Source organism: Prunus avium, chromosome 7 (assembly GCF_965620075.1).
Source record: "Prunus avium chromosome 7, drPruAviu1.hap1.1, whole genome shotgun sequence".
Lineage (NCBI taxonomy): Eukaryota > Viridiplantae > Streptophyta > Magnoliopsida > Rosales > Rosaceae > Prunus > Prunus avium.
Genome location: NC_142290.1, coordinates 36171539 through 36240023, shown reverse-complemented (window position 1 = coordinate 36240023; position 68485 = coordinate 36171539). Strand labels below are relative to the sequence as shown.

The 68485-nt window shown below is 36.5% G+C and overlaps 11 protein-coding genes and 1 long non-coding RNA gene across 14 annotated transcripts in view; 7 read left to right on the top strand and 5 right to left on the bottom strand.

The window, feature by feature from the left end:
* The window catches only part of LOC110751086 (SNARE-like superfamily protein), a 3456-nt gene extending 3238 nt beyond the window's left edge, over positions 1–218 (top strand). The window contains exon 4 of the mRNA XM_021951509.2: positions 1–218. This exon is cut by the window's left edge and continues 1477 nt beyond it. The gene's annotated coding sequence lies outside the window, so the exon portion shown is untranslated.
* The window catches only part of LOC110751084 (glutathione hydrolase 3-like), a 3282-nt gene extending 1084 nt beyond the window's left edge, over positions 1–2198 (bottom strand). The window contains exons 1-4 of the mRNA XM_021951507.2: positions 1957–2198; positions 1087–1424; positions 347–865; positions 1–217 (exon numbers count right to left, since the gene is read on the bottom strand). The exon at positions 1–217 is cut by the window's left edge and continues 19 nt beyond it. Coding sequence (XP_021807199.1) covers positions 1–217; positions 347–865; positions 1087–1424; positions 1957–2080 — 1198 coding nt within the window. The 5' untranslated portion in view covers positions 2081–2198. The remainder of the gene's footprint in view (positions 218–346; positions 866–1086; positions 1425–1956) is intronic.
* Positions 2199–3618: 1420 nt separating this feature from the next.
* Positions 3619–12377, bottom strand: LOC110751009 (uncharacterized). The gene is made up of 22 exons (XM_021951424.2): positions 10897–12377; positions 10597–10712; positions 10218–10426; positions 9971–10090; positions 9627–9755; positions 9400–9525; positions 8941–8996; positions 8747–8846; positions 8505–8622; positions 8188–8397; positions 7692–8022; positions 7461–7554; positions 6981–7089; positions 6476–6747; positions 6217–6344; positions 5773–6007; positions 5292–5480; positions 4887–5176; positions 4627–4810; positions 4268–4510; positions 4050–4135; positions 3619–3934 (listed from the first exon to the last, which is right to left on the bottom strand). Exons 1-22 carry the CDS (start codon positions 11724–11726, stop codon positions 3787–3789), a joined length of 4323 nt encoding a protein of 1440 aa, XP_021807116.2. The 5' UTR covers positions 11727–12377; the 3' UTR covers positions 3619–3786.
* An 854-nt stretch (positions 12378–13231) lies between these two features.
* Positions 13232–15598, bottom strand: LOC110751010 (inositol oxygenase 1-like). 2 transcript variants are annotated; one of them, XM_021951425.2, is made up of 10 exons: positions 15339–15598; positions 15043–15229; positions 14644–14930; positions 14492–14551; positions 14339–14391; positions 14124–14246; positions 13971–14040; positions 13787–13865; positions 13601–13682; positions 13232–13513 (listed from the first exon to the last, which is right to left on the bottom strand). In XM_021951425.2, the coding sequence occupies exons 1-10, from the start codon at positions 15373–15375 to the stop codon at positions 13487–13489; spliced, it is 1005 nt and encodes a 334-aa protein (XP_021807117.1). In that variant the 5' UTR covers positions 15376–15598; the 3' UTR covers positions 13232–13486. The 2 variants fall into 2 exon arrangements, with proteins under 2 accessions (XP_021807117.1, XP_021807118.1); XM_021951426.2 differs by having other exon boundaries at positions 15043–15226; positions 15339–15592.
* A 12387-nt stretch (positions 15599–27985) lies between these two features.
* OZF1 (CCCH-type zinc finger family protein) lies at positions 27986–29753 on the top strand. Its single transcript, XM_021951536.2, has one exon. It carries the CDS (start codon positions 28053–28055, stop codon positions 29244–29246), a length of 1194 nt encoding a protein of 397 aa, XP_021807228.1. The 5' UTR covers positions 27986–28052; the 3' UTR covers positions 29247–29753.
* Positions 29754–33991: 4238 nt separating this feature from the next.
* LOC110751115 (transcription factor MYB87-like) lies at positions 33992–35569 on the top strand. The gene is made up of 3 exons (XM_021951545.2): positions 33992–34280; positions 34439–34568; positions 34662–35569. Exons 1-3 carry the CDS (start codon positions 34145–34147, stop codon positions 35143–35145), a joined length of 750 nt encoding a protein of 249 aa, XP_021807237.1. The 5' UTR covers positions 33992–34144; the 3' UTR covers positions 35146–35569.
* A 2323-nt stretch (positions 35570–37892) lies between these two features.
* LOC110750956 (putative LRR receptor-like serine/threonine-protein kinase At4g29180) lies at positions 37893–42394 on the bottom strand. Its single transcript, XM_021951348.2, has 12 exons — positions 42092–42394; positions 40787–41818; positions 40558–40693; positions 40398–40469; positions 40226–40297; positions 40073–40153; positions 39783–39928; positions 39450–39673; positions 39185–39311; positions 39039–39104; positions 38659–38848; positions 37893–38506 (listed from the first exon to the last, which is right to left on the bottom strand). The coding sequence occupies exons 1-12, from the start codon at positions 42159–42161 to the stop codon at positions 38044–38046; spliced, it is 2679 nt and encodes an 892-aa protein (XP_021807040.1). The 5' UTR covers positions 42162–42394; the 3' UTR covers positions 37893–38043.
* A 1268-nt stretch (positions 42395–43662) lies between these two features.
* Positions 43663–45975, top strand: ATMND1 (Mnd1 family protein). Its single transcript, XM_021951539.2, has 10 exons — positions 43663–43818; positions 44131–44211; positions 44422–44538; positions 44659–44697; positions 44803–44910; positions 45007–45069; positions 45174–45225; positions 45319–45363; positions 45462–45541; positions 45722–45975. Exons 1-10 carry the CDS (start codon positions 43816–43818, stop codon positions 45788–45790), a joined length of 657 nt encoding a protein of 218 aa, XP_021807231.1. The 5' UTR covers positions 43663–43815; the 3' UTR covers positions 45791–45975.
* Positions 45976–46058: 83 nt separating this feature from the next.
* LOC110751005 (uncharacterized) lies at positions 46059–47459 on the top strand. The gene is made up of 2 exons (XR_002525820.2): positions 46059–47109; positions 47216–47459. It is a non-coding gene; the product is annotated as an uncharacterized LOC110751005 (long non-coding RNA).
* Positions 47460–48679: 1220 nt separating this feature from the next.
* On the bottom strand, positions 48680–51761 carry LOC110751074 (vacuolar protein sorting-associated protein 32 homolog 2). The gene is made up of 8 exons (XM_021951493.2): positions 51594–51761; positions 51308–51416; positions 50703–50802; positions 50096–50181; positions 49877–49968; positions 49588–49702; positions 49282–49477; positions 48680–49067 (listed from the first exon to the last, which is right to left on the bottom strand). The coding sequence occupies exons 2-7, from the start codon at positions 51377–51379 to the stop codon at positions 49286–49288; spliced, it is 657 nt and encodes a 218-aa protein (XP_021807185.1). The 5' UTR covers positions 51380–51416; positions 51594–51761; the 3' UTR covers positions 48680–49067; positions 49282–49285.
* Positions 51762–58547: 6786 nt separating this feature from the next.
* LOC148293397 (uncharacterized) lies at positions 58548–59772 on the top strand. The gene is made up of 2 exons (XM_088244703.1): positions 58548–59616; positions 59768–59772. Exons 1-2 carry the CDS (start codon positions 58548–58550, stop codon positions 59770–59772), a joined length of 1074 nt encoding a protein of 357 aa, XP_088100829.1.
* A 5640-nt stretch (positions 59773–65412) lies between these two features.
* Positions 65413–68208, top strand: LOC110751110 (uncharacterized). Of its 2 annotated transcripts, XR_015837139.1 has the most exons (4): positions 65413–65948; positions 66170–67192; positions 67300–67507; positions 67817–68208. XR_015837139.1 is itself a non-coding variant. In XM_088256040.1 (3 exons), exons 1-3 carry the CDS (start codon positions 65638–65640, stop codon positions 67436–67438), a joined length of 1473 nt encoding a protein of 490 aa, XP_088112166.1. In that variant the 5' UTR covers positions 65413–65637; the 3' UTR covers positions 67439–67789. The 2 variants fall into 2 exon arrangements, 1 of the variants encoding a protein (XP_088112166.1); XM_088256040.1 differs by lacking the exon at positions 67817–68208 and having other exon boundaries at positions 67300–67789.
* The last annotated feature ends 277 nt before the right edge of the window (positions 68209–68485 follow it).

Sequence of the window (68485 nt, the reverse complement as noted above, 5' to 3'; positions counted from 1 at the left end):
GAGGGAAGGTTGTGTTGTCAAATATCTTCTGCTGAATTTTCTTTGCAAAAGATGGGGAAAGCATATCAGATGCATATTTACTTGTATCAACGAAAGCAGGATCCCCCAAGTTCATTCGGACTGCAAACATGTGTTTCAATGCTTCAATCAGACGATGTAAACCAAGATCTCCCTTTGCAGCGTCTGAAGTTCCATAGCTGTCGAAGATGTTCAGAACCTGTTTTTACCAAAATGCAGACCAATTCATCAAAATGGCCACAATCATCCAATTTGGAAGGAAGATTCTGCACCTTACATCTACTGAAGAGCAAAATGGTAAAGAAGAAATAGGAAAGAAATTACCCACCAAAGAAAGCCCCAATGTTCCACTTGAAGGAGGTGGCATTCCAAATACAGTGTAGCCCATCACATTAGCAGCCACTGGTTCCACAACACTCACCTTGTAATTCCTTAGATCCTCCATTGTCAAGATCCCACCAGCCTCTCTCACATCCTTTACTAGTTTTTCACCAACACTGCCATTATAGAAGGCTTGTGGCCCAAGTTCTGCCACTGCCTCTAAGCTATGGCCAAGTTCTACATTGTAGCATGTATCACCTGTCTGTAACAACTTCCCATTTGGTGCAAACACTTGCCTTAAGCCAGGGTCACTTAGAATCTCATCTCCTAATCTACTTATATATCCTCCAAGATAAGGAGCAATTTCATATCCATCTTTAGCTAGTTTTATGGCAGGTTGAAATAAAGTCTTCCATGCCATTCGCCCATGTTGCAACCAAGCTTCATGGAGACCAGCTATCTCACCAGGAACTCCCATTGATAATGCACCTACTAACTTGGCTTTGGGATTGGTCTCGTACATATTCTGTTTGATGACAATAACAGTTTATACACAACGTACAGAGTAAAATTAGAATGAATCGTTATCAAGGAAAATGAACAAATTATTAGTCACCCCTTCCATTCAATGGGTCCAACCTAAAAGATTGGTCCGTTTCGACACCAACACTTCCGATAGATTGGAGCCACTGACACATGGGTTTCAATCAAAACTAGCATTTCAGCTGAAAGGGAGAATTTTGAAACCTGTGAAGCAGCTATAGGAGCAGTCTCCCTCAAATCAAAAGCTTGGGTTTGGGAGGTTGCTGAAGATCGGACAAGAATGAAACCCCCACCTCCAATCCCACTTGCCATCGAATTAACAACGCCAAGGCACAATGCTGTTGCCACTGCAGCATCAACAGCATGCCCACCCTGTCTAAGTATTGAAGCACCAACCTCAGAACATCTGGCATCATCAGCTGCAACAACTCCCTTCTCTGACTCAACAATATCAGAATCATTGATTTTAAATTTCCCCTCATTATAATTGTTTGCTCCTCTGATCAGTACCCGCCCATTTGTGTGCCCTCCAAATATAAGGCCTACAATTAGAAAATGAATGAAAAATAGAAAAAGGGTCAGTGAGCATCCAATCCAAAGCATTTAACTTTCAAAAGTATTGTCAATAATTAAAAAGCATTTAACTTTTATTGTCAATATCTTGGTTTGGCATTCCAGATATAGAAAGCAGGCACTATATTCAAAGCAAAACTTCAGGGGAAAATAATATGTAAACTGATAGTGGAAAAGTATGAAAATTTGATTTATATTATGAAAATTTTTGCCCTTCAAGTTCGGTTGTGAGATTGGTAATTCGGGTAAGTCCACGGAACTGAGATCGCCCCTAGCAGCTAGGTACTGTCTCTAAAAGCATAGCAGCCAGCACACACATTTTAACCAAGCAAGAAAAATAAGTGGGTTCTTTAAGCATTTTATATAGCTGCTGCAAGAAAATTGGAAGCAAATAGATTGTGTAAAGCAGACCCCCCAAAAAAAAACTTCGTGAAAAGCCAGAACAGAGAGATCATAAATACAGCTTGTGGTATAAGAAAGTGAGAGAGAACAAGAACTGACAGATGATGGCTACAAATGCAAGGAGGAGCCCAAGAGCTCCACATGTCGTGCAGCTCTTCTTCTTGTTGTTATTGGTCAACCCATGGCTGTCCAAGAGTGGCGCTGCCAAGCTCTGTTGCCCCATCAGGTGTTTTCAGAGGGAGCGAGAGAGAGAAGGTTAGGTGCTTTGGTATTGGTAGAGTGGTAGGAAATGTTTTCGTTGTTGTCGTTCGTTGATATAAAATAAGCAACAAAAAGATGATTCGAGCACAGAGACCATAGTTGATTTGGCATATTGAAATGACGCAGGTGTGTCTTTTGTTTTGTTTTGCTTTGGTTATTTTTTGGGCCAAGCCTTTCTGTTTTCACCAATTTGTAATCTGGCTAACTTTTCTGACCCAATACAGAATTACATTCTCTTCAGTTGGATTCTTTCGCCTGTCAAACCAAGAAAAGTGAAAATTGTTAAATTCCATCCGTAACTTGGCCACCCTCCACCATTTAACTGCTGCCATGTCCGCAGCGGACTCCAATTGCTGATAAGAGAATATCTTTTTTTCGGTTCCGAGTTCATACATAGTTTAAACTATAAAGGGATGGGAGTTTCTCACATATACTACCACAATGTGATGAGGGTTCGAACATGAGATTACTAGTTTTTAAGTCAATGATCTTTTCAACTAGGTTAGAACTCGTTGGCGAGAAAATTTGGGCTAGAGTTTTTCACCTCTCTTTTGTTAAAGCTTTATTTGTATTGTTATTGCTTGGTTTTTTCAAGCTTTATTTATTTTTGGTTGTTCAACCAAAAAAAATTTATTTTTGGTTGTTATGAGTTTGCACTCTTCGATCATGCGTATCGTTAGTGGAGAAGCCTCAGATTGTCTTAATTCTTATATTAGATCGCTTCATTATTGTAATAGACATTTGTAGCAAGTTTGTGTTGGTCATTTTTGGCTAGCGGCTTTTTTAACTGAATTATGAATGCAATCCAAAATTTCTCAAAAAAACCCACCACTTGAATAATATAGGAATCAATTTTAAAATAGTTAATTCACAATTTGCTGCCACCACGTGATTAATTAGCATAAATTCATACTTGTTTTTTTTTCAATTAATGGGATTTGTTATTGGCTTGGGCTTTCGTGAGAAGACTCATGGGGATTTGGAAATAAAGATTCAATTTTGATTTTGATTTACTAGATGTAGACGACAAGAAAAACCAAGACTTTTTCTAGACACAGACATCGAGGGGCTCCATGGACGTCAAACAATTTCACTATATCACATGAGTAGTCTCTCAAGTCGCAAGTCGAGCCCCTTCCTTCAATATAGCCGACAAGTTGCTTGGTCTTCATTTTCAAATTCAATCAGCCAAAAGCGTCCAACTTCTGAATTCTAATGATGTCTTTTCATTTCAACTTCCGAATTCAATCTGCCAAAGCGTCCAGGTTCTGAATTCTAATGTCTCTTTTCCTTCTCCAAATTTGACCAAATGTTCGTTCAGGCCATTGTTTCGTAATCAAACATGTCATGGATTCTGACTTTGGAGAGTTGATTGGTATTGAGCTAATTTTGGTTCGGTTTTCTTTCATAATGTTAGGCACCAACTGCATTATCAAAGGCACACGTACTAGTACTACCATGCATATGCATTGGAAAGAGAAAAAAGAAACTATGCCCGGGTTAAACAATGCCATATGTAAGGGCTTTTTTCTTTTTCCTTTTCTTTATATATATATAATAATAAAAAAGGTCACAATCTAAAAGATGACCTGGATCAAGAAGGAAATATATATTTATAGAAGGTGTATATTTACCAAAAGAATTAAACAAAAACAAAAACTAGGCTCTTCATGTCTGCCAGAACACATCAGGGTCATTGCTGTACAATGAGTGATCCTGAATTTCCTGGTTAGCCACATGGCAATCAATAAGCCGTGATTGGATAATTTTACAGAGTGCCAAACCAGAAGGAAGCACCCACCATCCACTTTCATCCCTGCATTTTGCAAACAAGGATTTTCATTAGCGAGAATTGAAGTTGCTGCAATCACTATTTACAACAGATGAGGCTACTACATAAAAGAGTTGCTGCCATTAATCTAAAAACTTACATGCTAAAATTCCAGGACTGAAAGTTGGAATGCTTTTTCTGCGAGTGGGTCGTATACTGAATCAATCCGCACGTAAAAGCAACAACCTGAAACATTACAAAATGTTAGGAATCGCACCATCAAATATTGAAACAAGGGTATAGCCTGCTTGTATTGTAGTAATAGCCTTTCATGTGAACCTCTTGAATTTTTAAGCCACTGGGTTCAGAACAACTTACAACATTGATCAAGGATGTGATATTCCACAAAGCATATATACGTGCAAGACCTGCTGACCGTCTCGGTCCATGACTAAACAAAGCACTGATTCCAGCTGGGAAGGGGAATAGTAGTCCAAGAGGAAGAATAAATAAGACTAAGAAGAAGTCCAACAGTGAAATAGAATACAGCTGCAGCAAAGTGAGCAAGACTATGCTAAAATCTCCCAACAGAAGAATAGAGATGACCAAACCAACAAGATCCTGTGATATAGAAAGATACGAACGAGGGAGAGTTAGAATAGCATCTAAGAACAACCAGATTACAGAATGAGGAATGATAAAAAACCAAGTCAGTATATTGTAGGCATGGTCACTACCTGATGGCCAACAGGTTTGCCATTACAAACTATGAAGGAAAAGGGATAACATATAGCTTTCCTCTCTTTAAACATCCTTAAGCTCTTGGTGTGTAAAATCCCTCCAGAGAACCTTTTTTGAGACATCCAATGGTCAATGAGTCTCAATTGTTCAAATGGGTTTTCCCTATGATTTCTTGGCATACTGCAAATCAGGTCGAAGAAACATAAACCTTAAGGTATATAACTTGCTAGAAAAATAATCAGGAGGAGAATGTTACCGTGACTGATGCTCTGGTGGCAACGATGCATCTTGACCATCCAGCGCTGGTCGCATACTTTCATTGTCAATAGCATATACCAAAAGTCCAAACTGGCAATATCCAGATGCTGTAGGCTGAAACCAGGTAAGATCTACATGTATTCCATATGCACTAAGAGCAGGGTTCGCATGTGTTTCAAGCCAGCTGATAACATGACCAAAAGTTAATTTTAAGTGTCCACGCCGAACCAAACGCAGTTGAGCGTTTAGACCAGCTACAAGCCGATACCAGATTGTAGGTGGAATACACTGAAAAAAATCAAATATAACGATCAGAACTTAATTTATATATATATATAATCAGCAGTAGGATATAACTGAACTTCACATGATACACATCCCTAAACATAGATCGGTAGCAAACCTGACTCATGAGGCTAGTAAGAATGTTATCACTGTGAAGAGAGAAAGGAGCCATGTAACTTCCATTTCCTCCAAAAATTATAGACATCGGAAATCTCTGATGAAGACGGGGAGGAAGACCAGCTCTTTTCTCATCTCCACCCAGGAAAAAGTCCACATATGCAAGCATTAGATCAGAAGTTGCAGCTACCTGCAGTAAAAAAAAATTAAACGTGATGGTAAAACTGTTAATTCAGCCATAATTTCAAAACGACTCTTCAAAAGACGTTAACAAATGAAAATCTGCACAACAGCACTACAGTGACACGAGATTAACAGTAGATCATTCATATGTATTCAGTAAAATTCATATATAGATATCTAGCTAACAATGCGAGCTGATAGTATTTCTGTTCCAGGTGCTTAAGATCCTAAAACCCCAAAGAAAATTATGTAGAGAAGCACAAGGAAACACTAGACAGTTAGGATGTCTTTAGAAATACCTTAAGCCCTTCATACAGTGCACGTGAACGACAAGAACGCAAGCAAGAATGATCATATTCTGACCGAACATATTCACGAAGTTGTTGTAACTTCTTTTTCCGTCGACTCTGTAACCATGACCATGCAAGTGGATAGGCAAAAACAGAAAGAATGCTGTAGATTGATCCTTCCCACCACTGATAAGCAGCTAAACCATTAATCTCATCCACAAATCTATTGAATGCATCCTCATATCTGCCATGTAATGAAATACTTAAAACACTAGAAGTTTACCCAACTTGAGTTAATAAGAAACTATGAACAAAATTATTGAACCCAAAGCATCAAGCATCAATATGGAAATATATGCATAACTAAACAAAGGCATGTCGTGTCACCATTAATTTGCAGTGAGCATCCAACCACCAAAATCATAATACACCAAATGGAGAAAGAGAGCTTACACAATCTCTGTTATTTGTTCTGGAGGGGAATGAGGTAGATGCCAAGGTTCACCGAATGTATTTGGCCCCATGAAATACATCCTATGTACATGACTCTGAGATTCCTCGTTTCTATTTGTTTCCAAAACCTAAATGACAACAGGATTGTCACATCTAACACGATGGAAGATTACAGAGCACTCCAATTTGGTTTTTAAATGATAATTATGCCAGTAATAAAAACAGCAGTAAGTAGCCAAAGTCAGAAATTGAGGCAAACCTCGTTTAACGATTCCAGGAAAGGGAAGGAATGATCTAAACGTGACCCCTGTCGAGCAGGTAAAGGAGCTGGTACTTCATCTGCAGTAACATATTTTGTTCGTGCAACACTAAGCACAAGAGCTAAAAGGATGAGGAGACCTAACAGAATAAGACTGAACAACCATGGTCCACCAAAAGTGTAAACCAATTCTTCAAGTGCTGTATAACATTTTGGCATGTGATATCTGTCAGAAATGCACTTGTATGGACAAGGAGTTTCACTAACACCACCTGATAAAATTCAAATGAAGTCAAAGAGTTCATTTACCCAAAGAGAAACATATTCACACTAATATTGTAACACCACTCTCAACAACAAAGATCCACAACATGCAGCCAGTCAATCCAATTTCCAGGTCTTCACAAGTCAAATAATGACAAACTTCTTAAAATAAAGCACATTGAAAAACATAGCAAAACTGTTGCACAAATAAATAAGTAGCCAGACTAAAATTTAGGGATACCTCGAACAGTAACATATATGGCACGATGTGGAAGCTCGAGAGATGGGCAAGCATGACAAAGGGCTCTATCAGAGCCACTGACATTCTTGAAAGTCCCCACAGGGCATTCCTGCAGTACAATTTGCTCAAATTTTAAACATAAACATGATAATTAGGAGAAATAAAGCAACCCAACGAAAGCATATTAAAGCCCACAATCACAGATGCAAATACGTATACAAATACAATATGAACCAATATCTTCTTATCACATGGATACAGAGTCTAGGAATCAAATGATTAAAGATCCAAATGAACAATTAAACAATGCAAAATTGACATCAAAGATAATGTTTCAAATGTGCCTACAACAACAACAAGAAGATAATTTATTCAACATAATGTTTCTCAACTCTATGCTAGATATAATAGCATGAACGCATCCATATTACATCTTAAAAGCAATTCAAAATATCATGCAAATATAACTTGCGAAGCTACCTCACAAAAGATACCATAAAGCCCTCTAGGACAGGCCTTTCCAGTAATACTCCCATTTTGCCCAGCAAGACCATGACCTCTACCGAAACCTCCCCTGCGCCAGGGAGAAGGAAAGAGGGTTAATAGACTATTTATAATCAGAAATCTAATTATTGAATAGAAACTAAACTGGCGACACATATATGTCAAAATGAAAGTTGTGAAAAGCAGTATCTATTTCAGAATACAAACCCAGTAATAATGCTTCCTCTCACTCTTGCTATGGGCAGATATGCATCACCAACTGGTATATCCGACCAGTGAAAGTGAATCCTTCCACCACCACCTCCGCCACCACCACTAGGACTACCATGTCCACCAACAGTTGAGATTGTAGATGAATTACCAAGTGCCAATGTTTGAACAAACAAAAGAATAGTTCCACCAGATCCACCACCAGGACCTATATTTGAAAAAGTCCTGCTATTTTGCTCCAAAAAATCTTCTCCAAAGCTTTCTCCGTCAGCTCTAAGAGAACCATCAAGAGATAAACTTGACAGCGAGCGCTCCAATGAACCCATTACTGTTCAGGAACAGGACAAACAACACAATAACTATCCATCACAAAAAGAAAATCAAGAGAAACGAAATTGAATTTAACAGTTAAGATATGTTTAACCCATTGAATTGTCAATGTATTTCAAAAATTTCTCCACAACTTTCATTTATGTTTACTTATATTTCTTACCGATAATACCACCACCTGCAGTTGCACCAGCTAGGCTATCATTTCCACTGCCACTACCAAGTTCACAAGGTAAATCAGCATCTCCATAGGAAACACCACCTTCAATAAATTTTCCGTCGTAATACCCATCCCCACCTTTGCCACCATGGCCCCCGCCACCACCAAGCCCATTTACAAAAAACTTTCCTCTACCCATCCCACCAGTGCAACCTACACATTGAAATAGAGATTCCTTAAATCTTAAAATGCATTGTTTAGGCAACCATATATTGCTACTTCCAATCCAAATTGTTAAAAAGTAAGGCAAAAACACATACCTAGCCCAGATGCACTAATTACCCCAGAAAAGTGGACCGCTACAGCTCTAACCCAGTGAAAATGTATAACAGATCCAGATACAATGCCTTCAACAATAACATCTTCAACACGACAGATCTGGAGTAGTAAGCCAAGCCAACCATATATCAGAAAAACAAGGAGGAATCTATTCAACCATAATAAAAGTTTTGCAAATTGACCAAGATAAGTACTTAGTTCTCAATCTGGATCAATGGGAGACCTGAAGAGTGAAGGTCAATGTAGAGTTCATGTTACAATCTTCGGGCGGATGAAGTAATTCCATGGGGCAGTTTGGAAGTTCACAGTTGAGTTGAGGTTTCCTACCAGTCCCAAAATGAAAATCAACTCCAAAAATAAATAAAAAATACAACAAAATATAATGGCATCACTAAGAACTATGAATTTAAAACTTACGTCAAATTACTACTGCCACTGTCCAGAGGCCCTCGCAGTAAAGATCCAGGTCCAACCTTCATATTACAAACAGTAGATTCAGTATGTACATGGCAATGCAACAAGATAATATGTGATTAGTGGCACAAATCATATAGTACATTTCAGAATTCACATAGCATGGCAAGAAACAACATCAGACCATGTGGATAAGGATTTTTTATTTATTCATATATATGCTCATTGGATTTGCTTATTATGTCAAAAATGAAATTAACAAACCAATGAAAGTTCCAAATTCAAATAACAGAAAACTGATGCCAAAATCATTGTTCCTCAGATGCCAACAATTCTATGTATATGATGGTGGAACTTTAGAGAGACAAACTGAACACTTTGCATCGTAATCCCAAAACTTGTAAAACATGGATTTAAAAAATGGTGAATTCTTAAAAACTACACAATAAATACGCAGCTTACATAGATACTGAAAAACAGAGACAGAACCAGGTGTTGTGCTTCAATCAGATCTCCTGGCCCAGACAAATTCAAGAAACCTTGTCCGTGAACTCCCAAATTTGCATTAGAATGTATCACAGACGACCCCTGACAACCAATTGCAGAAGCATGACTTGATACTATAAACAACATAATATTATATTACTTGTTATTTTAGGTGTAAAATTAAGGCCCAAGTTTCAACATACCCTGAGAACCACTAAATTGCTTGCCTCAAGCAAGGATGTTGCCACAAGTGCATCAGCGCCACCATCTATAAGCATTTTAGAATTCCACATCAAGTGCATTTTGACAGACATTCGAAGAGCCCCAAATATCTGAATTTATTAGGAAAAGAAAGAAGACACTCAAATGTTAAAGTCTTACAAGGTATGAGATGTGCATGCCTTTATCTATTTTTTCATGTTCCCCTTCCCACTCCCACCCCCAATTTATCTGTGCCTAGCTGGTCAGATATGCAAGAAACATGAAATTCTAGAAAGAAAAAAAAGTAAGAATCGAAAGAAAGCAAAATGGTAAATCTGCCACCTGCCTTGACAACAGAATCACTCATCAGAAGCTCTTCTGCCATTAACTCAAACTCTGATGAAGCATAATGTGCAAGACCAAAACTCAAAACTGCACCACATGATAAACGAATTTGACCTCGAACCTGTACAATGCATTACAATTTCAACATAATTCGAACTTTATAACGCATGTTTTTTATTTTGAATATCAACATTAAGACAAGAAGAACCCCTTCAGCACAAAGCAATAAATGTTAGTTCTTCAATTACCTGAACACGGCTCCAATACAAAGGAACCAAGGCCTTGGCCTGATTTTTGATATCAACATTGGTCCAAAGTGGCTGTTTAGGAAACTCTAACAGAAGCGTGTCAGTCTGTGTGGACAAGTTGTGATTACTGACAATAAGTTTCCGAGGTACAGCATCATAATATGTCCCTGCAGCGCCTGCATTTTCAGGACAGCCTAAACTCCTTCCCCCTGCCAGAAGAAGCAGAACATCACTAATATGCCAGAATTAATGTACAAAATCAAAGGAGTTCCAACGGTTCTTTCAAAAGCAAGTTCTTTCTCTACAGATTACAAAAGAGAAACTTAAACAACTTCTTTTATATACAAAAATATATTACACAGAATAATATTTGACTTACCATGAGCGAAGATATCTGTATCATCACGCCTGCTGAAAACTTTGATGGAAACTCTTCCACCTCCTCCTCCAGCGAATCCATTACCCCCCACTGCACTTATACTGCCACTTCCAGTCCTGCTCTCCACAGAAAAATAATTGTAGTTATGCAATGGAAGAACAACACATGCTGATAGTATCTGAGTTCATGATTGAGCATATTAATAGGCACAAGTATTAGTCCTTTTCAAAAAAAGAAAATAGGCATAAGTATTAGTGAGTCATTGTTCCAAGTTAAACAAGCAACAGGTAAAGAACTTACATTCTATAAGCTTTGATAAATATGCTGCCTCCAGACCCTCCCCCACCCTTAATCCCACCATCACCACCATCAGCCAAAACACTCCCACCAACATCAATTGAACTTCTGGCCTCCAACCAAATCCTTCCACCTCCTTCCCCACCATTCTTCTCATCCTTACTAGTCGTGCCACCCTTACTCCCATAACTCACGGGCTCATCCAACGATGACCATGCATATGGATCCCCACCCCAAACATCGGAAGGGAGCTTCGTATTATCGGTCACACAACTAGCACCTCTCCCACCATGCCCTCCACCAGAGCCCTGCACACCCTCTGGGGAGCCACTAGTCTGCGGCGGGGGTGCACCAGCCAATGCCGTAACGTTTATCACTGACCCTATTGACAAGTTTGCATTTGAAGCATTAACCGAAACTAAACCTGCAATAATCATTGAATTGCTACCTAAACTAAATTCTCCACTAATATTAACCACAATTGAGCAACCCAATAGTGGGCAGCTCAAATTAACACCAGGGTGTATATATAAGCTCCCATTGCCTTCTATAAACACATCATCTTCAAGAATCAAGCTTGAGTTGAGCTCACAAATGGTGTCCAGAGACCCAATTCCATTGAGACCCCCCTGACACGAGAGCGGTGGAGGGTGAGGTGGCGGCGGACTCGAAGGTGGCGAAGGAGGCGTGTAGTCTCCCTGAAACTGATCGAAACCGAAGCCGAGAACCGAGAATTCATCGTCTAAATCAGCGCAGAGACTAGGGTTTATGGTGAAACTGGCCAATAGGTTGAAAATGAAAAGGTGGAGAAGAAACGGGGGATTAGCGGCCATCTTGAAGAGGCAAAACTCATCACAGATATAAAACCCTAGTTGGATATTGGTTGCAGAATCGTATTGGGTCAACACAAAACCCAAATTCTGGGTTTTGGGGACATGGATTTGGGGATTTTGAGAGTTTTGAGTATTGAATTGAGTGAAATTCTGGATCAAAGACTGAAACTTAGAGTGAGAAATTGGGAGGATAAATTAGGCAAATACGTAAAAGCTCAGACCTATTTTAAGAAATAAGAATTTCATGAAAATGGTAAGCAATCTAATAAGAAATTAGCGCGTATTGGTGTTGCTTTGTGATTGAGACAGAGAAGAAGACGAAGAGCTGATGCCTGGTGGAAGCAGAACAGACAGAACAGAACAGAACCGACGCAGCATACGTGTGCGTGGCACGTGCAACCTTCTTTGTTAAGGTATTTCAGACTTTTGAGTTTCAGATAAGCTTCTTCTTCTTCAATTCAACATTCCAATCCAACTTTCCCAACTGCAAAAAAGAGAAAAGGCAAATTAAGCGCAACACAGTCTTTTGCTACAATTAACAAAACCGCTGTAGATTGTCCCTGATTTCTAAGGCGTAACGTAATCACTAACAGAGAATATATTAGATTAGATTAGATTTAACACTAATTGTATATTATTTCGACTCTAATCTCATTTAGTCAATTTACACTAATGTAAGGTATGCGTCACCTGATGGAGTTATTGGATTGGACCAACACATATAGATTGCGGTTAGTTAATTATATTATCTGTCAAATCAAATTCTACAAGAAACCACCTTTTTTTTGTTTCTTTGCGATACAGTATCTTATCAAAAGCTACCACCTTTAACGATAAAATACTGTGCAATGCATCCGTGTTAAGTTCATCAAAGAGATTATTAACTGTTTGATTATGATTAATGAATAGTTACTGATAGTTACTTTCAACTTTTAATGTTTCACTGTCTGGTTTATTTAGGATCTGTCATAAAGGGAGAAACGTTTTTTTTGGGACGAAATAAAGGGAGAGACTTTGAACATCCTGGCTCATAGAGTCTAGTAATTAGAATGAGTATAATCTAAATACCTCAACGAGAATTTGGTTGGATAATAAGAATGTACAACTTGGTTCTTTCTCTGTTTTTCTTTCTTAACAGTGTTTTGTTTGTACATATGTTGTTGCGTACAGCTCTCAATCTAATTTGCAAACAGTGGAAAAATTAAAATATAATTAGTCCTTTGTCATGGAACTCGTGGGGTGAATGAGGCATGAGCTGGCCAATTTGTCTGTAATGAACTAGGGTAGTGCTGTTCAAGAATAATAAATCAGCAGCAGCAATCTGTTTGATCATCATCCAGCTGTACAGTTGATTGTTATAAAGTTGATTTCTTTTTAACTCCCAGCTTCAGGGAAGTCGATTTATTTTAACTTGGAAATGGAAATCTAAAGTTGGATTTCATGTGGATGAATTTTGATCTTTGTGAGTGAGAATGGAACTTACGGAAATTATGAAAGGAGAAGGATGCAGAAATACACTCTCTTTATTCATTCATGAATTTTGGTGTGCGCAGCAGCACAATGCACAAGAATACATATCTTAAAACATGTAAATAAATAAAAAATACAACTCCTCAAAAAGTAGCTGGAGGGAGCAGAGCGCCTCTTCTTTAACCAACAGTTTGTACATCACTGAACAAATGAAGTCTTGATGAAGCAGAGCATATAAAGGTGCACTTCTCCTTAAGATACATATTGATCATGTTGAAAACTCTCATGGCTCACCATCTCAGCTTTGCTGGGAAATACTGCAATAAAATTCACATCCGATTAGAAAATGAGCAGTTGGAGAATGATCAAAATCCCCTACTGAGGAACTGCACAGCAGCACTCACCTTCTCAATGAGGGATAAATAATATGGCTTCACTTTTTCGACATCAACTCGTACTTTGCTCTTGCTGTAGAGGTCATATTTGCTGCATAAGATTACATAAAATAAAAGCACAAACATGTTCAGTTTGATTTAGAATGATGAGATGGGAAATATAAACAAATGAAGTGAATTGGAAATGGAGCTTACTTGAACACTTGAAGCCACTTTAGATTCTCTTCATCCTCCTTGTTCATAAGGTGTCTATATGCCCCTGCCCTATGTAAAGCTGCAAGAAGATAAATTGGAATTTTCAACATTGGTGTCACCTTGGACAGAATATTGTCAAGTGTAGTTTGCATAGTTGGAAGGCGATTTTAGTGATGCTACTTACGATAAAACGAGTGATACCGGATGATGAACAATCCAGCCTGAGGCAAAGTTGTTCCATTTTCCTTGGCCACCTGCAGATTTGAACATACCAGTTAACAAAATCAGAGTTAAGCTGATAGTAATGTTTGAAAATCGTACGGAGCGAAAGACGTACCAAGTACATGTAGTCATCATGACCCCAAGATATCATGACATTGTCCAGTCCGCATCCTTCTGAGTAAATCCCATACTTAGTGTTAAAGGAAGCATTGTTGTAGTCCGGATTTTCCTTGAAATACTGCAGAAGCAAATAAATTTGGTGTAACTTGATTGATTATGGTCACATTTAAGATGTCCTCAGTTCAAGTAAATTTTGAAGAGGAAATTTACCTTGTGGTGAACAATGTATTCATCAAAAGCGCACCCAAGGGGATGTGTGTCTCCTGCAACAAAATAATTGAGTAACTTTTTTCAATTGAAATAGCTCAAAAAGGGAAAAGGGTAAAATCATATATATATCAACAGTGAAACTGCAAAGCTCACCAACAACAGCCCATTGAGGAAGTTCTCCAAAGCTAGGAAGAAGAAGCACTTTTCCAAGATCTGAAAAACCCATGCAAGATTAAGTTAAATATGCTGCTGTGGATCTCTATCCGAAACATATCAGAACCAAGGAGTTTTAATTGGGTATTTACCATGAATAAGGGCAGTCAAGTGCAACCAATCTTCATTAGGATAGTCTTTTCTGATGGCTTCAGCTGTTTGCAACAAGTGCTCAATTTGGGGTTCATCCAAGTCAGGGTCACTGTCATCCACAACCTCATTGAGGAGCTCACAACATTCCCATATGCTCATTTCCACTCTGTTCAACTTGCTATACTCCTGCCTCATCTTCTTCACGAAATCGAGTGTTTGATTGATGTGGTTCGACTTGTAGAATTCCTCCACAGATTTCTGCCTCTCACTTTCTGCATTGTAATCCCTGCAAAGCATTTGTGCATAAAAATCAGGCCAGGCTCCAATGCTTCACCACAAGAAACCAAACCCTTGATGCAACATAAGAATGTGAACAAACTGAAAATATATATAGAGACCTGAATGACTGGCCAAATGAGTTAATTTCAGGGGCGATGAAGGCATCATTTGAGGCTGCAATTTCTTGTGTCACACATCCGTCATTTTTGGAGATGTCTTTGGGCACCACAAACCCACCATCCAAAACCAGTTCACAGGTTTCATTGGTTTCAGAACAAAGCTTCTTCTCCTCCATTTGTGACCCTGCTAAAACAGGAAGAGAAGATCAAGATCAGAATCAATTAATTCTTCATCAAAACTGGAACCTAAAACTCAATGCAGAAGAGTTTAAAACAAAGAACAAAGGAAAAGGTACCAAGCTGATGATCAGGCTGCTCAATGAGGATAGTCATTTTTGCCTCCAAAACTCAATCAATTAAAATATGACTGAAAGCAAACAAAAAGCACCAGAAACAGAGAAAAACATCAATCAGGCTGCTCAATGAGGCTGTGTGGCACAACATGTTGCCAAAGAGGGTTCTTATAGTCACATAAACTGTCCTTGCATGAAAATTTTGAAAGCATGGAAGTCCTCAACTGAAAAAATCATCAAGTTTCCAAACCATTATTTTATCCAACAAAATCCCACAAAAAGTCCTTGCATGAAAATTTCAGAAACGTACGAGTCCTCAACTGAAAATTTATATATTTTCCAAACTATTTTATCCAACTGGCCCCATTGAAACGTTAAAAAAATACAGTTGGACTTGGAAGGAAAATGATAAGGCTCTCTCTCTCTCTCTCTGTGTGTCTGCCCACATTTGGGAAATAAGATGATTAAAATTGAAGTAAAAAAAGCACGACTAAGAGTCAGCTATTACGTGGATATCATATCTAAAATTCTTGCTTGGACCTACTGACATGGAATCTAGTCATGGCCGAGTAATATGTATAGCACTGCTTTCTTTTTCTCTGGTGTGAGATCAACGGCTTAGCTGTGACCCTCTAAATAAAACGTTGACTAATATGGTACTAGTAATCAGAAACGACGGTGAATATTTAATATTTCACGCGGACATCAACTTGCTAAGTTTTTTGTTTTCTTTTTTGGCTGAGAACATCAACCTGCAAGTTGCACTGTGTTCTTGTTGTAATGTAAAATATAATCTTCTTAATAATGCACAGGTCGGCTGTATTCTGAGAGGATATGCCAATGCCATGGTAGATATATTTCCTGCTATAGATTTATACCATTGCCGGCTGCAGTTTAAATTGCTAAACTACGAATCTGAACAATTGATGTGTGGTTTTTGTAAAATGTGGTTAATGTTCACAGCTTAACGACATGAAAATTTGTCTCGTAATAAAAATTTGATAAGAGATCATTACTCGACAAATTATATATTATAATTTTGGCTTCGTTAAACAAAATTCAAAGAAAAAAAGTAGAATAACAAGAACAGCTCATGTCTTTACCCTGAAAGATAAGTTAATGGGAGGTAAATTGAATACATGAAACTTTATACATGCATGCCCACAGAAGATGTCTGTTAATTGATTGATAGTAAGTAAATTGAGCACGTTTTCGTTGTTCAAAAAAGCAGAATATTTTGTGTCGGGGGAAATATAAAAAAACGTGTTTGTTGAGGTCTTCAATCAATGCATATTTATACCGTACACTTGTCATGGTTTTGTATCTGTAATGCCAAGAAATTGAAAGTAAAGATCTTCCATAGCTACCCTACCAGGTGTCCGTTCCCTTGGCAACCATATTCGGTGCTCTTTAATCGTAGTTTAGAGTAATTTAGCATATCGCTTTGAATCATATCAAATTTTCTTAAAATGATAACACTAATCTAACAATGTGTTTGGTATTATACGTGATTCATAGGTTGGATTGATTGAAATGTTATATTACATGACTTAGTAGGATTAGACATAATCCAATCCAACTTAATCCTAACCTTTTTATAGGATTAGACATAATTAAATTCATGTTGTTCTTAGACCATCAAACACTTGACTAGGATTATGAATCATATCGAACTCACTAAACGGACAGTATATGTGTGTCTACATATATCATATCATGATAGACTCAAATTAAGTGCATTGCATCATTTCTAAACTCATCTAGTGAAACACATGTTACACAGCAACAAGTTTATATTAGGTGAAATGTTCTCATATAGATTTTGCCTTTATTTCTCTTGACAAAACACAATTGGTTACTTTGAGCAGTTACTTTAATAGATCAATCTTCTCAGATCAGAAATTCTATGGAGCCCAAAATTTGTACGCCTTTCTTCAAAGATCAACATGACCTCTTCACAGACAAATCTTACCAAATAATAGAGACCAGTGACCCACCACAAAGCCTTTTCTTGTTTCTCGGTTAGCAAGATTTCAGACCAAAAAATTCTGATGGAAACAACTCTGACATTACAACTATTGAAAATATCAAAATCTTACTGGCTATTGCGGAGAATTTGAACATTAAGTGATTAAAATGAATTAGTACTGTATTAGGGATTATGTGTTCGAATTTCCCTTATCTGTTATCGCTTATGTAAAAAATAACATTTTAAGGTTGTGAATTTGAAGGTCATAAACTTCATGTCAAATTCCAATCCTGCTTTTCCATTCTGTATATCCACTTAGGAAATACAATGACTAATGTTCTCCACTTACCATACCATTATAAACTAGACAACAATTTCTTTTTGTTTCTCGGAAGCCAAGCCACACATGGAACACATGAAAAATCAGGATGTGTTTGGTGTGTGTTGTCATGACTCGTGATGAGACTTACCGACACCAGTAAACTAAAAAGAAAATTGATCCCGCCCAAGAGTTTTGCAAAAACACCCCCTGGGAAATTTTGCTGCCACTTTGCGCGGTACCCGGCCCAAACGTCTGCTAAAAAAATAACCGGATCAATATGCCAACAGATGCTTAACACTGATACCGGGCCTGGCCAGACCAAAAATAAAATAGAAACTGGGCCTAGCTAGTTCAGACCAAACAGTTCTTTTATTTTTCGATCAAATGAACAAATTTTATTTTAACAAGGCAATAGTCTAATTTGAGTGGAAGAAGGATTCGAACTCGAGTGTGAGAGGGTAAACATACTTACAATAGATCAACCGATTAAATTCGGCTGCTTCTAATAAACATAGTGGTCAAAATTATCCATGAAGATTTTTGTGTACTATTTTTTTAAATCAATGAGAAAAGTGAATCAGAAAATGAGATATTGTTCAATATTAACAAGAGAAATATCACTAAATTAAGAGTTAATACTCTAATCATACACTACGGTAATTGTAATCCAAAACCTACAATCGTACATTTGTGGACCAAAAAATACATATTTGTTTGGACAATTTAGTTAGACAAAGATAAACATCGAATCTAGTTTCAGGTAAGATTGTATCCACTTTACAGTTCCAATCTTTAAAAAGAATGCAACTTCAAAAAGATGGATGATTTGTTTAATCTTCATTCCTAAGATTATGTTTTGTGAACAATTATTATATGCAAACAACATACATAAAATAACAAACAACTTGCTTAGGAACCTTATCCCAAGCTAATATCTTTGCAAAAATTGTGGGCTGCTGTTCTATTCTTTTTTAATGTGCCTTTGAGAGTTGGCCTAACCTTCAATTCAATCGTTTAGTTTACAAGACCCTAATAATAGATTACAGGCAGGCAGGCATTTTACTATAAGAGGAACATAGAAACTGATGTATTGGGATAATTTCGTTTGGTTACTAAATAATAGGGAGCATCAAACTTGGACATTTCAGGTAAATTTTGTATCGGAGATAACACTTTTTGTTATTCTCAAATGTCATTGTGTTATTGGTCGAGGAAAGCAAAACATTGATCTCTGTTATAAGTGAGTTTTTCTGCTTATATATGACATACTAAACATGACATGGTGCGTTTAATATAGCGAGATTTGTTTGTATACCTTTAGAATGTACATTAATCAACATTTGACAATTATCATATTTAATACTTATTCGTGTGTACGAGTGAACAACTATCGTTAGCATTCACATTAATAATCTTTACTTATTGAAAGAACATAATTGCATCAAATGCTTATATTTGAGTTGATTTCTTGTGCACTCAAAGACTGTTTATATATAATGTTTCTTCTTAAAAGTTGATGGGACAAATTATACTTAATTCCTTTCGTGATTAACACTTCAGATTCTCATATTGGCCCGAAATAAAGTCATTTATTCTTATTACATCGATCAACCCAAAGATAAAGTCATCCATGGTTTCGTAAAAATAAAAAGAAGTCATCTGTAGATATTATATATTAATCAATTGTCCCTTTCCTTGATAATCACAGACGAAAAGAAACCCGCAGTAACCACATAAACTTCTACCCCAGAAGAAAATATATACATTATATTACTATAATATATGGCGCAGATATTATCATAGTAACAGTGACATCTGATGGTGGGACAATTTAATCTTATCTATATATCACTCTCGATGTGACTGATACCGTCATTTCCATATACATTTTTTGTATTTATTATTCTTTAAAATTAATTTCCATGTCCCTAAATTCACAGCAACCTCCCTCCCACAGTTAGGCCTCCAGGTCCTCCACCTCCACCACAAACAAATATCATAAGGCACAATGATTGACCTTCGGAGGATGTTGCTCCGTAATTGTAATGGTTTTTATCGCTAGTTTGTATTGACTATTTGTAATTGGTAATTTTTTTGACTGAATTATGAATGAAATCCCGAAATTTCTCAACCAAAAAACCCGCGTTGTTCAAATAAATATTAATTTCTTTGCCCCTTAACCTCATATAGTTGTTGCTTGTGCTGGAAAATAATTGTGTGCATGCAAGATGATACACGTGGCCCACAATGCCCCTGGATTGGATCGATCATTGACGCCTGAGAACTTTATAATCCCATCGACACGACAAGAAATTTAAGCGTGCCCAAGATTTTATAAGGCAGCAAAAAAGTTGTGCACGAAGTAAAATTAGGCCATTAATCGATAAAATTGAACAAGGAGAGAATCTCATGCTAAAAGTATTGCATGAGAGGCCACAGAAATCACGTGTTTGGATAATGGTATATCTGATGCTGTGCTGACATGACAGAAAGCAAAACTACATAAACAAGTTTCACAAGTTACCCTAATTTTGACGAGGATAAATTAACTTATTACACAAATTTTCGGTCAACAATCGATATGATAGTGTTTCATTTACTTTCATTATCTGTTAACTAGACTTTTATTTAACCGGGAACAAAATATTAATGAATATACGATTACACTAATTTTGAGATTTTATTATGAATCCTTTTAAATACTGGCGGAACCAAGTCAATGACTAAGGTGGGTTGTAGCTCATGGATGTTTTTCGGTGGAAAAAATAAAAATAAAACCTATATATTTTGCTTGTTTTAAATAAACCCAGTATGTATTTATCTAATGAAGTTTCAATTATTTATGAATTTAGTTGCAATCCATCAATAAAAATATATATTGAAATACGTACACTTTCAATTTTGTTGTTGAACATATTTTCATTTTGATAATATCTATTTTTTTGTTGTTGTATTTAATATGTATTAATTAGATTTTACCCTAACCCTTTAGCTAGTTCAACCGTTGAAAAATCCTAATTCCACCCTTGCCTTCAAAGTAGTTCATCTTATGAGCGTTGAACTTTGACATGGATTCTTATCCTTAATTGGGGTTGGCTTGGAAGGTAGGAGGCAAGGGACAATTGATGGTCTAAATTTAGTTGATGGGGCCGTGTATGCAATATGCAATCTTTGATGTGAACCTAGGTAGGTGTTTGGTCACATCACCAATTGCTATGATATGGGGAGCTAAATTGGCAATGGTTTTGGAGCAAGATTGAGTTATTCTGTTTTTGAACAAGAAATTGCAATCTAGCTTGGGAATTCTTGATATCCATCTGGGTTTCCTTTCTTATGTTCCTATCCGTTTTGTTGTAATTTTGGACATTGCCTCACTCCTTGATTTTGTAGAATTCGATAATTTCCTATAAATTTGGTATTGTGTGATGTTTGACTTTTTTTTAATAAGTTTTGTACTGTTAACACGTCGACTCGATTGATTTCCTCACTCATTTTATCCTTATGTTTATTTACTTTATCTAATCCTCAAAGATATAATTGATATAGGAACTACCTGCAACGTTCCAAAAGCAAAAATACAACTCGAAAATTACAATTTGCTTAATATAATCCAGTTGCCTAAAAGTACCGATATTTTGGAAAAAAAATAAATAAAGGGATTAATGACATGTTTACTAATTTGTAATGAGAATCAAAATAAGGAATTTAGTAAACAATTTATAAGGAATAAATATCATTCATATTATGATTCCACATAATAGTTTAGTAAGCAACTATAATGAGAATTCAGATTCCAACTACTCCTCAATACAATTACTCCTAACTCGATTATGAATTAGTAAACATCATAAGAATATTATCGATATTTAATAGTATGATTAAAGGACCATGAAAATAACTTTCACAAAAAAACAAAATAGCTCAAAGTTCACTCTCAGGCCCCAAATATTCTTCCATTTTATGTTTCAATCCAAAAGATGCTTTATTTTTTGTCGACAGCCCAACAGATGCTCTGTGGATGATATTATGAACCTCCAAAGTTAATTTATTTATTTGATTAATAAAAATGAATTAACAATGGCTTGCTTATCGTTTGGTTTTGTATTTTAGAGCATCTCCGAGGAAGATGTTAAATACCAAACATTACATTTAAATTTGATTACTGATGTGGCAATTTGAAATCCTGCATAGTTTTACACGCAATTCGATATATCAAATTAAAATATTATTTTATTACATTAGTGTTGATTTATTTATTACTTTCTTAAATGAATGTATTTTTATATTTTACCATTAAGAGTAATTCATTAATCAAGTTAAAAAACTTATAAATTAATTATAAAATGTAAATATAATTAAACCATCTCCACGTCGGTTGATGAAAAGAGCATAAAAAATATCGACATAAATTTTCAACCGTAAAAAATTCAATAAAATTGTAGTGTGAAGTGATGATAAAAAAAGGAAAAGAATCAAAAAGAAAAATAACAATGAAAGCATATAATGACAGCAGATACATGAAATAATAACAAGAAGAAAAAAAATATAGATAAGTATTAAATGAAATGATAAAGCCACAACCAAATGGGCAAAGAAATAATAAAAAAATAAAAAAATAGTCTCCAGCACCACAGTAATTTTGACAGCAGAGGCCTCATACGCCATTCCACATAGCCTATAGCAGTTGGGTTGGAGTAAATTTCTGCTATTATTTTTATCCGTTGAAAGTGCCAGGTAGGATTTGACATATCGTGCTCAAAGTAATTAATTAGGTTCTTAAGTATCTTCCAACTTTAATATTTTGTATTAATTTAATTTCCTCCTTTTGGGGGCTGTGTGCAGTGCAGGGTTACTTTCTTCCCTTTCAAACTAAAGAAGATGTGGCAAGATCTTAAAAAATCCCAATAACATTGACAACTCCAATAGCGGAAAAGCCAAAGTATATTAATCTAACATCACCCCATTGAGTGGAAACCAAGCTCACCCAAGAACTTGATTGGGCAGCAAAACCCTATTCATACTCTTTGGATTTGGAATTCATCATTCGCATGCATAGTCTTGAGGATTTGAAATGTCTTCCATGGATAATGACTTACACCGCCACTTAGTGTATAATATATCTCTCAAAAATGGTTTAAGGGTCAAATTCAAAATGTTTTGTATAAGTTGATAATATGGAAGACGAGAGTAACATAACATTTTAGATTGCTTGAAAATAGCGTGTTTCGATGCATTTCAACTTCCAAAAAGTTTAAGAAAACAATTCCCTTCCTTCATTTTGTCATTTGATAATTTTTTTTTTAATTTCTCTTGGCTTGATGTCATCATGTGAAACACTAGGATTTCCTTCTTCGTTTTTTTACTTCAAACCACAAACTCTCCTTTTTTTATTTATTTAAATCAATCATCATATTTCTGTCAAACATATCCAGATCACCAAAATATCAATAATATATATTAAAAACACTTACTATAAATTCATCCTAATAAGGTTCTCACTTTTTTTTTATTTTTTTTTATTTTCTATAAAAACGGAAGAAAAAAAATCCTCTTGGTTGGTGAGGTTTCATGTCAACATTTGTTTTTAATCAATATGTCAAATATTAGATTAAACCTTTTACATTACGTAGAAATTGTTAAGATGAAAGAGGAGTTCATATTCAATCCATGAACACATCGATTTCCACAATTATTTTTTAATATAGAAAAAAATATACATTGACTACTTTGTGATGAGTTATCACATGGTAGCTTTCAGACCCAAAAATAAAAAAGGAAAATCACATGGTAGCTTAGCCTTTGCATGTTACATGTACCTTGTTTGTAAGGCAAGTAAACAGTGTTGTAGTTTTGTGGGGACACGCGTACAAGTCAAAATAGTCTAAAATAATAGTCATTAAAACATAATTGAGACATTCATTTAATTAAGTTGATTAGATTGGATGTGTTCCGAATTCGAGTTTGTGTCCGTCTCTACGTATTTTAGACTTTAGATTAGATGAAGTAGAATATCTTTTGTATATAAAAAAGAAAAAAGAAAAGTAATACCTCACACAAAATATTTTTACCAAGAATAGAAAATGAATTAGTTCCTAATTTAGACGATCGAGAGCTAAGTAAGGATCATTGTCATCGCCCGTCATATCAAACAAGGTCACTCACATAGTAGTAATAGGCAAAGAGCCGACAGTCAAACGTGATCTGGTTTTTCTTTTTTATATATAAACACCAAGGTTATCTTCCCATTACCAATCTTTAAAAACTTCATTAAAAAAAATGAGTTAAAATACATATGCAGAATATAGAGAAAACAATTTCAACTCTGAATACTTACCCAAACGATTCAAGTTGATCGATCGATCGATCGTAGTTTGTGATGATACTGAACCGTGATTTTCAGCCGTTGATACAGTTCCTGCTCATATTCGCGGAGTAGCATCCGATACTTGCTCTTCCAAACGATAATATCGAAGCGGTCAATTAAAATAAATAGCAAATTCGAAACGCGTCAAAATCACGGGAATCTCGAAATCTAAGAGTCATGGAGATGAAGCCACGTGGTGAAAAAGAGCTTGTGTGGCAGTCATGGTAGGACCAGACTTGTCGCTTCCTGAGTGAGTTTGGAAAAAGACGTGGACACGTGTACGGTAACGGAGAGATTAAAGGGGACGCGTGGTAGGTGACCGTACATCCATCGCATTCAACCTCTGGAGCAGGATATTACTCGTACCGGGAGCTTGTTCTGTTTTGTCGGGACGCGGAAGTGCACCTAACTTTGGGACATCTGTCCCATTCCCACCCTCTTCTTTGGTCCTTACCCTAGTTCGTCAACACTATTTCACGTGACACTGTGAGTTAAGAACAATACTGTTTTGGGCAACCCAAACAAGCTTATCCATGCCATTTGTTTTTCTTTTTAATTAAATTCAACCTTAGATGTTATATTTGATCCAAAAAAGCGGTTAGTGTCAGTCGTACATGAGTGTGCGACTTAATTTCAGCTGTCGACATTTTTAAATTAAGCCATGTACAACTTAATTTCAGCTGTCGACACTTTTTAATTACGTCGTTTGTTCACACGCGACATGACATATGCTAATAAAGAAAGATTTAAGTTAGGTCTAGTGAAAATGCTAATAAGGGATGATGTTTTGACAAGTAGTTTATTGAGAATTTCCCATTTATGCTTAACTTTTTCTTGTAATTTTCCTTTTTTTTTTTATCTCAAAGGGAATAACACAAAATGGTAACAACAGAATCAAAGTGTTGGACATGATGTTTAGCAAAGATTTGATAGGTTAAGATACCAAGACTTATAGGCCTCAAATTTAACCTTTATTAGTCCTAAAAACAAAGGACCCCCTCCAACTTAGGGTTCCTCCAAGGGAAGAACCAAAATGATATACGATTTGGCAAAGCCAGTGCGAGCACGCGTTGGACAAAATAGGGGTGCTGCCTCTAGAAAGCGCCGGAAGACTACAAGAGCCACCAAACAGGACTATAATCCAAGAGAGCCATGAGGTGTGTACAGTGCTACAGTACACATGCTAAAACAGAGTGCAGATTCTGTTGTGTTGTGGTGAGGCGGACAAAAGAGACCTCATACGTGCCCTAACAAAAGGTTCTATAAAGCCTTGAGAGCGCAGTCCAGAAACCGCCAAGTGTAAGTGTAATCCAAGGGGAAAGGGTTTCATTCTCACAGCCCATATAATTAAGCAGCAAGGCATGGCAGAGCTTTTTTTTTATTTATGCTTGCCCTTTACCTCACTCATCCTCCGCTGCGCACCTTTGCACCTTTGCACCTTTGCACCTTTGCACATGCCTGCCTCATTCTTATCCCCTTCATTAGCCTCCACGTACGTCTACCCACATTGTCCCCATCCCTAAATGATTTCATTTTTGTTCTTGTGTTTTGTTTTGGGTTTACAACCAAGGGAACGAGGTGATAATTTCGAAGATGTTTTGATTGGTTTAGCTGGAATTCTCTTCCATCATAGTAAGTTGAATATAAATTTATGTCTACAACACTGATCACGTGACATGTTAGGGTGCTAAAGTTGTTTGATCGCTTTCATTACAACTTGCTAAGAAGCTCTAATACTAATTAAATTGGGCAACTACAAACCCTAGAAGCATAAGTCATATTACAGTAAATAATGAACTCAACTAATCTTCTTGATTATGTTCATATAACCATTACTTTTTAGGAGAGGTGGGTACAAATATTCAAACATCCAAAAAAGGTGAGCCCCGACTAGGGCTGCTGAACTTTAATTATAGGGCAAAAGGGGCACTAAGAAAAAAGTAATGAGATCTCTGGTTCAACTCAAATGGATAGACATAAAGCTCTACCCCCACACCACACATGCTACTGCTTCATTTCAATGTCTAAGGATGTGTGGCCCAGGATGGTTGGATCCCAACGGGGGAACACTTACTCTATTTGGTTAGCTCGTAGATAGTCATCAAAAATCCCTAATACAACAAAAGAGGGTTTCTGGTTTTAGACCTAAATAATTGATGAAAAACATTCAACAATGGCTGTTGTGGCCCTTTAATTAGGGAAATATCATTTTCATGGAGGCGGGGTGGAGGCATCTTTGTATGGAATATGGATTGTGGTCAATTGACCTTTCGAGCATGATAATATCCGTGACACGTACATGGCAATCTACTAGTCAACCGAGGAAGGAAAGCACAATAGAGTTTCTGCTTCATTGGAATTGACAATAAATTACAACCAAAACTTTACAAGTTACAAATATTAAGTCCTCTCTCAAATTATTGACTGCTACAAACCAAAAAATGGGATCTGAATATGTCCAAAGCTTAGTGAAATTGGCATAACCCAAGTCCGTCTCTTTAACTGTTTTCCACATCTTGATGTTAACTTCATTCAAAGTTGACTTGATATAATATTTACCCTATTTTCATACCAATTCCTCTTGATAATGGACAAAATGAGGTACAGAACTAGATAAGGAGTATGAAAAATTGAATGTTTAATAACTGCATTCGTATGTAAAATGCTTTATGAACAACAATTCATTTTCCAAAAATTGTTTTATACAACTTTAGTGTTGCGTTTAGTTTATGGAAAATGAAGCTTCGGAATGGGAAATATGATTTCCCATGTTTAGTAAGTTTGGGCATGAGAAATAGTTGCATGGCACATGAGAAAATAGGGGGGGAAATGAAACCCTCCAGCCCCTCAGGTTTCATTTTCCCTTCATGTGGAAAGCTAAGGCAGAATTAAATTAAATACACCTTTTTAATGACTATTTTGTTTTGAGTTATTTACACTAACATCATATGAGGTTTTCGACTTTTTCATGAGAAATGGTTGCATGGTACATGATAAAATATGGGGGGGGGAAATGAAACCCTCCAGCCCCTTGGGTTTCATTTTCCCATCATGTGGAAAGCTAAGGCAGAATTAAATGCACATTTTTAATGACTATTTACACTAACACCGTATGAGGTTTTCGATTTTTTCACGAAACCCCCTCAGGGGGTGTTTATATAATTTTTAAGACATGAGGGACTTTTGTGAAAATATAAAAAATCTCAAGGGGTGTTAGTGTGAATAATTCTATTTTATTGCCATTAATAATTTAGAATTACAATATAGTATTTAATTGGAGAATTAAATAAAATTTATTTTATATTTTTTCACAAATCAAACATAGGAATTGAAATAAAGTGATATTTCTTAATTATTTTCCCATCGTTACTAAACATGTTAAAAGAATCTTCTAATTCCAATCCATTAGAAAAAGACATAGAAAAAATCATTTTCCATCAAATTCTCTTCACGAACCAAAGGAGGCCTAGAAGTTTCTCGTTCGTTGGGAATTCATGGGAGTTTTCTACGTTAAGTTATTTTAGTTTTGGGTTTAATTTATTTTGATGCTGTTTATAGAAACAAGTCGGCAGCCCAAAATATTATATAAAAAGAAAATCCTTTATATTATTACGTATCACACGTTCCACCGCCTTCGGAAACCAAGGGCCTAGCAATAAATAATAAAAAGTCCAGCGCCACGATCAGCAAACAGCATGTTCACGGGAGTCATCTCACCCTCCAATCCTAGGCACCCACGTGTTACACACGACCATCCCAAATAAAACCCCAGCCCCTCGCGATAAACACGTGGATAACAAACCTTCAGCTGTCCAAATTCAATCAAACAGCACCGTGACCGAGAAACTCCCCGTACGGTTCTTTTAACCGCAGTGGTAAATGGAGCAGCTCCTAGAAATTTTTAACTCACAACTCAACCACGGTTAAATCACAACCCAACCCAGCCCAACCACGGTTAAAACCCACTCCCAGAGCAGTTTATAAAGAAAGCTACACCACATTGATGTTCCCCTAAACACCACCACCCAAACCAAAACAAAAAACCACACAAAGAACGAGAAAATGATGCTCGGAGAACCGCACCGTCCCAATCCAACGGTCCACGTCCCTCCGTGGCTTCAACTCGACGATCCCACGGCGGAGGTGTACTCTCCGTTCCCCCTGAGCGGCGTCTCCGTTAACTCTGAGGGGAATGCAAACGGCGCCGACTACAACAGCCCTTACTATCTGCACGAAGCCCTGACGACGTTCCAGCGCTACTTGCCCTCCAACGAAACCGACCCGGACTCCGACTCGGACATTTCGGTTCGCGAATCGGATTCTCCCGTCGACGCATACTCCTGCGACCATTTCAGGATGTTCGAGTTCAAGGTGCGGCGCTGCGCACGTGGGAGGTCACATGACTGGACCGAGTGTCCTTACGCCCACCCGGGTGAGAAGGCCCGGCGCCGCGACCCGAGAAAGTACCACTATTCGGGTACGGCTTGCCCCGATTTCCGAAAGGGTCATTGCAAGAAAGGCGATGCGTGCGAGTTCGCACACGGCGTTTTCGAGTGCTGGCTCCACCCAGCGCGCTATCGTACGCAGCCGTGTAAGGACGGCACGAGCTGTAAGCGAAGGGTTTGTTTCTTCGCGCACACGCCAGAGCAGCTAAGGGTTTTGCCTCAGCAGAGCCCCAGAGGCTCCAACTCGCTCAGCACGGCCGAGTCGTACGACGGGTCACCTCTTAGGCAGGCAATAGAGGCTGCTGCCTCGTGCGGGAAGACGCTGCCTTTTCTGTCATCCACACCAGAGGAGTCGCCGGAAATATCCCCGCCAGTGTCTCCGATGACCCGGTCGCTGAGTCGGTCTCTGGGTTCGAACTCCGTCAACGAAATGGTGGCTTCGCTGAGGAACTTGCAGCTTGGAAAGGTCAAGTCTTTGCCTTCTTCTTGGAATGTTCAGGTGGGTTCTTCCGGGTTTGGGTCTCCGGGATCTCCTGGGTTCGGGTCTCCACGCGGGTCAATTCTTCGACCCGGTTTCTGTAGCCTCCCCTCGACTCCGACCCGTGTACCGGGCCGTTCTGGAATTGGGTATTTGGATTTTTGCGAGGAGGGGTGTGAGGAAGAGCCTGCCATGGAGAGGGTTGAGTCTGGAAGGGGATTGAGGGCGAAGATGTTTGAGAGACTAAGAGAGGAGAATTCTCTGGGTCGGGTCGAATCAGGCCCGAGCGGTGGTGCTCCTGATGTTGGGTGGGTTTCGGAGCTGGTGAAGTGAGTGGGGCCGAGTGGGCACATACGGGTTCTTAAATGGTTCTCTGATGATTTGTTGCTGAGATGAGATGTCTATGATTCTATTTTGGGTTCAATTTGGTGGCCTCTAATTACCATATTTTGCTTTCTCTCTCATGTGAATAGTGTCTCTGAAGCACAGAGAGAGAGAGAGAGAGAGAGTTGGTATATCTATCTGGGAATTTGATTTTGGAAGCAAAGTCAAGCTGAAGATTTGAAGATTGTGTAAATGTTTTCCCAACCAAGATGGTTGGTGTGGGCGAGAAGAGTAGAATCTCTTTTTTGGGGATTGTTTTGATAAGTAGATAATCCTAGATTGGTAAGAAAGGAATTGCCTTTTGTATAGTTGAAGCAGACAGTGGATCATTCCCTATTCTCTCTGTTCATTATGGTGTTTGTTATCACTATCCCACTTACTGATCTCTATCATTGTAAAAAGCTTATGCTTCTATGCCAAATTATTATGTATGTAAAAAATTTATAACTTTATCCAGTTTCCTCTGGTCTCTTTCTCTCTTTCTTATTTCCTTTTGGCTGTTGGGTTTTTCTTGTTTCACCTTAAATTTCAGAGGCTGTTGAGGTTTAATTTTCTCATTGACAAGAGGCTTCACATGGAGAAACACTTTCATGCCTATCCCTTGCCAATAACGCAATGTTTCAGGTGTTAATAGTATTATTGACCGGTAATAGCCCGTTGCAAGGAATTTTTATGCTTCACATGGTTTGACAGTGTCTGGAAAATGAAAGAGAAAGTCCATAAACTCTTCCCCAAGTCTCCTCCCCACTTCACAGGTTTGAAATTGTGGGACATAAATTGGAATTCCAGGGGAAAGAAAATATATCTCCGACAGAGAAAATAAGGAGGAAGAAATTATATCCCTGGCAAAGAAAGAAAAACTATTTCTGTATTGTGGTCTCTGGTATAATTGGTCTTCAACTTTACTTATATTCATAGTCTTTGATTTAACCCCCTCCAACACGCAATATCTTTAAGGATATGAGGCTATTATGAGCTATGGTTTCATTTTCCTTTCTGTTGACCTTTACTAGAATAATACAGGCTGATCCTGATGCCGCTGCATGCACTCTAAGCTTGTTCCCACCGTTGGATTTTAATTGCTGAAGCTGTGAAACTGTGATTGAGATGAGGGTCTTTGGAATTATCGTACGGTGAACGATCTGTCAAAATCATGATGGGTAGAGTCTTGTTTTCATTGGGTGAAGTTGTTGATTTGGACATGGATAATTACTGATAATGATTTTAATGTATCCGAGTGCGGTTTATTGGTGGACTAATTACACACTAACAATAATGCCAGCCAGTCTTAATTTCGATGCATTTGTTTCTCTGAGCATCCCATCCCATCCACTGAACTGAGCACTGAACTGAGAAGCTGCTTTTGGCCTTTAAAATCACTAAAAAGGCAAATTTGGGTGGTTGAAAAAATTCAATACACAGAGACAAAGGCCTCTGCAAATTACAGAGACAGAGAGACGAAGACATAATTTTTGAACAAGTACAATTCTTGTTTCTTTTGATAAACAAATTGAAGAAACAATTTTTGTTTGCCTACCCCAAAACAAAATTAAAAATAAAAATACAAGAGCAGAGTTATTATATTGAGTTCCAACCTCCAACCACAAACTACAAGTGTCGTTGTCTGCCTCTTGAGTCATAAGCTATATGCCGCATCACGTATAAACCTGTCATGTTTTTATCTGCATGTTTGCCACGTGCATGCTTTGTGTCACTAAACATCAATTTGCTTCTGCTTCTGCTTCTGCTCATGTACATGTCGTGCTCTTGGAAATGCAAAACTGGAGAGAGCCCTGCGGTCCTGAAATTTTCACTCTCATTCTGGGATATGCCATCCGAACTGGCAGAACATCACGAAGAATATCCATTTTCGGAAAATAAGAACCATAATTTTGTGCATCAAAAACAAAAACTTAAAAATATGAACCCATTCGAGGAATTATAGGAAACTGAGATGTTTGGTCTGCCATATATCATATATATTTGACGTTTTTGGCTTTTAGCATCGGGAAAAAACTTGTAGATTGGGGCTAAGGTTCCATTTCAATCCAATTTATTTCTTTAACATTATTGTTAGCATCAGATCAGTCCACTGAAATCTACATTATCAAAAGAAAAATCGAGGTGGGTCCATTTGTGATAAAAGACAGACTGAGTTTAGAATTATAAAAATAATAAAAATAAAAATCTTCTTTGTTTGTGTGTGTGTTTTTGTCAATGACCATGAAAGCAAGGAAGACGATGAAATTGTGTAAATTTGTAGTGTGATTTCCCAGCACATTGAGATTACCGTCAAACCAAGTAACTTAAAATGAAATTGGGTAGTTGCCAGTCGCTATCCTGCGCCGATGGGTTCAAAACCCATACTTTTGGCTGCACCAACACCAAATGATATAATATATATATATATTTTAAACAGAGATATATGTATTAGTTTATAGTTTAAACTCGGAGTTTGATGCTGACAGAATGGACCAAAAATGCAAAGCTCGTTTAATGTATGAAACTAAGAAAATGGATGGGATGTGAAAAAGGGCACAATTATATGCATGCCATGAAATGTGGTTGTCCTTCGGATTGCTGGAAATCCGGACCTATAGTAAGAAATTATGTTCTTATCTTCATGCTATTACAAGTTGCATTCACATATAATTGTGTGCATATGGATTTTCAAGTGGTTAATTTCTTCAAGTCAATTTTTTTTTTATTTTTTTATTTTTTTATAGAAAGATTAAGATGCCAACGTTTGACTTTTTCTTTTTGTTAATACAAGAGAGAGCCAAATTATAGGAAGAATACGAATGCAGGACTGCATCCTTCTCTCTCTCTCTAAACCTTTAATCAAACTATGGAATGTACCTCCATTATTCACTAAAGAACATACTGTCGTTATGGTATAGATAATAGGAGATTGTGCTAAAATAGTCATTTTTCACAACTTTTATTCTATAATAGCGCCTGCCCTATATAATGTCTCTTTGTTATCCCTACAACGTCTCTTTAATGCAAAGGGGGCTACTTTAGAATAGGAGTTGTGAAAAAAGTGCTATTTTAACATATTTCAGTAGATAATATGTCAATATCGATATCTCCGATTAGGATTCGTGGCTTGACACGAAATTTTTGGATTCGGGCCGAGGTTTCAAAAGACTTGGCTCAAGCCTGCCTATCGGGCCGTACTTTGACAGGCCTAAATGGGCCGGGCTTTTAAATATTTTTTTCTCTAAATCATTTAAATCTTTTTGTTACACAACTTTTTTGGGTAAAAAATGATGGATAAAAAGAACAATAGTATAAATTACTATATAACTAACAAAACAAAAATATAATAGCTAAACTCTTTTCCTAACCTTGAATAATAGTTAATATATTTAAAAAATATTATACCTAAAAATGAATCATCTGAAAATGTGTTACTTTTATCCCAAACTAGGATTGACATAATGAAAATTAAAGGAATTTGTGCCATTATAATTAATAAAAGCAAAATAAGCTTTCAAATTATTTATTGAACCATTAAATTTGAACTTGACAAAAAAGGGGCACTAAAAGATATAGTGTATATATTACTTGTTTGTTATAAAATTTTAGACAACATTGAAAAAATTAACTTAATTTATAACATGGGTAAACAAAATAAGAAGTTTATTAGTTTATCATACATATTACATTATTTTGATTAAGTATAAAAGAAGGTTAGAGAGTGCATCAATTAAATCTTAAAAAAAAGATCGGGTTTTGAACGGGCTAGACCGAATGGGCCTAGCGTGTCAAATGTTGATTCCTATCTCCAATAAAATGTAGCAATGTGTTACACATTTTCAATAATGTCGATGCACTTTAATAAAGACCAGACATCATTGAAGTCCTTAATGCATCACTGAAATAAAGCATGCTTTTTACTCCGGAGTAGCCCCAAACAGAGCAGTCTTTTTCCGTACGATTTGATGGGCTAGAAAACTTTGATGGTCCTAAAATAAAATTTGGAGAGAAGGAATTGGATTATTGGACCAGGAAAGGTGATAGTTCGCCATAGGGGCCCATAGCTAATGTAGTTGGATATTGTGGAAGGCTTGGAAGCCCAAGTACACGAGCCAGCTGAACCCTTTTGTGACTGTTCTTGATTTATTTTGATCACCAATAATAGCAATTCGATCTCATTCAGTTTTATGTCGTCGCCAATCAAATTTGAAGTCGTCTGCATATTATATTCAGTAAGCACAACATGATCATGACATTCAGCAAAGTTTGGCAGATGATAAGCAACCAATCTCCATATAAAATCAATGTCAAATCCATAAATATAATATTTCAATTGGCCTAACAAATCCCAGATTACAAAATTCGCATTTTCTGCATAAAAATGAATCCATGAGGCCATATCATGACAGATGGTATCTGAATAGTCCCATGTCAGGGTGATCAAAGCATGAAATAGTTTCTGTCAACACCCAGATAATAGATTTTTTTCCCTTCAATCCAAATTGCGTTTAACTTACGAGTAACGAGACAAGTATTTTTCTTATTTTATAAGGCATTGGCATTGTGTAGAGAAATTTCTGTTTTGACAGCAAATGCATGAGAACTGCGTACTTCCTCAAGCACCAACATTGACTAGTCTCTCTTTCCCATTAAGAAAATGAATAAACTTTATTGGTCAGTCAGACGAAGTCAAGCTTTGTAAAGGCTCTTCTTATCCATCTTTCAAATGCTCAACGTACCCCCGCACTGGTTTTTAGTCTCTCTCCTCTCCTCTGCTAGCTTAGCTTTTGGACCCTTTGGCTGGTCTGCTCGGGTGGTTGAATTTGAGGCCAGAGTAGTAGACTAGTGTTTTTGAGTGTTTGGCCATGGGAAGAGCTCCATGCTGTGACAAATCTAAAGTGAAAAGAGGACCATGGTCCCCTGAAGAAGACACCACCCTCAAGAATTACCTCCACAACCATGGCACTGGTGGCAATTGGATTTCTCTCCCTACCAAAGCAGGTACTAAATTAATATCATCTCTAATTTCAAATGATCACTTATTAATTATTACTTCCTAATTGTTCTTGGAAAGGTTGGTTAGTTCATGCAAAACAGTTAGTACTACTTTTCTTCATGGTGGTTAAATGAATTTAAATTTAATTATGTGTTGAATTAAGGCCTCAACCGTTGCGGTAAGAGTTGTCGATTGAGATGGCTGAATTATCTTAGGCCAGACATCAAGCGTGGAGGTTTTACTGAGGAGGAAGACAACCTTATTTGCACTCTCTATGGTACCATTGGAAGTAGGCAAGTCCAATATTATTTATAAACATATCATGTGTATCTAAACTGTTTAATTTTGTACCATTTGTGATGTTCTATTTGTGTGTGATTAATTAGGTGGTCTGTTATAGCATCCCAACTGCCAGGAAGAACAGACAATGATGTCAAAAACTATTGGAACACCAAGTTGAAGAAAAAATTCTGGGCAGCAAATAACATGAATTTGGCTTCAAGAGAGTTTTCAGCTTCAGTTCCCAAATTTGAATTTGGAACCCCTCAGGATCACGGGACTTCATCATCTTGTTTTGATGGTACATTGCCATATCTAATGGATGTGAGCTTGGAGCAGAGTTTTGATCAACAAAAGCAAATAAGTCAATTTCCAAATTCAAATTTTCTGGAAGTTAATGATTTTGGCACTTGTGGAAGTAAGAGTTTCACCAATATTTCATCATCTCAAGAAGCTTCAAGTCTTCCCACTTCATCTATTTTGGGTTTGGAGAACAATTACACCCTGTGGTCTGGCGATGAAAGTGGGGTTCTTACGGACTATGGATTTGAGCCTCCTGCTGATGCTCTTCTGGGTAACTTTGGTTATTAGGCAAATATATATTTAAATATACTTATGAATTTGCTCTATGTATTATGCATATAAAAACTCTCTCCTTACCTACATGTTAACAGCAGGCTATGAACTCACGATGCCAAGGCAAAGCCTCTCTATCAAATTCACAAACTAACACGTATGAAAATCAAAATACTAGGGTTTTGGTTCTGTTAAGAACAACCAAACTTGGATGATTATGGAATTATGCATGCAGTTTATCGACTAATAAAGCCGGTGTTTAGCGTTGTTTTGTATTAATGTTTGTGGTAACTTTGGCTGAGGGCCCTAATTTGCTATTGTAAATCTATTTTGTTTGCCTAATTGTGCAAGTGAAAATATTCAGTTATATTGTGAAGTATATATGTAGTCAGCAATACTTTGTTTGCTTCTGACTAGTCAGAGGTCACAATAGTTGCATTGTGCTGCATATTCAAAGTGAAGAAAATGTCTACATCTGACAATGACCATCTCTCTCTCTCTCTCTCTCTCTCTCTCTCTCTCTCTCTCTCTCTCTCTTGTGGGTTTCTTGTTTTGTTTGTTTTCATTTGAATGAGCTTAGAATATGGTTACAAAGAACACATAGTCAAAAGCCATAAATTTTATTCATGGTGGATAGTCAATTTGAAAGAAAATTCAAGAAGTGAGAAGTGTGAAAGGGTTTTAGTCTTTGGTAAACAGCATTTACCATTATCTTTAAGAACATGGCAAAGACTAGTACTTGAAAAAGTGATGACCAATTTGGCTGGAAGTGGAGAAATAGAGCATGCCTCAGATTAAGAATATTAATATAAAGTGTGGCCCTTGTGAACTTCATCATATCCTTTTCTATACTTGTTCTCTGAATCTGCCCTTCTTGACCTCTTTTTATTCAACTCTACCATCATATTTCTTTCTTGTATATTAAAGACTTCTTTGGTTGGTGAGGCATGTCACATATCCCCTATTCAACATGCAAAGTCTCATTGCAAGACTCTTGCTAAGCTAATAAACTTTTAGGATGAGTTGATTGATGGTGAATACAATTCAAATGGGTGCTAAGAAAACCTGGTTTTTTGTCTTTGTATATTGTAGTAAAACATCATTACAATAATCTAATCAAATTAACAAAGAATTGTGAAGGAAGCAGCATAGGGCAACCCACGGTGGCTAGCGCTCTAGGTTGGGAGGTGGAAGTTATCTAAACTAAGAGACCAACTTGGTCAAGTCAACATCTTTGCTAGTCAAGGAATTTCAAATTCACATGTGCTGTTTCTTTTTAGAAATATCTTTGTTTATAAGTAATTTCTCCAACTTGCAATTGTTTATTATGAGGTCAAATTATTGAGTATCAAGGAAAGAACAAAATGGAAAGAAGAAGAGAAATACAATCTTCAATGATATAAATTTGATTTACTCTGAGAACAATTGTCAATGAACCCAAAAATGAACTTACAAAGAAACCCAAAAATGAACTTACAAAGAAACTCATGAACAATTGTCAAGTATAGACTTCGGTGTATATCTTTCTCAACCTGCAAGGCTGAAAATATCAAGCCTCCTCCTTACAAGCTACCCAGCAAATGGTCCTGTCATGGACTCTCGACTCTGCATTTGTGGAATCTTAAGCGACTATGGGAATATAACACAATCAAGTAAGTGCATGAACATTGATAGCTAACAATAAGGAGAAGAGAATTACCTCGCTTCTAAATCTCTGAGAACAAAAGATTAAAGTTTCTAGATTGCTAGTTTCATCATGAATCAAGTTATCTGAAACCTAATAGAAAATAAGCACATTGATGTTCAGAAAACCCAAAAAGGCACAACAACAGATATATTTTACTCAATAGGGAAAAACTCAGAAGACACATAAAAACGAAAAACTTGAAAGAGAATAGCAGGCACATACCGACACATGCATCAAAACGAATCATTCATATATAGCCATGAATTGACAGATTTTACACCCGATGCACTACCTTGTATGCATTTATGATTTTTTTTTCTTTCTAGAATTTGGTTTAGTGGTGGCAGGAAAGTACAGTCAACAGTTTTTTGGGTTTATATTACAGAGAATTCCAAATTTTTATTGTTAGTGTAATGTGGAAATATATTTAAAGAATATATCATTTTAATTAGCTCTTTAAATAGAATATTTTAACCGTATAGCTGTGTGGCTATACTCTTTAAATAAAATATTTTAACGAAATAGCCGAACGGCTATACTCGTTAAATTGATTATTTTAAAGGTATATCCGCTTGGCTATACCCTATAAATAGAATATTTTAACTGTATAGCCGACCGGCTATACCCTTTAAATATATATGAATATTTAAAGAGTGCAGCCGTGCGTCATTACGATTTAAATATGTACGAGTATTCCAATTACGTGTGTTAACGCAGCTTTCCTTTCCTAGCACACACGGAAGTCAATTTCACAATCTCCTCCTAGCAATTAGCTTTTCCTGCTGTAAATCGGATTGTATTCATGTCTATATTATTTCCTACCTTAAGGAGATTTTATATATTAGTATAAATAGGGACTTTGTGTAATCTGTTGAATACAAGGAAATATATTTTTTACAACGTGCTTCTTCCATTTTTGTTTTTTGCTTTCTCTTGTTTGCAAAACACACTTGTTAATCTACGCATTCTAGACTAGTTGTGTTGATCATCAATGGCAATTTCTGCTCACAGTAGAGAGTGAAAGAACCTAGGAGAGAGAGAGAGAGAGAGAGAGAGAGGCATGGCTTCAACTTCAGAACCCGAAAACTTATGTACCAAATCATAAAACTCAAAAATGAATCACAAACTTGGCTATGTACATAAAAAGAAATTCAAAAACTAAGTATAGACTTTGTTGTATATCTTTCTCAACCTGCAAGGCTGCAAATATCAAGCCTCCTCACTAGCTACCTAGGAAATGGTCCTGTCATGGAGTCTGCATTTGTGGAATCTGTGTACATGGAAAACACTTCAGTTGAACTAGTACTAGTATATGGTGCAAATCTAACACGAAGTTCTTCTGTCGAGCCTGGGGTTCTTTCTAGATGCCTAGACAATTCCATTTCAAGACAACGTTTCAGCTCAGACAATACAAAATCCATTGTGGCTCTGTGTTGGGAGGTGGAAGTTGTGCATGCCATTGCCACCTCTAAGGCTTTCCAGACCGAATTCACATCGCAACCTTCTTGCATCCTTGGATCTAAAACACTTGTTATATCCCCTCTTTGGAGCTCAGGATTCACCCACTCTACAATGTGGACATACTCATCACTTTTTATGATTGCAGGTTGGCCTGTAATGAGCTCTAGTAGAACTACCCCAAAACTATATACATCACTTTTTTCATTCAATCTTTGACAATTGTAGTACCTGAGCACAAATCATAAATCAGTCACTCCTATGTTTTGCCATAATTGAATTTGACGTTGAAACTTGAAACTAATTTGCTTCTGCAGTTCTTTTTTACGTCATATTCTCACATGATTAAAATGCTAAGAGAATAATAAAATGTAAAAACATACTCTGGATCAAGATACCCTGCAGTGCCCATGACTGTTGTCACTACATCAGGCTCATTATCACTGGGAAAAACCTTGGAAAGACCAAAGTCTGCAATTTTAGCTTCCAAATTTTCACTTAAGAGAATGTTGGCAGTCTTTACATCTCTATGTACAATAGGTGGCTTGCATCCATGATGCAAGTACTCCAGCCCTGAGAGACAAATTTCACTATCTACATTAGTTGAACTGTAATATAAGTAAATATTGTCATACCAGAATATATATTTAAGAATCTTTTGTAGGAAATTGAAAAATCACATGCACAGAATGCTGGTGTAGGAAAGCTGTTCTAAGTTTTAAGAGATGTTCATATTTTGGGTTGAGTACCAGGAAGCACCAACCTTGCGCAGCATCTATTGCTATGCGAAGCCTCATTTCCCAAGTCATAAGTGAGCTCCTATCTGAATCTGCAACCATTAATGTGACATTTAAATATCTTGAAATGCTCAAGCTCATGTTGAAGGACAATGCTTTGATAAAGGATTACCTGAGAGACAGCCTCTAAGGTTGCCATTAGGCATGTACTCGTATATAAGTGCTAAGTTGTCTGCATCATCACAATATCCAACAAATGAGGCCAAGTTTCTATGATGGATTCTCATCAGGAGCTCAGCCTGCAGTCAACAAGGGACTCATCAAATCTATAACAAATGAGCCTAGGCCTTTGTCTTTCATTCTAGTTTCACTCATCACTCATATGCAAGACTTTTATTCCACATCCAATGAATTTCAAGGCATTCTAACTGACAAACCTCTGTTTGGAACTCCCTAGGTCCCTGAGATGATGACGGAGAAAGCATTTTGACTGCAACTTGGGTGCCATCTTTCATGTAGCCATGGTACACAATCCCAAATCCTCCCTTCCCGATCACAGTTTGAAAGTTTTTGGTAATTTCTAAAACCTCTTCATGAGTAAACTGGCATTTCTTTGATGCTATAGTTCTTCCTGTTTTGTTAAAGTTTTCTCCTTCTGTAGCTAAGTACTCAAAATAATGATTTCAGATTCCGACTGTTAAAATTAGGAACATTTCATGATTTAAAATGATAATTTCAGAAGTTATTTCTTCCATTAAGTTAAAAGGTACCTGTTTTTCTTTTTCTTCTCAATTTCCATACTACTATCACCACTATAAGGAGGACTAGTGCTGATAATAACGATGCAACTATTGGAACAACAATTTTCTTCTTCTTTTTGCATGAATCCGAGCCACAAAGATTTTGGCTATCCACACTGAAATGAAGAAGGTACACAATTATCATACTTCTCTGCATGATGCATAACATGAACCATTTCTGTTATTTTTTAAACTAAGGGAATCTTACAAAACCAGATAAACAAGAAGCAAGTTTTCTGGGTTGAGATGAGGAGGTGTACCTCAGTGCAAGTAGTCTAGCTTCTGATCTCTCCAGAAGAGCGTTTGGAACGGAACCAGACAATTGATTTCCTTTCAAGTTCCTGCATGTCAATTCTTAATAATGGAATGCTGGTATCACAATGAATCTATCATCATGTAGTAATTACACTTACAGGATCCTGAGAGACTTTAGTTCTTCCAGGAACTGAGGCACTGGTCCAGTTAAGTTATTGTTCGACAAATCTCTGGGACAAAGCATGTAAAGTTAGTATGTTCTGTATGATATTAAAGTGGATAACTTTAACAAGATGAGCCTTTATGCAAGCATAAATTAACAATAATTACAAGGACTCCAATGATGAGAGGTTGGCAATGGAAGCAGCTATGATCCCACTCAAATTGCTTGAGTTCAAGTTCCTAGTGACAATAAAAGGCAAATCTGCTCAGAAATGGATTACAAAGGAGAAGAAAATTGTATTAATTCTAGTTCCCCTGAAGGACTTACAGCGAAGTAATCCGAGGAAGTGAAAGGCTGTAGTTGCATTTTAGACCTTCCCAAGAGAAATTCTTAGGTCCACAAGGATCGCCAGCCCAGATTTTTTTTATTTGATATGTAGTTTTGACATTCGTTATGGCCTCAACTGAGATCAAACAAGACCGGTGTGAAGCTAAGCATTTCTTTCTGAGCAAGATACAAATTTGAATGCAGTAAACTTCAACAAAAGAAAACATACCATCTTCACTAAAAGTAGGTGATTCAACCAGCTGCATGACTTTGAAAACCTCAATAGCATTGAGAATGGGTGGAAGGGTAGAGTTCTCTGTCTTGTATATAGAAATTTGGTGATCTTTTCCCACCAGAGCTCTTGAATTTGATACTATGTCTGCTTGTAAGTAACGCGGCACGACAGGTCCAAACAATGGAGATCCATTCCAAGATATATTGAACTTTCTTGACTGGTTTCTCGCAAGATGCTCTACCTCAGCAAAGTACATAAAAATATAAAATTGATCATCCATACCAGTTGTGTTCCAGTACAAGTTTAAAGGTTCACTTCCATTTTGAGGTCTAGCTGCAGTCTTGATTACTTCAAATGGTGCTCTATATCCGTTCTCATAGGTATTAATTGGTAAAGAAGTGCTAACTGTATCCCAAGAAGGTGAAACATAAAGGGACCAAATTCGATCATAAACATCATCTCCATATCGACCTGTTCCATTGCTTGATCCAATGTCTAGCCTTTTAAAGAATACTAATGATGCAGAGGTCCCATACTCAGTACCATAAGTTGAGCTGTTGAGCGGTCTAGATTCCAATGCTGAAATGAAAGGAGTTCCTAAACCTTTGTTTACTAGACAAATATGCATGCTATCAGATTGTGCAAAACCTATAATCTCCTTTGTAACAATGTCAGAAGCATTTCCAAATCTCACGGTCGACCAGAAGTTGACATCAAGATATAGATCAAACTCGGGTAGCTTGCTTTCTCCATTGTAGTTTCCATATAAAAAGGAAGCTCTAATCAAATTCAAGCTGCCTTTTCCCGCTTCGGGTCTCAAAGTGTAGCAATTTTTGTTTCCTAGAGGAAAACTCCTGAGGTCTGAGAGAGGGAAGGGTAGGTTGGGATACTTTGGATACATATACTCAGAGGAGATGTTCTGGTTTATCCCTGTATCTATGTAATCTCCATCTGGTGAATATGTTATGTTGGTGTCTGTGTCTTCGTAGGGCTTCGAGGGAGAGCCACAGTCAATGCTTATGAAGTCTAAATGAAAACAGATAAGTGAAGATAAATCAGAATGAATGAGCTGTTTCTGATTGTTAACACAAAAGAACAAAACAGCCCAATTTATTAGTAGGAAAAGTTCTTCTCCTACCAAGAAAGGTAGCAAGAGGCCAAGAACACAAGCAACTAGTACTTAAAGATACAGCCTTTTACAAGAAACTATATTTAGAGCTAAAACAAGAAGTTATAAGTAGATATGTAAAATGAACCAGACAGGCACAAATATCATTTGCTTTTAAAGAAAAAGCTAACCTATCCGGCGCTGCGCATGAACTAAACTTGCACAGAGCAACAGGAGGAAGAACCCAGTTGACATTTTCATCTCTCTCTCTCTCTCTCTCTCTTGGATCCTATGAATCTGATACTAAAAATGAATGACAGTTTTTGTACCAGAAAAGCAAAGAAAAAAAAAAAAGGACAGTGTGGATTGGAACCTAATGCTGCAAAACCTGCTACATGTCCTTATTTTCCTTATTTTTATTCTTTCTAAAATGAGAGAACATGTTACTCAGGTCAGCATCTTTGCTGGTCAATGCATGTATATTGATTTCACATTCAGTGTGCTCAAGAGCCTCGGCCAAATTAGTCAGACCAAATCTTCTTCTTCCATTTTCATTAAATCCACCAAGTTTTAAACATGTGGGATGAGGATGACAGAGATTTGTGTCACCACACCACATTTTAAATAGAAAAATTTATTCCCACCCACCCACCTGATAGTTTTGAAAATTGGTAGGTGCATTATTCATATGTTTTATTGTTCCTTTTTTTAAAACTTGAACTGTACTAGCAATCAATGATTAATTTAATTAGCATGAAAGCCAAACTCTTCGTGCCGACAAGCAGAGCAGAAAGATACTGAGAAACGCAACCATAAGTCCAAAGTCTAAAAAGGCATAACAAAGGTAGACCCTAAAACCTTAATAATATTCCTCAACTTGCTTATAATAGTAACCCAACTTGTTTCTGATAGCCCAAAAGAAAAATTTATGATAAACTCAAAATATTTAGTAGGTATCAGGAAAAATAAAAGGTTAAATAATTAGACTTGTGCTTGCTCTATATATATATACCTATATAGGGGCCTTCTCCAATGCGAACTCTAAGATGCGGATTGGTTGCGAACTTTTGTTTTTAACCGTTGGAAGAAGAGCGAAAAGAAAGAAAATAAAGCCACACAAGCCATCCAACGGTTAAAAACAAAAGTTCGCAACCAATCCGCATCTTAGAGTTCGCATTGGAAAAGCCCCCTACCTATATATATATATATATATATTGAACTAGTAGGCATTAGTATATCAGCATGCATAAAATATTTGGGTCATAGATTGCTGCTGCTGGCAGCTCTATCTGTGTCTCTTTGTGGCTTTGTACCAGACTTTTTTTTTTTTTTTTTTGTATGATTTAATTTGTGTGTAATGGGATGATAAAAAATGGAGAGGGCCATATCCGAGATCGATCTTGGCCATTTGATAAGAATCCAATGGTTTTAGGTCATTATTTGCAAAAATGACAAGTTGTTTTATGTTAAGAAACTCTTTAGTGAAATAGAGTGTGTTTACACATTCTTCTCACAATCATCTCATCACATGAGTAACACGTGATACGTTAATACGAGAATGAAAACTTACATGATCATTCCGTTTCAGAATTTTCATTTCATGACTCATTCATAATTACAACGATCCAACAGTCATGATTTGAGGTTTTGATTTTGAGGAGGATCATTTTTCCATTCCATACTGGAGAAAAAAAAAAAATCCCTTTTTCTTCCGTATGAGAAAGTTGTTCTTCACATTCGAACGACACGTCGTTTGACGAAACGCAAATGTGAAGTATAAAAGGACATGATAGTAATTTGAATAGTAATTTGAGCATAAGCTGCTGAGTGCTGCAGTGGATATAAAGAATTCCCGCCAATCTAGACGCTTCATTGCAGTAGCTTCCTCAGCAATTCGTCTTCTCAGCTCGCTTCAATGGTAAATCGCTCTCTCTCTGAACCCTAATTTTTCTTTAATTTCATTTTGTATTTCTAGCTCACTCGTTAACTATAGTATCAGATCTCTTAAGTTTCAAATCCTACCTTATTGCTCCGTTTGGTTACTGAGAAAATGCGCGAATGAACAAGATTCTATATAGTTTTTAATCTTAAATTCAAATTAATTGCTCCAATTAATTATTTGTGTCGTATAGAAACGAAGTGTGTCAGTATTTTGAATTTCTTGCTATTTTTCTTCTCTCAATTTTTTTTCTTTTTGTTTTTTGTTGGCGATGTTTTGATTTGTGTACAGTCGAAGAAGAGAGGTCTTTCGTTGGATGAGAAGCGTGAGAAGATGCTTCAAATCTTTTACGACTCTCAAGATTTCTTCCTGGTGAGTATTATCACGCCCTGATGCTATAATGTTAATGAATTCATTCAATTTTTTCTAATTTTATTTTGCGAACCCTATTATAATTGATTTCAATTGAGTTCTGTAATTTCAAATGTGGTTAAAATCTCTTTGTCATTGTGAACAATGTCAATGGTTTCAGCTTATATTGTACTTCTACAGCTCTGTTCATATGTTTATTGGTGATTTCAGCTAAAGGAGCTTGAGAAGTCAGGCCCAAAGAAAGGTGTTATTTCTCAGTCTGTGAAAGATGTGATCCAAAGTTTAGTGGATGATGACCTTGTTTTCAAAGACAAGATAGGAACCTCTGTAAGTAGATGTTTCCACATACAGCTTTGCGTAGTGGATGATGATCAGTCTGTGAAAGATGTGGTCCAAAATGCTTGTTTTTATTGGCATTTTGTAATGTATGTTATTTTAAAATTTCAGGTGTATTTTTGGAGTCTTCCTAGCACTGCTGGAAACCAGGTGAACCTTTGATGGTTTACATTATAAGCTCAGTTCTACAGGGTAGGATTTGTGCTGAAATTCCTACAAGTAGATTCGTGCTGACATTGTTTTGGTCTTTGGCAGCTTAGGAATGTGAATAGCAGACTTGAATCTGATCTCCAAAGCAGTAAGAAGCGTCATGCAGAACTTGTTGAACAGTGTAATGCCCTGAAGAAGGGACGTGAGGATTCTGTGAGTGTTTCAAACTTTTATCTCTTTCAAAGGCTTGAACTGTTTTCTACTTTGTAAGAATGTTATTTTTGCATCTGAATCTCATGTTTTTACCAGGATGAACGAGATGAGGCCTTAACTGATCTAAAAGCCATAGAGCTAAAGTATAATGAGCTGAAGGTTGGAGTCTATATATCCTGCACATTTGTGATGCATTAGAGTTTGAAACAACTTAAATAAATTATTTGATCGAGTTGCTAACTGCAGTCCATTGCCATTTTCAGGATGAGATGGCGCAGTATGCAGACAATGATCCAGCTGCCTTTGAAGCAATGAGTTAATTGATGTTTCAATCATAGTAGAATGATGCCCCTATAACACCTTCGAACTCAAATAAGTTAACTGACCATATTATAATTTTGTTGGCAGAGAAAGCAATTGAAGTTGCCCATACAGCAGCTAATCGATGGACAGGTTTTATCTTAATCCATTTGTTTCTTGTTTGGAGGGTGGGGTGTGTTTCTAAATCAAGAAAATGGGAACTCTTAATAACTGTGGTTTGATTACTGCAGACAACATTTTCACAGTGCGCCAGTGGTGTTCAAATAACTTTCCGCAGGCCAAAGAGCAGCTTGAGAACTTGTACAACGAGGTAAATTATAATTAATAGAGAGCAAGCCCAGGTTTTTATTATTTTGAACTCATGAGCTTGCCATGCTGAGGTTGTCGTTTGTCATGTCAGCTGAAAGAGCGTGCTCAATTTGAATCTGGCCATCTAGCTTCCCAGTTTCTCTCTTTCCTTTGATAATTGTCTTTCTAATTTCAAATGCAGATTGGAATAACAGAGGACTTTGACTATATAGAGATGACACCAGCTCCACTGAGCTCAGTTATTGATTAGATCCTGAAAGGCACCGCATGGTAAATACAGTATGGCTTGTAATTCCTTAGATTTCAATTGGCAATCACCACTATGGCTTGTATCGAACAAGGAAATGCTGTTTCCTTTAGCTTTATGAATCATAATGGTACTAAGAACACAGGTTGAAATGATACTTAATGACATGATGCAGGGGTTCAATCTAACATGTTTGTTTACTTAAACCAGGCTTTATGTCTTTAGGTCGAGATTTCCTGGTCTCCTTGATTAATGGGATGAACCAATTTTGTGTTTGCTAAAACAGATTATTGGGCTTCAGCCTGACTCTTCCTTAACCAGACCAGCTTAGTCTGGAAGCTCGGGCTGACCCATTAATTTGCATCAAACACATTTCATCATCAAAATACTGTGACGTGATTAGTAAGTTGATTTGAATGAATAATTGTCGAATAAGTCCTGCACAGGAACAGGTGGATCAAATACTTTAAATTTAAGTCACCTGATTTTCATCATGTTTACGATAATTAATAGAACAACATTCGAACCTTTTCATTGTCAAAGATAAAATTAACGAGAGGAAGGAAGGTTCAAATTTGTTGGTTTATATTCCAAAGCACTGCCTTGCCTTGCCTTGAATTGCCAAGTTGGATGTGTGTAAAGTTACCTTGAAGTGTGATGCGTTCAGAAAAGACTAAAGAACAAACCAACGGCTCAATCATCTAATAGACTTTTGAAATTTAGCCAGAAAATTCAAAAAGAATAGAAAGAGAATATGAGTGGATTGATGATATGAATGCATGTGGGGAGGGAGGTCCCACAGTTACACAGCTCGACAATGCCTGGAGTTTTAACGTGCAACTGATCTCCACCGTACGCGTGGCACCATCAAGAGCATAGAATTTGGGGTAGGAGGCTAAGAGCCGTCGAAATGAAATCATGGTTAGTTAGCAGCAATTATAAGCCAGAGTGGCCGTTTTTATAAAATTAAAATATATTTTTTGTGTGTAAAAGATTCTCCTCGTCCCACTGTCGTTTTAGGCTTTTGCTCTCTTTCTATATAAATCTGGGACTGAAGAGTTACAAAGCCACCCTCATTTGGCTGAAAACTTTGTATTGGAGTTGGAGAAGAGACCCATTAGGGCATACCATAGTGGGGGGCACAGAGAGAGAGAGAGAGAAAGCTGTGTTTGGGAAGTGGGAAATTTTTTACAGCTTGTAGAAAATGGAGATGTTGAAAGTTCAATTTTTTGCGATGGCAATTTGTGCCCTTGTTATCTCTCTGCTTCTCCCCTCCATCAATGCTCAAACCCTTGCACCTACCCCTGCCCCTACAAGTGATGGTATGTTTCTCTCTCTCTCTCTCTCTCTCTCTCTAGAAATCATGTTGTTTTGATTTGAGTTCAGATTGTGCGTATTGAGTGTTGATGATTGTGTTTGGGTATGCAGGGGTAGCAGTGGACCAAGGAATTGCTTATGTGCTGATGGTATTGGCTCTGCTCCTCACCTACATCATCCATTAGAGACCCCATTTTTGGAGAAAGATGAAATATAGAGAAGAGAAAAATTCAAGAAAAATTGTGAAGTGAAATTGTTGCATCATTATCATGTTAGGCTTTGCTTGCTAGCCTATGTTGCTCTTGTTGCTAATTTGTTATTACCATCTTTATCAAATCCCCTATTCTTTTTTCAATTTCAAGATTCATTCATTTCCATATCCTCTCTCTGTTCACATAATGTTATTTTCTCTCTCTCTCTCTCTCTCTCTCTCTCTCTCTCTCTCTCTCACACACACACACTCTTTCTAGTAAATGTTAAAATTATTGAAGTGCATTGGAGGGCAATTAGAACCTCAAAACAGTTGTAAACCAAAATCTAATACCTACTTTTACTTTTCTATATTAATATTGTTTATGGCACCAAAGAGGAACGACATGGGCAATGGGCATCCTCTTTCTTTATTTTGTCAATACAGAAAAAAGTTGTGAAATCAAGACCCCACCTAACCAGACAACTTCACTTTATAGAGAGACTGTTGTCTGGTTGTGGACCAAAGTTTTTTACATGTGCAACCTTGTTTTAAGAAGCATGCCAATGCCAGTGCCAGTGCCAGGGCCACTGGTTGGGGTGCGGAGAAGCATTTGCACTTGTATTTCTCTCGGCTTCAACGGTTTACATCTATGCATCCCCTTTTTGTTTTGTTGCGTTAGATATAGAGGCCTAATCCATCCATTTTCAAAACAAAGACTAGGGGAAATTGAATAAAGAGAACAAAAAAAACTACGTCGACCCACCTTCCCTAGGGTTTGGAAAACTACAAAATATCTTATCCTCAAGAATCATATACAACTCTACCTTTTTTCTTTGTTGGATCTTAGAAAATAATAAAATAATTCAGATTGAATGGTGGATAAGTTTAATATTGTTTTTTAAGTACAAAGGAAGGTAAATGAGGAGAGCATTTGAACTCTACCCTTGGCGTGAGTGAAAAACCAATAATGCTACAAGCCCCATCTATTAATATTTGTTTTAGCACTAGAAGTTTTGTTGGGTTACCAAGGGTAGCAAGTTAATAGTAACCATGAAACAACAACAGAGACAATGTTCAACGATGATGATGTATTTGAGCAGCAGCATTTTCATTGATGGCCAACATGAAGAGACTAGTTCTTAGTCTAATGACTCTTTTCATGATTGAAAAAGAACCCGAAGGTGTAACCATTACACAATTACGTGGTATTACGAATTCACGTGTTTTAAAACATATAATAAGTGACAAGGTTCATGTTTGAAGACTCAAATTTCTCCCATGTTCGAATCCCTCTTTATCAATGATTAAAAAGACTAGGTAGAGACGGTGAAATTTACGCATCATTTCCTTCCTGTCATTGCCTTGGGTCAACAGCCGATAGATTAAGCAAAAGACTGACCAAGTCCAATGGAGTGGAGGAGATACCATGAAGACAGAAGAGCTTCATAGTATAGGCTCCAAGATCATTTTATATTATTCACTTGGTAATATCACATAATAGAACAAGCTATTGATTAAGGCCTGACAGAACATTGAATAAATGTTCAAAGATAAGTTAAAATGAAAAAGAAAAAGAAAAGAAAGAGAAAACTCTGAAAAAAAGCAGAATACAAGTTTCAAAGGGGACTGTTTGATTTACGCCACCTTTATATACATTCTGTTTAATAATGAAGCCACACAGAAATCTGGATGCGTGATCGGAGCACAAATCTCCATTATAAAATCAGACCAATCCTTTACATAACCTCCTTTCATCCTGCAGAATAATACCTGCAACAATATAACAAATAAAATCAACTCTTAACTCAAATACAAAACAATGGAACTGCATGTAAGTTCATTTCACCAAAACCCTCAGAAAGAATTCCATTTAATGTACTTCATTCTACTAAAAATAAAAGAAGGCACAATTTGTGAAACAACAAACTGCAATTTTATGTCTTTAATGCTATTACAATAATCATACTGAAACTGACCAACGGACCTGCTCAAAGTGCCATCTCAGCCTGCAAAGCAGCCAATTCATCTTCTTCAGCAGTACGCTTCTGGGGAATAGGACGGGTTGGTTGCCTTCCTGCTGGGGCTTGCACTGGAGCAGCAGGAGCTGTTGTTGCTGGCTGAAGAAGTTGTTCTTCCAACTCAGCGCCTTCCAGCTCTTCAAGTTCTGCTTCAAGTTCATCCTGCAGATTAAAAATGTCCAAACCACTAAGCAGCCGTATACTAGTTGAAAACATAGCATTTAGAAAACCAATCATGGATTGGGATAAAGAAAGGAAAAGACAATACAAACCTCATCAAAATCAGCAGCTGCACCAATTGGAGCTGACAAAGCTTCCTGTATCTGTTTCATGTTCTCTGTCTGCTCATTAATCTCATCCATGGTCTTGTCCACATCATCTATGTTCCTGTATAAAAGGACACCCATTTCAATTATGTCAGGAACACCCATGATTGAATTATTCAGATGTCATGTGACATCCAAGAAATGAAGATGAAACATAAAAACTAAAGCATATTATTAAAAAAAAGTTCTCGTGAAAGTGCAAATATGCTTAATACAACAATATAATGCTACATACGTTGCTTTCTGCATTGCCTTCATTGCAGCTGCTCCAGTTCTCAAGGCATCTACAGTTTCAGTTGTGGCTTTTGCACCTTCTAGCATTATCATCTGCAACATCAATACAGCAAAATCCCATTCATCAAAATCCAAAAATCCAAAAAAAAGATAAAATTATTGACAATATTTGAAACACTATTTAAAGGATCAAGAAATATAGTTCCAATTCCAGCGTCACCTGATCATGGATACGCAACTGGAAATTTCCAAGCTGTTCTATTTGTTGTTCATATAACCTCTTCCTCTTCAAACATTGTATAGCCGCTGCAAAAAAAGCAGCATAAGTTACAACTCAACCACAGAACTAGAATTTCAAAAGTCATAGACAACACATCATTCAAATCATATAAGGTTCTATAAACTCTTGATGATTTCCAACTTATAGACAAAATCTAGACAGGTTTGACAATCATCATTCATATATTTGAACAACTTTAAGGAGTATAAAATGTATTGGTATACAGACTTAATAGCGAGTCTCCAGTCCTAACCAATTCAATTGGTGCTGAAAGCAGTGGTGAGGAATAAAGAAACCCTCAGGGTTAAGTTCCTTACTTAGATTAAGTTACTGTAGAAAAAAAGCTTGATAAGCATTAGATGGCAATAATACAAGGCAAACTCATGTATACATAATCAAGGTGCAAAATGTAAACTACTGGATAAACGGATGAGAACATAAGCCCTCTCTCAAAGCAAACAGTTAATAAATTCCTTAAAAATTACTCAAGAATTAGATTATCACCATCTGAATTCTCCATAAGAATGAAAACAATTTGCAACCATACCCCTTTTGTTCTTTGCTCTGGTGAATTCCTTGGCCCTTTCAACTTCTGCAGCAGCCTTTTTCTGTAGTACTTTTTCCTTTTTCTCTAGCATTTCAAGTGTCTGTACAACACAGAGAAAGATTAATTGAGGAAATAATCAACTGCTGAAGAGGAACAAAAATAGGTGTAAACACAACCAGAAACAAAGTTCATCCAGATAATTAACATTTCTGTCAACTTAATAGGTGTTATCATCATCACTACCGAGATTAATGGCCTTTGTTGCAATACATGCCAAGATATCAACTTGAAAATCAGTACTTCATTTCATATGTGGAAAAACAGCTTCAGAAAGCAATCTAATTGCATTAACCAACTCAAAGAAAACATAAAGAAAGCAATCTGAAGAGTTCCTCATGTCCCATCAGCCTCTCATTCTAAACATTCACAAACCCATAAAGAATCATCCACATGCCGGCACACACAGTCACACACTGTAATACTTACAGACTTCCAAACCCAAATCAAACTAACAAAGCTACGAACGAATCACACAAATTTAAATACTTTGAGAAAAATTATCAATACGAATGAATAAAAATCGATGAATAAATCGGTCATTTTACCTCATTTAATTTGTCTAAGGTGGTCAGGGCATTGCCTTCCTGTTTAGGTTTCCCAAAAAGCCTGGTAAACATGGTTGATTCTCTGCAATTATCGAATCCTCTCGATCTTCTGCATAATAAAAAACGTCAACGCGATGAAATCGATCAAAACCCTAATTCCAAAATCTGTTTCCCCCGCCCCCGCCAAATCAAGATCGAAAATTTTCACCACAAAGAAACGTCACAACATTTATTGGAAACAACGATGTATAGATAGATGTATGGGTAATTGGGTATATATGCGTACCTTGAAATTGACGCTAGATTTTGAGGAAGAAGGATCGGATTGGGAAAATTAGGGTTTCGAAGGAGGAGAAGGAAGAGGACCGTGTACTGGCCGTGGCTTTGCCGATTGGGTTGATTGGGGATTTCTTAGGCGTGTTGGTTTGTGTTGGAAGAAGGAGAAGCGAAGCTGCTTTGCCTTTTTCTGAGTTTCCTCTACGTCGTTGAATGGAGTTATGCTTTTCCACGTGGCGCACTTGATTGGTTTGTGGGGTCCAGTGAAGCTCTCTAACGGACGGCTGGATGTATCTTAATCCTTCGGATGGGTGAAACGATGTCGTTTGGGTTTGGTGGTTAGTTTCTACAAGTCAATGATTGGTCATTGGAGCTGCTCACTTCTGACGAAATTCTTGTAGTGGTAGTAGTACTAGTAATGCAGTAGAAGATAGAAATGTTTTACTATAGCAGTAAAAAATTCATGTAAATGACTTATTTACTTACACTTTTGTTCTTTACCTTTAACCATTGAGCTTTTACCGTTTCCTCTTTTCTTTTTCTTTTTTCTTTTTTAAAAGTGAAAGTATTTTACAACACCACTCTTTTTATCTTATACAAAGCTCTTAAATGCAAGGCCAGCCTTGGGGCTGGGCCCCGAGGGCGACAGCCTAAGGCGTCCGATCAAGAGAGCTAAAGATGTTGATTTTGTCATTCATCATTTGTCCACTTATACTCCTTTTTGTTTTTTTTAATACTTTTTACTATAACATACAAGAGCGTATAAGTGGACAAAAATAAGTGGGAAAATCAGCTCCCATATATAATTGTTCAAGTCCATATTAAATAGATTTTTTGAGAGTTTAAAAATACAAGGGCCCAAATAACAATCACTTCAAATCTTTAAGAATATAAGAGCCCACATACATTATGCTAAACTTTGAATTTTGGTTCTCAAAAAATAAAAATTCTAAACTTTTAATTTCGTCGAAACTTAGGCCAAACCAAACCAACGAAACATTGGTGTTGAATAGGTTTGCAGGGCAAATGAAACTCAAATGTAGGAAAATGAAAATTTGAATAAAATTTGTTAAAGAGGCGGCATTTTCACATTCCAAATTGGTCTGTATGCAATCAAACTAGACATAGGGATGGAGAGGATGCAATTTAAAGCAAAGACAAGAAACATCATTCATCTTCTAGACTTTTCACATCAACATTTACAATTATTAGCCAAACATGCAACGGGATATGGCATAGTGATCATTTTACTTTACCCACAAAATCCAACATTCTGTAAGGTTTATTCCTATAAATGTTTCACTCAAATTAATAAACTTGACTGAAATTTGTATCCTCAATTTTAAGGATTTATATTTATGTCCCCTTAATAATAGGTACATTTATGTTTTCCAATGGTGAGCTCAGTAGATTTATTTTTTATCGGTCATATTGTTGAGACGGGCCTCTAGAAAAATACTATTGCAGAAAAATAAAAAACAAAAAGTATTTAATTAGTATTTTAATATTTTAATTAATTTCATAAATTAGTTGATAAATAATGATTAATTGTTTTAAATGATTTTGTGGACTTTTTTTTTTATATACAAATATTTAAGGCGATTGAATCATCAAAAGAACAAAAAATAAAATTTGTCCTAGGCGCCCACCTAGTCGCTAGGCACTAGGCGTCTGGGAGGTTTTTTTTAAAGTACATATTTAAAGGGTATAGCCGCGCGGCTATACTTTTGAAATAATCGAGCATGTTTAAGGAGTATAGCCGCGCGGCTATAATATTTAAATAATCGAATATGTTTAAAAAGTATAGCCACACGGCGGTACCGTTTAAATATTCGTATATATTTAAAGAGCGGAGCCGCGGCGATACTCTTTAAATATTTAAATATATTCATTAAACAACTCAATGTGCATTTAACTGCACCAAGAACAATTTCACAACCCCTTTCGTATATGCAGTGAACCAACTGGGTTTGCTCATATTTGGGCGGTTAAAAGACATTATATTACTACTGACGTGCTTTACATGAAGATTCCATCAGAAGTAGAAATAAGTAAACAAGTCAGCTTTAGATCACTCGAGGCAGCAACCATTGTAATAAAATAAAGGACAAATCACCACCACAAACAACTAGGTGGTACTAACCACAATCATGCAGCAAGATCCAGTCAACAGACACAAGGTCAGAGAGTGCTGATCCAGTCATGTAGATGTTCTTTATGAAATTCATGCGTAGATTTAGGATTCGAGGAGAGAGGATTTAATAAGAAACTTAAAAATGGTTCGAAAAGTTTTTGTCATTTTTATAGAAATAAATAAATAAATAAATATATATATATATATATATATATAATATAATTTACAAATTGATTTGTTAAGTTGTATAGTCTAAGAAAGTACTTAAAAGCTATAATCACGGACAAGATGCCTCATTCACCTCTCCAAACTTAATAAGATGAACCAGCTCAAAAAAACCATCCCAGCGTTTCCTCAGAATTGCGTCCACGTCCTCGATTTTCTTCTTCTTAGTATATTTCCTATAATGTTCATAGGTATTTCGCATGAACCTTAAAAGCTCCGACGGGCGACGATCATATGATTTACTCTCTCTAGACTCATATATATCACGCAAAAACTTATCCCACAGATCTCTGTCTTTGTTCCAACCATAAAACGCTTGAAAATCACCCCCTATGATGTTCATCGTCTTGTTTATAATAGATATATTATTGTGATAAATACTTGTAACATATATCACCCTATCACGAGGAGTCAATAGAAAGGGGTGGCGCTTCAATTTCTTAACATAGTCTTCATAGCTGAAAAAATAAAAAAACAACACTCATAAACACACAAATGACAACATATATATTTCGCCAAAAAATAAATAACTCACCAAAAGTTTAATTTTGCAGCATCATCAAAACAATCAAGAAATCTGTCACGCTCAGGCCATTGTTTAAAACTAGGTGCCAGCAGCATCTTCAGAGTGTCCCTGAACTCTTGGAAATCTTGGATTTTCCTTGAATGTTGATCATGTAGGGTCTCCAAACAACCGCCGATGTTAAATAGTTTCACTTGGTCCCCAACAACACATAATTATTATATCCCGCCAACGAACCATGGAAGAGCCCACAATCATGAATCTGAGCAATTGCCTTTATTAATTCTCTGCCAAATCATGAAATACATTAGTTAACTAAACCATAAATTAATAGCACTACAACAAAAATACTATTACGCTCACCGTATTGTACGACGCCAAAAATCAGATAGGCAATTACTTCCAGCAATCAATTTGAACTTTCCAGGATCTCTAATTTCATGTTTTTGTAATTTGAGTACCCATTCATCTAGTGTGTAATCAAACTTGTCATAACACAAGGTCCAACAACCCTTCATCATATCCCTTTCAGCCTCACTGCATTCATCATTGAATGATTTCTGTTTGCAAAATGTATACTTAAATGGGCGAAGAATCCTTTTATTAGATACTTTACCGTCCAACCTAAAAATTTCTTCACCACTCAATTTAGTTCCAGCCTTAGCATCCATATTCATAAATGTCACAGGTATTCCACCTTGTTTATTTTCCTTGAAGAACAACTCACCATCATAATGTTGTTTCCCGCTAGCATAATCAATAACAAAATTATAAAAGCTAATACGAGAACCCATTACGGTGTATTTTGAATTATTCTTGCGCCATTGAGTTCTAATGTAATCAATGTAACCTTCGTCAATTAGATCACGATCAACTTCCATTTCCTGAAAATTTAAGATTAAAAATTAGATTATTTGATTTTAGTGCTCATATAAAAAGAAAAATATTACCTAAACACTAAGCATGTCATTAATAATGATAATTGATATTGGACACTACTAATTCATGGAGCATGGACTAAAAAAGAGCGCCCACGAAAACTTCTCATAGAGCTGAATTTAGTCTGACCTGTCCTATATATGAAAACAAATTTTACACAAAAACCTCCATGTTCAAAACAAAAGAAAACAAAAATTATGTTATAAATGAGAAAACATAAGCTAACCTTTGATTGTCGTTGACAATGAGGCAAAAACGTACAAGATATGTGGTTTGATTAACGAGAGTGAAGCCAAAGAAGATACTGAGTGAAACTGTGAAAGAGATATCCAAGAGGGAGGGAGGGAGAGAAGAAGGTAAATTATATAGGAGTTTGAACTAAACCGCTTACTCAATTGGCCCTAAAAGCCAATCAAGCAAACCCAAAAAATCATAAAAAGGGTAACAATTAAACAAACAGGTATCATTGCCCCTGTAGGAATTTGAAAACGGGAAACTAAATAGAATAAAGACGCATAGAGCTGTAGAAATTTTGAAAAAGGGAAACTAAAGCGGTCAATACATTGCCAAAATTTTATCGACTGAATTACATCTTCTTATGAGAAGCAACAAAGACTGAGAATCATGATCGGTGATGGGCCTCCACTCTCTCCTAAAGATGAAAATAAAAGTCCATTAAATTAATGGGAGAAAGTTGGATACCAAATATATGGATAGTAGTAGTATATGCCTTTCTTCTTTCTTTCTATAAGTCTCCTGTTTCTTCCTTTAAAAAAAGAGTGGTGCTAAACGAACTGTGAAACCCCATATTTTTAATATTTCATAAATTAAATAATTACAATTATTAATCTCCAAAAATTATATAATTAATAATATATATATATATATATATCAATTGTATAGTAAGTTACGTAAGGATAGCTATTAACTAATAGCCATTCAAATGTTATTGCATGGTTTTATTCATTCCAGCACTATTCATCATTATTATTATATATACTTACTTTACAAAAAGTATTAGAAAAACTTATATGCATACTAAGCATTTTTTGCAAACTAACGTGTTGCTTGGTGGTGTCCTCAAAATCCATTAAGGCTTGAGGTGTAATAATAGTAGATTTCCTACATATAAAAACTTGTTAGGAGAGTGCTCACAAAGCACTCTACCAAGCCAACGCAAAAGGCTTTGGGAGTCTAGGAACTTGTAGAATTATTATGTGGCACAATGTTAAAGCTTCAACCAAATCTTCTTTACCGACTCTAACTACTATAAATAGTCCTACATAATAGCTTTGGATCATAAGTTCTTCAAAGTTATAGTAGTCTCCTAAAAAAAAAAACGTAGACAAAAGAATTAAGTGTGGAGAGGTTTTGAAGAAGTTCAAAGTATTTGAGCTTACAACTGGGAGTTATACAATAGCTTTGGATTTGAGGTAGGGGTTCTTTCTTGGGGAGGTTATGCATAAATTGATTTAATTAAATATTGTGAACACTATATTATGCTTGGTAATATTGTTTGATTATTATCCTTGATATTGGGTGTTTACATGATTGTCAATTATCATTATAATTTGATTAATATTGACATGTTCATATGTTGTCAGTGGTGTTTGGAATTTTTGGGTTGATAAATAAATTATGGGAATGAGGATAATGGGAAGAATCTTTTGTGTAGTTGAGTCTAACCATTGTAGGGACCAAGTTCAGGCGAGCCCGTGTGCACAGTAGATTAGGAAATCGGCGGTATAATTGTCGATTGGGTGATTTGGGCTTGGAGATCAATGGTATGGACAAGATGACTAGCAAAAGGGGAATTATGGGATGATTGAAATGGGTGTTAGTTTATATAATGGGGCATTCGGAATCACAGTGGTAAAATGCATGGTATGGGACATGCAGATTTGCTTGCCCTATTATATAGATTAACGGGTTGGGTAGAATTGAAGTTCATTCATACACTACATAATTTGTACATTAAAAATCTCACTAATCATATAGGGCCCCTACTGAGCATGTAATGCTCACCCCTTAATGAATTTATTGCAGGTTCTGAATCTGAAGTTTAGTTGTGACAAGAAAACAAGAAGAAAGTGTTGCAGATAGTTTTAGATGTTTTGTTAAAAGTCTGTATTTTTATGTTATTTTGCTTGTAAAATCACAATGTAAATTACTCTGGTTTAAATAGAAGTTTTATGTTTAATTCTCATGTTTCTTGCTATTTAAATTTTTAGTTTTAGTTTTTCTTTTACCTCACACTCTCAATAATTAAGTGAATAAATTGGGGTGTGACAAGTTGGTATCAGAGCATTAGGTATACAATCCTACAAGATAGAAGTTATCATTTAAGTTATTTTTAGTTTAGAAATTAAGATTTAGAAGTATAATTATTTTTTTTAGTTTTGTATTTTAGATACTGATATTTTGGTCATGACAGATCCTATGGAATCAATAGAAAGTGACGACACTTTTGGAGGTTTCCATTTATGCCCAGAAGGACTGTTACCATTAAACATAGAAAACTATAACAACAACCTGAGGCATGGCTCAAAATTTTGTATGAAAGAAAAGATAAGGAGTACTGCCATAAGGAGACATCGTTACCCTCTCTCAATGCAGCGACAAGTAGCGATGCATAGTATTTGGTCAAGGAGAGAATTCTGGGATGGTGCCTATGAGAACATACAGAATGACAATATTTATAATGCTGCAATAGTAGAACTTTTAGAGGAAAGTGGTAATCAGTGGCCACCATGTAATTACCAACCACAACGAGTCCCAAACCCTCCAAGTGATAATGAAGATTTTGCTCAGGAACCTACTCATGAGCCTACTTGGGAGCCTACTGAGTCAATTGGATCAATCACTAGGCCTATAGAGGTTCAGTCACCATCCGAAGTGATTATTATCAGTTCGGATGAAGAAAACTAGTACTGAAGAAGGAGAGTTGTATAAATGTTTATAGTTGCAGAAATAAAACCATCAGGTTATGTAAGATAAGTTTAAGTTTTTGTAAAATTGTGTGTGTTTTTGTAAAATTTTGTGAAATATAATAAATGAGTGTTTTGTTTATTCTTTCTCCTAAATTTATATTTTACTATTTTATAATATTGTTTTTAGATAATTTTTCTTTTTATTTATTTAAGATGGCTGAATCTGGAAATGAGTTCAATGGAAATGCTGGAGTAATCTTAGCAATTCAGGATATGGCTTCTGCAATTAGAGAAAATAGTAATCAAGATCGTCATCATGAAATTGAAGAAGATCGAGTTATGAGGATACAAGGACAATTTCGTAAGACGAAACCAACAATATTTAAAGGTGAACCAAATCCTATGGCAGCTGAAGAATGGTTGAGGCAAATTAAGAGAAAGATGGATAATCAAAGAATTCCTGAAGACATTAGAGTTGTTATTGCTTGTACCTATCTGGAAGGACAAGCATATCTTTGGTGGGAATCAATTCTGAGTATGCCAAATACTGAAATTACAACTTGGGAGGAATTCGAAAGTATTTTCTTGGAAAAATATTTTCCAAGTACTATGAAAGCAATGAAAGCAAGGGAGTTTGTTAACCTTGTCCAAGGCAACTTAACTGTTGATCAATATCAATCTAAGTTTGAAGAACTCATGCGTTTTGCACCATATATGATCCCTGATGATGCAACAAAAGCAAAACGATTTGAAGAAGGATTGAGACCGTCAATTTTGGAAAAGGTTGACATTTTGAAGTTAAGCAAGTATGCTGATGTGGTTGATAGAGCACATATAGCGGAGCAAAGACCTGAAACCAAGAGAACTTGGGATTCAAGTAGTGGACAAATAAATAAACGGACAAGATTTAATACTCCTCAGTATCAATCACAAGAAAAGTTCGGACCACCACTATGTTATTACTGCAAACAAGTGGGACATGTAAAGAGATTTTGTCCACAGTTACAAAGGTATCAAGGACCTCATGTACAACAGACATTATATCGTCCTCCACATGTACCTTTTCGTGCTCCACCGTCACCTCAAAGTTATACTACTTTTCAACCTCAGTCTAATTGGGCAAGGCCAGTTACTAGCCAATCATCACAACGTCCAGGAGGACAATCTTCTCAAATTAGACCAAGGGCCCCTGCAGTTGAAAGGAAATCTGGACAATTCACACAAGGAAGGGTTTACGTTATGGGAAATGTGACAGATCAAACTGAGCCTAAGACAATAGAAGGTATGTTTTTGGTATTCAACTCTTGGGCTAGAGTATTATTTGATTGTGGAGCTACACACTCTTTTATATCCACATCTTTTGCATCAATGCTTGAGTTAGAATCTGAAAATATGAAACCTTCTTTGTTAATTGGATCTCCTTTGGGTGGTAGTCTAGAAGTTGATAAAGTATGTAAATCTTGCATGATAGAGATGTCGGGCCATAGAATTGTTGTTGATTTGATGGTATTGGAAATGTTGGAATATGATATTATTTTAGGAATGGACTGGCTTACAGATTACCAAGTTACAATTGACTGTGGTAAAAAGAGAATTACCATCAATACTCACAAGGAAGAAACATTTAGTTTCCTTGTGAAAAAGGAAATCCAGAAATATGGTGTTGGAGATTATAGATATTTGAGTCAGATAGCTAGAATCGGAACTGAAGAAATAGAAAACTCTCCAATACAACTTATTCCTGTAGTAAAGGAATTCAGCGATGTTTTTCCAGAAGATTTGCATGGCTTACCTCCAGAACGTGAAGTAGAGTTTGCTATAGAAATATACCCAGGTACAACACCTATTTCTATACCTCCTCATCGCATGGCCCCAGCTGAACTAAAAGAACTTAAGGTACAACTCCAAGAATTACAAGCAAAAGGATATATCCGCCCTAGTACTTCACCATGGGGTGCACCTGCTCTCTTTGTGAAAAAGAAAGATCTAACTCTTCGAATGTGTATCGATTATCGTCAATTAAATAGGGTCACAATAAAGAACAAATATCCTTTGCCTAGAATTGACGATTTATTCGATCAATTAAGAGGTTCTCATTTCTTTTCAAAGATTGATCTTCGATCTGGTTACCACCAACTTCGAGTCAAAGCTGAAGATATACCCAAAACAGCTTTTCGGACCCGATATGGGCATTATGAATTTGTAGTCATGCCTTTTGGATTGACAAATGCACCAGCAGCATTTATGGATATGATGAACCGAATTTTCCGACCATATTTAGATCAGTTTGTCATCGTATTCATTGATGATATACTTATATATTCCAAGTCGCAAGAAGAACATGAGGAGCATTTGCGAATTGTTTTACAAACATTAAGGGAAAATCAACTGTATGCAAAGTTGAGTAAGTGTGAATTCTGGTTGAGACAAGTAAGATTTTTAGGACATGTAATTTCCAATGAAGGTATTTCAGTTGATTCTTCCAAGGTAGAGGCAATATTGAATTGGCGCCAACCAAAGAATATCTCGGAGATACGTAGTTTCCTTGGATTAGCTGGTTATTATAGGAGGTTTATAAAATATTTTTCTCGAATAGCTGCACCAATGACCAAGCTGACCCAAAAGGGAGTGAAATTCATATGGACCCAAGAATGTGAAAAGTCATTCCAAGAATTGAAAACTCGATTGACTACTGCACCAATACTGATTATTCCTGAACGGGACATAGGGTATGTGGTTTACACTGATGCATCTAAACAAGGGTTAGGATGTGTTTTGATGCAATCTGACAAAGTAGTAGCTTATGCTTCTCGTCAATTGAAGAATCATGAAAGAAATTATCCAACACATGATTTGGAGTTAGCAGCAATTGTACATGCTTTAAAAATTTGGCGACATTATTTGTATGGTGAAAGATTTGAGCTTTACTCTGATCATAAAAGTTTGAAATATCTTTTCACTCAGAAAGAGCTTAACCTGAGACAAAGACGTTGGATGGAATACTTAGAAGATTATGATTTTGGTCTACATTATCATCCGGGAAAGGCTAATATAGTGGCGGATGCTCTAAGTAGAAATACACATGGATTTGTAGCAGGACTACAAATTCAAAAATGGAAGATGATGAGTTGTATTCAAGATTATGATTTACATGTGAACGTACATGAGTATGGTGCTTACCTTTATAACTTGGTAACAAGACCAACTTTGCTAGGAAAAGTTGTTGAAAAACAACAAGAGAATGACACCTGTAAATCAATTCAAGAGCAAATTTTGGATGGAGATAAAACAGAAGGTTGGACCTTTCATGAAGAAAATGGTTTAAGGTATTTAGGTAAATTATATATACCTGAAATTCCAGAATTAAGGAATGAAATTCTTCATGAAGCTCATTACTCATCGTACGCTATTCATCCAGGAAGTACAAAAATGTATCAGGATTTACGTCGTCAGTTTTGGTGGAATGGTATGAAGAGAGATGTAGCAAATTTTGTATCAAAATGTCTGACTTGTCAACAAGTGAAAGCTGAACATCAGAAACCCGCTGGCCCTCTTCAGCCTTTACCTGTTGCACAATGGAAATGGGATCATATCACAATGGATTTCGTAACAGGTTTACCACGATCACCAAGAGGTAAAGATGCAATATGGGTTATTGTAGATCGTTTAACCAAGTCTGCACATTTTCTATCAGTTAAAAGGACAGATTCCACAGAAACTCTTGGGAAATTATATATTCGAGAGATAGTGAGATTACATGGAATTCCTATTTCTATTGTTTCTGATAGAGATTCAAAGTTTACTTCTCAGTTTTGGGGGACTTTGCAAAAAGCATTGGGAAGCCAATTGAATTTTAGTAGTGCATTTCATCCCCAAACTGATGGACAATCAGAAAGGACTATCCAGATCTTAGAAGATATGCTAAGAGCTTGTGTTTTGGATTTTCATGGAACTTGGGAAGATCATCTTGCTTTAGCAGAATTTGCTTATAACAACAGTTTTCAATCCAGTATCGGAATGGCACCATATGAAGCACTATATGGTAGACCATGTAGATCACCTATATGTTGGGCAGAAGCAAGTGAAACTGTTTTATTAGGACCTGATCTGGTACAAGAAACAACAGAGAAGATCAAAACTATTAAACAACGCTTGCTTACAGCTCAATGTAGGCAGAAGAATTATGCTGATAAAAGAACAAGGCCATTGAAGTTTAATATTGGAGATCATGTATTCCTTAAAGTTTCACCTCGAAAAGGAGTTAAAAGGTTTGGAAAGTCTGGAAAATTAGCCCCACGATTTATTGGACCTTTTGAAATACTACAACGGATTGGGGAAGTAGCTTACAAGTTAGCACTACCACCTCAACTTTCGAATGTTCATAATGTGTTTCACGTCTCTATGCTTCGAAAATATGAACCAGACCCAACACATGTTTTAGATTGGGGAGAACTAAACATTGATGAGCAATTATCTTTTGAGGAAAGACCAATACGGATATTAGATCATAAAGAACAAGTGTTGCGGACGAAGACTATTCCACTGGTCAAAGTCCTTTGGTTACAGGGGGATACAGAAGAGACGACATGGGAATTAGAAACTGAGATGAAAGAAAAATATCCAGAACTCTTTCTTTGATTCGGGTAAGTTTCAAAATTTCGAGGACGAAATTTCTTTTAAGGAGGATAGATTGTGAAACCCCATATTTTTAATATTTCATAAATTAAATAATTACAATTATTAATCTCCAAAAATTATATAATTAATAATATATATATATATATATATATCAATTGTATAGTAAGTTACGTAAGGATAGCTATTAACTAATAGCCATTCAAATGTTATTGCATGGTTTTATTCATTCCAGCACTATTCATCATTATTATTATATATACTTACTTTACAAAAAGTATTAGAAAAACTTATATGCATACTAAGCATTTTTTGCAAACTAACGTGTTGCTTGGTGGTGTCCTCAAAATCCATTAAGGCTTGAGGTGTAATAATAGTAGATTTCCTACATATAAAAACTTGTTAGGAGAGTGCTCACAAAGCACTCTACCAAGCCAACGCAAAAGGCTTTGGGAGTCTAGGAACTTGTAGAATTATTATGTGGCACAATGTTAAAGCTTCAACCAAATCTTCTTTACCGACTCTAACTACTATAAATAGTCCTACATAATAGCTTTGGATCATAAGTTCTTCAAAGTTATAGTAGTCTCCTAAAAAAAAAAACGTAGACAAAAGAATTAAGTGTGGAGAGGTTTTGAAGAAGTTCAAAGTATTTGAGCTTACAACTGGGAGTTATACAATAGCTTTGGATTTGAGGTAGGGGTTCTTTCTTGGGGAGGTTATGCATAAATTGATTTAATTAAATATTGTGAACACTATATTATGCTTGGTAATATTGTTTGATTATTATCCTTGATATTGGGTGTTTACATGATTGTCAATTATCATTATAATTTGATTAATATTGACATGTTCATATGTTGTCAGTGGTGTTTGGAATTTTTGGGTTGATAAATAAATTATGGGAATGAGGATAATGGGAAGAATCTTTTGTGTAGTTGAGTCTAACCATTGTAGGGACCAAGTTCAGGCGAGCCCGTGTGCACAGTAGATTAGGAAATCGGCGGTATAATTGTCGATTGGGTGATTTGGGCTTGGAGATCAATGGTATGGACAAGATGACTAGCAAAAGGGGAATTATGGGATGATTGAAATGGGTGTTAGTTTATATAATGGGGCATTCGGAATCACAGTGGTAAAATGCATGGTATGGGACATGCAGATTTGCTTGCCCTATTATATAGATTAACGGGTTGGGTAGAATTGAAGTTCATTCATACACTACATAATTTGTACATTAAAAATCTCACTAATCATATAGGGCCCCTACTGAGCATGTAATGCTCACCCCTTAATGAATTTATTGCAGGTTCTGAATCTGAAGTTTAGTTGTGACAAGAAAACAAGAAGAAAGTGTTGCAGATAGTTTTAGATGTTTTGTTAAAAGTCTGTATTTTTATGTTATTTTGCTTGTAAAATCACAATGTAAATTACTCTGGTTTAAATAGAAGTTTTATGTTTAATTCTCATGTTTCTTGCTATTTAAATTTTTAGTTTTAGTTTTTCTTTTACCTCACACTCTCAATAATTAAGTGAATAAATTGGGGTGTGACACGAACCCTAAAATTAACTGAGTACAACCTATCATCTAAGTACACCCTAATATTTTCATCAAAATATAAACTTAACTATGTACACCCTATTTAAGTACCAAAAATACCCCTGGTACACCCTAATACACTCTATCACACAACCCTAATACTCTGTATAACTCTTCAACATCACACATATCTATAATTAATTTCCCAATAAGCACCCATGTTCATGTTATAATTCTAAATATCGTAATAAATATTTCTCCAGGGGATCTCTACTATGACCTACCGTTTTTAAGGACACAAAATTATGGATTTTAAAATCCCAGCAATATCTTGCTGTGTCTAAAGAAATTCTATGTAAAACCACTATAAAAGAACAGTTGGTAGTTCCATGGCACTCGCCGCTAGTCCAAGAAAGTTACAAATTTACCAAGACCAGTTACTTCACATTTTGATGTTGCTTGGCTTCATCCACAATGTGTTTCAGACCGAAGACTTGCTCAATGTTGTGGTCATTCTTTTGGAATTTTTCATTCTTTTTTATTCCAACCATCCTACATGCAAATATGCAATTGCGCCTCCGTCAATGCTCACTGGGTTGTTTGTTGTATGAAAACTTCTCTACGTTTGATTAGGGTTGAATATGGTGAGTAGGGTGTACTTATTAAAATTATATTTTTTTTCACAATTTAATATATCCTTTTTGGTCATTTTATATTATGATAAATTAGTAATTCAATAAGTAGTTTGGTAGTATGGTGTACTCAGTTAATTTTATGGTTCATTTAGCAGCACTCTAAAAAAAAAAGAAAAAAAAGAAAAAAAACTAAATAGTAAGTTTCCTATTTCTAGTAGGTTTAGGATTACTTTTTTGTTTCTAGGAAGATTTTTTTTCGGTCTGATGTTTCTAGGAAGATTAATTAGGTCGTTATATGAGTACGTGCTTTGCAATTCAGACTTTACGGATATTAATGAAAGCATCTGCTCTTCTATCTTTATATTTCTACAATTTTCAGTGATTTCGAAACTTTCATATCATACCCAACAAAACCCCTTTTGCCGCGGCATCCCCAAACCCTAAATTCCATTTTGCCTCTCAATTGAACCATTCCAATAGCAAAGGCCCTATCATGGGAGATCGGTATATATCTCAATTTTCCACCACCGCCGCCGCTGAGCTTACCTCGGGTCAAGGCCATGCCTTGACGATGGCTTCACGCCAAGATGACCTACTGGCCAAGATATCGGAGATGGAGAAATCTATGGACAAGTTACCGGAGATGGAGAAAACTCTGGGCCAATTGTTCGATTTGATGAAATTAATAGCGCAGGAGCTTCGCTTACAAGGCCCCGGTCCAGCCATAACGACGACGCCACTTCCACCTTCCACGGTGATTGAGTACCGCAATCCTAACCATGAGGCTGATGATCTTTACCAAAGGTCAGTTCTTAATTCTCATTGTTGTTGTTTTTTTTTTTTTGTTGTTGTTTAGTTTATGAGAGAATTTTGCTTAAGTTTTCTCTCGCTGCTGCATGCATTTTGAATAATTTGCTTGAAATATATAATAACCAGTTTCTACTAGATAAATTCTCACTAGGCAGGGTAGGGCTTTAAAAAGAGATTAGCTTGACTTGTTGTATACATCTCTCTTCTTTGTCCATCTTGCCTGATGATTGGGAGCATGCATCAATGACGGTAAATCAAGGGGAAGCTAGATCTATATGTTTACTCGGGTCATCTTACTATGACGGGATTTACACTAATGCAGTCTATGAAGTGAAATTCAAACACGGAGGAGAAGTCCCGCTAATTAGACATGTTGCCAAGTTCCAAGAGGGTTATTTCCCTAAGGTTGCAAGGGTTTTCAACCACTCCAATTTATACTACTTTGGTGATGACGGTGGATTTATTATTGACACGGAGACTTGGTCAAAATGTTCATCTATTCCTCCTACCCCAGCCTCCAATTCACTAGAAACTATTGTGTATGCGTATGATAAGGTTTATTATCTTGCACGTCGATCAAGCCTCGAACCAGTTACGGAGCCCTCCTTCGGGCGATATGATCCTAATCAGAAGGTTTGGGAGCAAATGACTCCTTTTTCATTTTATGATGATTATGATCACCATATGCGAATAACTGGTTATGCCGTTTGTCATGGCGTTATTTTGTTTTCATTGTGTGGCTTGAGAAACGGGAATTTTTCCATCGTTGCTTTTAATGTGGGTAGAATGGATTGGAGTCGGGTGAAAGTTGACAATTCTGCTTGCTGTGATCCTCCTTTCCAAGGGAGGGCTGTGGTTGTAGGCAAGACTATCTATGCCTTATACGGCGAGGCAGAGATTATAGCATTCTCCTTTAAGATGGAGAAAGGCGGTGATGATGATATTGCATATTCCCTAAGCCAACTTTTTATATTGCAATGCCTGGAGTTCGCTCGTCCGCAAATGCCATGGTTTGACGATTTGACACAGTATTTGGTTTATTTGGGGAACCATGACTTTTTCTATGTCCAGACTGGCTGGTGCGATTCACATCTCAAGGTTCAATATCTTAGTATCACCACGTTTCAAATTGTTGTTGGAGAAGGAGGAGGACATATGATCAAGATCATACATTCAACTGTTCATTCTGTGGATATCAAGGGCTCTGAATGGTTCGATCTTGTTTTATGTTTCACACCGTAAGTGTCCCTCACTTTTATTGTGTTTTTATCAATAAGATTTAATTTGTGCGTTGGAAATTTGTTGCATCTCTTATGTAACAATGTTTCTCATTCTTATGACTCAGTGAGTGCGAGGATTATGAACACATAGAAGAGGAGAGTATGGCTAGTATGAATCAACCAAGACAAGAAATAACTGCTATGAAGCTGGAAATAGAAGCCATGCAGCATGAAGAAGCGAATGATGCACGAATCGGATATTAGGAATTGTGAAATATGAAAATTCAAAAGCATTGGATAGCCACCACCAAGAAGAAAAAAATTCCTATTTAGGTCATTTAATTTGTCTATGTTGACTCCCGCTAATTTTAATTTTATATTTATTATAAGTTTGGCTTGATTCTTCCGAAAGTAAGATGGAAACTGTGGTACTGTGCTAATCTTTTTATGGATTAGTTTTCCTCAAGCTGTGACCTGGTTCTATTTTTGTTTTTTTTGGGTATAATAATCTTTATCCTTTATGGCTTGCTCTTGTTCTAAACTATTTGGTTGATTTTTAGGCCTATTTCTTTGGTTTTCTCTTTTCCCTCCTATGGACCAATAATACTGGATCTTATGTTATCTGTGGTTTGGATTATTCAGGTTCTAACAAGACCTGCTGGTCAATTTGATTGGATTGGTTTGTTTGCTGGACACTCTATAATGGTATTGGGATTCTGTTTGGGACTAAGAAGGAAACTGAACAAGCCTTTGGTGGGCCTTTCTTCTATATATCAGAACTATATGAAGTTTCTCCCATCTCATGGAATGGTCAAGGTTGTTCTTGATCTGGGTTTAAATCGGAATTGCTTTTGTTGGATCGGACTTATAGTCCAGATATTATTTTTATTATGGAAACCAAGTTGTCCTCTAGATCTTTTGAAGTTAAATGTACTACTTTTGGTTTTAATAGGTTTATAGAGATTCCACCTGATGGTATGGCTGGTGGAATGATTCTAACTTCGAATGACAATAATGTTCAAGTTGGTATTCACTACATGAATGATCGTTTAGTATGTTATTACCCATCTCAATAGGAAAGGTTTTGAAGAAAACAAAAAATCCTTTCTTTACATGAAAAATTAGGTGGATCTAATGTTGTCACTAGAATACATGTTGAACTTTCAAGACTTTATTCACTCTGCTGGCGTCATTGAAGTAGCTTCGAAAGGTAATTCTTTTACCTGGACTAGTAATCAACAACTGGAAAACCGTATTGATCGAGCTTTCTGCTCGCAGGATTTTCTTAGAATGTACCCTATTGCTTTCTTG

Bases quoted from the DNA above. Each gene is read 5' to 3' on its own strand.
- LOC110751009 (XM_021951424.2), bottom strand. From the start codon at position 11,726: ATGGCCGCTAATCCCCCGTTTCTTCTCCACCTTTTCATTTTCAACCTA. The intron at 9,526-9,626 runs GTATGTTGAAAC...ATTGGTTGTCAG, and splicing joins GCAATTTAGTGGTTCTCAGG to GGGTCGTCTGTGATACATTC. The intron at 4,511-4,626 runs GTAGTGACCATG...TCTATATCACAG, and splicing joins GCAAACCTGTTGGCCATCAG to GATCTTGTTGGTTTGGTCAT.
- LOC110751010 (XM_021951425.2), bottom strand. From the start codon at position 15,375: ATGACTATCCTCATTGAGCAGCCTGATCATCAGCTTG. The intron at 14,931-15,042 runs GTCTCTATATAT...AATGCTTTGCAG, and splicing joins TCATTTGGCCAGTCATTCAG to GGATTACAATGCAGAAAGTG. The intron at 13,683-13,786 runs GTAAGCTCCATT...AATCTTATGCAG, and splicing joins AAGTGGCTTCAAGTGTTCAA to CAAATATGACCTCTACAGCA.
- OZF1 (XM_021951536.2), top strand. From the start codon at position 28,053: ATGATGCTCGGAGAACCGCACCGTCCCAATCCAACGGTCCACGTCCCT.
- LOC110751115 (XM_021951545.2), top strand. From the start codon at position 34,145: ATGGGAAGAGCTCCATGCTGTGACAAATCTAAAGTGAAAAGAGGACCA. The intron at 34,281-34,438 runs GTACTAAATTAA...TGTTGAATTAAG, and splicing joins TTCTCTCCCTACCAAAGCAG to GCCTCAACCGTTGCGGTAAG. The intron at 34,569-34,661 runs GCAAGTCCAATA...GTGATTAATTAG, and splicing joins TATGGTACCATTGGAAGTAG to GTGGTCTGTTATAGCATCCC.
- LOC110750956 (XM_021951348.2), bottom strand. From the start codon at position 42,161: ATGAAAATGTCAACTGGGTTCTTCCTCCTGTTGCTCTGTGCAAGTTTA. The intron at 40,470-40,557 runs GTAAGTCCTTCA...TATTGTCACTAG, and splicing joins CTTCCTCGGATTACTTCGCT to GAACTTGAACTCAAGCAATT. The intron at 39,674-39,782 runs GTACCTTTTAAC...TTGAGTACTTAG, and splicing joins GAGAAGAAAAAGAAAAACAG to CTACAGAAGGAGAAAACTTT.
- ATMND1 (XM_021951539.2), top strand. The intron at 45,070-45,173 runs GTTGGAGTCTAT...TGCCATTTTCAG, and splicing joins TAAAGTATAATGAGCTGAAG to GATGAGATGGCGCAGTATGC. The intron at 45,364-45,461 runs GTTTTATCTTAA...TGATTACTGCAG, and splicing joins AGCAGCTAATCGATGGACAG to ACAACATTTTCACAGTGCGC.
- LOC110751074 (XM_021951493.2), bottom strand. From the start codon at position 51,379: ATGTTTACCAGGCTTTTTGGGAAACCTAAACAGGAAGGCAATGCCCTG. The intron at 50,803-51,307 runs GTAAAATGACCG...TGTGTTGTACAG, and splicing joins CCTTAGACAAATTAAATGAG to ACACTTGAAATGCTAGAGAA. The intron at 49,478-49,587 runs GTTTGTATTGTC...TTTAATCTGCAG, and splicing joins CAGCTGCTGATTTTGATGAG to GATGAACTTGAAGCAGAACT.
- LOC148293397 (XM_088244703.1), top strand. From the start codon at position 58,548: ATGGCTGAATCTGGAAATGAGTTCAATGGAAATGCTGGAGTAATCTTA.
- LOC110751110 (XM_088256040.1), top strand. From the start codon at position 65,638: ATGGGAGATCGGTATATATCTCAATTTTCCACCACCGCCGCCGCTGAG. The intron at 65,949-66,169 runs GTCAGTTCTTAA...TTCTTTGTCCAT, and splicing joins GCTGATGATCTTTACCAAAG to CTTGCCTGATGATTGGGAGC. The intron at 67,193-67,299 runs GTAAGTGTCCCT...CTTATGACTCAG, and splicing joins CTTGTTTTATGTTTCACACC to TGAGTGCGAGGATTATGAAC.